Below are 72089 nucleotides of genomic sequence, written 5' to 3' on the forward strand. Positions count from 1 at the left end.
GGCAGGGTATAAAATAATAGGGGAAAATATGAGTGTTAACTATGAATATGTCCAGGGAGGAATAATATTTTAAAAGAAAAAAAAACGGATTCCAAAATAGTAAATTAGTAAAGTTCTCGATTAACATAACAAAACAAAAATTGAGATTTGTTTCAGAATAACTATTGAAGATTTCGAAGGATATAAAAGTGGACTTGCAAAGATGGCAAACATAAATATGTCACGGCTAGGCAAGAGTTCCATTTTGAAGATGTCAGTCCTTCCTAAAAGCGTTTTTTCCTAGTCCAAGTCTTCCTATTATATATAACAATTTATTTTTAAAAATTGGGAGAAAGAAATGTCTGGATTTATCGGAATGACAAAAAACCAAGAGTAAATCTAAAAGTCTATATGAGGCCATTGACAGAGGATAGGACTAGCATTACCTAATTTAAAGTGGTATTATTACACGAGTGTACTGGATTGGATTAGATTAAAAATAAGAGAACCCTGAATTTGGAGAAGGTAATAAAGTTCAGATTACATGGGCCGTTTCATGAAAAAAAAAACGAAAACTGATAATAATTTTAATAATAATTCATTAGGAAAAATTTGATGAAGTTTTGGCTAAAGTGCAAAAAAGAATGACACCTCAAATTGTCGTTATGTACATCAATCCGATGAAGCCAGGTTACTACTGGAGAAGAGTATAGAGAAAAGGTTGGGTAAGATATGACGAAATTACAAAAGTAGTGAAAGTAAAAGGGTGAGGAAGTCCCAAGAAGAAGTGCGGATTGAAGGTCGTAATTATAATTGGCTTGAATATCGGCAATGAGGGAAAGGTTTCTGTTAGATGAAATGGACCAGGGATAGGATCACCTGGCTAGAACCGAAACAAATACGAGGACCCAAACAAACAAATATCTAAATGTACAAATTGATATTAAGGTTTGACTGGAAGCGGAAACAGTGAAGGAATTTCGTTAAAATGGGCAAAGGCTTGAACGAAGTAATACAATCTGACGAATGGGAAGGACTTTGGAGGCGGAAAATAAACGAGCCGTAAGTATAGAATTAAAGAACATATACAAATCGATGCATAGATGGCATCTGACTCCCTTTAATGCTATTGTATTATGATAAGATGCTTAAGAATAAGAAATTAAATGTACAGCGCTGTATAAATACAAGGTTCAATGATGATAATAGTAATAAATGTGCTTTATTTATACTAGTGCTGTACACTACTAATATAATAATCAGTAATAATAAAAATGGGTTTAAATGGATACAGAAATAAGGCTCTGGGGATACATGATGCAAAACAATGAAACAATATACGTATTAATACAAAGGAGGCAACAAATTAAAACATCAAATGCCTTGTATCACCTTTCAGAGTGAGCAATAAAAATAATGAATTGTTATTATTATTACGAAAGAATTTTAATATTATTATATAAAAATTATAGTATAGATATACTGTGTTAGCATATTTATTACAAAGCAATTATTATATTATTATTTATAATAGAAATTATTATTATATTATATTTTATAAGATATAACTGTTAGTCTATTATTATTATACAAACCAATATTAATATTTATTCTTTTTATGTTTTTTATAGATATAACTGTGTTTAGTCACGTCTATATTTTACTTACAAAAGCAATCTAGTAATATATTCCTATTTTATTCTCAACTTCCTTTATTTGCTTTTTTCCCTTTTTATTATTATTTAGTATTCCACCTTTAGTTTCGTTTCATTATTTGCTTCTCCGCATTTTTGTCCGTTCCACTTGTGTTACAGTATCCGTTCTATCTATCTTCTGCCACCCACTTTTCATTTTATTATTTTTATTCCGCAATTCTCTTCCCGCTCTCATTAGTGTTCTGTCTTTCGTTTTTATTATTTTCCCCTTCTACCTCTTCTTTATCTTTTATTCTCCGCCAGTGTTAGTTCTTTTATGCTGCTATAACTGTTGTTGTCTATCTTACAATTATTCCCTTTTCCAATCTTTTTTATGTATATTCTTTTGCTCTGTGTTCGTCACCAGTGAGGATGTTCTTTGTCCAAAACCCCATGTCATCGTTTATTATTTTCTTTTTTTTTTACTGTGTTAGTCCACTATTTATTATTACCAACCAATATTAATATTTTAGTATTTTATTATAGAAATTTGGTTTTATTGATAAGATTCTGATTCGCATTTATTTTACAACCATTTTCATTTTATATTTCATAGAAGAATTCTTTATCATAAGTATAACGTGTTACGTCCCTCTTATTATTATTCTTATTATTACAACACCATTCTAATATTATATTCATTATGTAAAGTATAAGAGCAATTGTTGTCTTATCATTTGTCATATCCTGTTGTCCTTTTTATTATCAAAACCAATTATTCTATTATTAATATATTATAAGAATGAATGATTATTTAGATAAACTGTGTAGTCACATTTATTATTCTTTTTTATTTTGACAAAACCAATTAATTATTTATTATTTTTTAGACGATTCTTATTAAGATAGTAACGTGTTCGTTCCATATATTCTTATTATTATTCTTATTCCAACCAATTATTCATATTATTTATTATTTATATTATAGAATTATTATTATAAGCTATACTGTGTTAGTCACATATTATATTTATTATTTCCAAACCAATATTATATTATTAATTATATATTATAAGAAAGTTATTATATTATAAGATATAACTGTTAGTCATATATTATTTATTACAAACAATTATAATATTATTAATATTTATATTATAAGAAATTATTATTATGATAAGATAACTGTGTTAGTCACATATTATTATTATTATTATTATTACAAAACCAATTATTAATATTATATTATATATTAAAGATTATTTATAAGATATAACTGGTTAGTCCACATATTATTATTATTATTACAAACCATTATTAATATTATTATTATATTATAAGAAAGTGTTATTATAATTATGATAAGATATAACTGTTAGTCATATTATTATTATTACAAAATCAATTATTAATATTATTAATATTTATATTTGAAATTATTATTATTATAAGTATACGTGGTAGTCCTATTCTAATTTATACAAACCAATTATTATATTTTATTTTTTATTATAAAGATATATAAATAAAACCTATTATTATTATTACAAACCACTAAATATATTATATTTATATATAAGAAATTATTATTATTATATAAGGATAACTGTGTATCACATATTTTATTATATTATTACTGGAAACTATAGCTGTCTAGCTATCGTAGTTTGAGAGAGACGGTAGCACCTTTGAGGCGGAGGATTAACAGTAATGGGTTAGCATTAGTACTATTAGTAGTAGTAGGAGCAGCAGTAACCCCTGTATAACAATTCCTGGATTCACATAGCAACAAGGTCCACGCTTTGTAAATCTGTGCGCGCATGCGCCCGCTCTGACCTCTCCCTCATCCTCCCTGCCCTCCTCTTGGCAACGGGATTATCTTTGAATCCTTGTGAATCAAAGGGGATTCCACCCTAGAGCGTGGGCGTGGCTTCTGTGGAGCCCCGCCCCTTTTCGTACACGTGACCCGTCTTTTGCTTCCGAAGCACGTGTGGCGGCGAGGGCAGCGCCTGGGTCGAGCCTGGTCTTGTATCCAGAGCGGACGGGTCGGATTCCCCCTTGAGAAGGCGAGCCTGGGGGGAAGGGATTGTGTGGGGCTCCTGAGGCCCCCTTTCTGCACTATAGGGGAGCTCTGTGGGGGGGAGAGAGGCCTCTATTCATCGGCAAGAGAAGGGGAAGGAATGGGGAGTTGCTTTATTGGACTTCATTTCCCAGAAGCCTCAGCCATTTTGGCCAATAGTCTGGGATTCTGGGAGCTGAAGTCCAAAATCCCTTGAAGACCACAGTTTGGGGACCACTCCTTTAGAGAGATCCGTAGCCCATGGGCCCCCAAACTCTGCCCTTTCAAGAGACATGTTGCACTTCATTTCCCAGAAGCCAGCCATTTTGGCCAATAGTCTGGGATTCTGGGAGCTGAAGTCCCAAAATCCTTGAAAGACCACAGTTTGGGGACCACTCTTTAGAGAGATCCGTTAGCCCATGGTCCCCAAACTCTGCCCTTTCAAGAGACATGTTGCACTTCATTTCCCAGAAGCCTCAGCCATTTGGCCAATAGCCGGGATTCGGGAGCTGAAGTCCAAAATCCCTTGAAGACCACAGTTTGGGACACTCCTTGAGAGAGATCCTGTAGCCCATGGTCCCCAAACTCTGCCCTTTCAAGAACATGTTGCACTCATTTCCAGAAGCCTCAGCCATTTTGGCCAATAGTCTGGGATTCTGGGAGCTGGAGTCCAAAATCTCTTAAACGGCACAGTTTGGGGACCACAGAAATAATTCACTTTCATATCACTTAACTCCCATGGCTCCACCATCCTACAGTACTCCTGGGATTGTAGTTTGGCGAGGCAACCCAGAGCTCTCTAACCAAGAAGGCTTAAAGAGTAGTGTAAGAACTACAGGTCCCATATCCCCATACGTGGTTTTGAGTGTTGGGCTACGACTCTGGAGACCAGAGTTCGATTCCCAGCTCATTCATGGAAACAAAATGGGCAAATTACATTCTCTCAGCCTCGGAAGGCAGTGGCCAAGAAAACCCCATGATGGGCTCACATATGTTTACTTATTTATTTATTATATTTATTTAATCCTGGCCCCTACACACATTAAAAACATACAATAAAAAGATACCTTAAATAATATTTAAATAACATTATTAAAAATGCATTAATAATAAATTAAATACTACAATAAAATTCAAAAAGAAAATAAAAATATTCAGAATAAAATAGTGTTGTTCTTGTTGTTGTGTTGTTGTGGTATCCTCAAGTTGTTTCCATTTAGGGTGACCCTAATTATTATTTGTTTCATTGTTAGCCCACCTTTTTCTTCCAAACAGGACCCATGGTGGCTCACAGGATGAAACAACTTAAAAACAATCAGGTGGTTTTCTCAGCAAGATTTGTGTCAGAGGAGGTTTGTTATGGCCTTCCCTGAGCTGAGAGAGTGTGACTTACAAAATCACCCAGTTGGTTTCACAACCAATCTGGGAACCGAACCCTGGCCCAGAGTCACAATCCAACACCCAAACCAATGCCATGCGGGCTCCTGGTTGCCTTACGGTGGCCATAAGTCAGGAACGACTTGAAGCACACAACAACAGCAGCACCAGCACATAAAGTGATGTCAAAACAGCATTATTATGCAGCCTAGTTGCATTCTTAGACTACAAGTCCCCAGAATCCCCAGCCAGCGCAGCCACTGGAGGTTGTCCAGAAAGGATTCCTTTCCAAACTCAGCCCCAACAGACAGGCCCAAAATAAAGCTGCTTTGGGTCATTTTGAAAGGTATGCTGTTTAAATGATGCATGCGTCCTAAGAGTCCGGAAGCTACGCCAAGCCACGATCCAAGGACTGGAGCATGGTTTTGGCATAACTGCTGGACATATCAACATGCATCATTTAAACAGCATACCTTCAAAGTGACCCAAAGCAGCTTTATTTTGGCAGTCTGTATGGGGCCTCAGAGAAAGAGGCTTGATTTACTCTTACTGTTTCTCAGGTGGGACTGAGCCCATGCTGGAGGGTATCCAAAGGGAGTTTCTCAGAGGGAAGCATGCGTTCTAGATTTTTGTTGTTAACTACTGTCAAGTGAGAGCCAGCATGGTGTATTGGTTTGAACTTTGGACTGTGACCCTGAAGACAGTTCGAATCCCCACTCGGCCATGAAAACCCATTGGCTGGCCTTGAACAAGTCACACTCTCTCAGCCTCAAGATGGCAATGACAAACCCCCTCTGAAGAAACTTGTCAAGAAAACCTCATGATAAGTTTACAGGGGACACATGTTGCTGATGGGTCTTTCCCTGCCAAATTTTGATTAGAATTTTTTTCAGATGGAAAAAAGACATCTTTTAGAGGGTACAGTTTTGTCTTACAATGCTGTTTCTCTGCACCACCCCAAGCAGCCAAAAACCACTCCCATAATTGATCAGAGCAGGCTATTCTAATTCCTAAAAATAGTAGCCACAGAGCCATAGGAAGAAACTGTAGTAGTGCTTTGTGTGTTGGACAAGGAGACTAGGGTTTGAATCCTGGATTGGCCATGTAAACCCACAAGTCACACTCTCTTAGCCTCAGAGAATGGCAGCGGCAACCCTTCTCTGAAGAAACTTGCCAAGAAAACTCCATGATTGTTGGAAGCAACTTGAAGGCACACAGTAATACAACTGTTGAGTTGACATGGATTTCTGGACTGAGAGGCCTCCAGGTCACTCTGTTATCAACAGCCCTGCTCAGGTCAGATTAGAGGCAGGGGATTTGGAGCCAGGGGCAGCAAAGCTATCATTTCCGGGCTGCCTTCTGCTCCTTGCAGCTGGCCAAAAAGCAAGGGGCAGTTTGTGCCTGTAGCCACCATGCTGGCTGAATTTGAAATTGATCTAAAGTACTTGTTGGCCTTAATGCTCCTTAACACTTCTTCCTCTTTTCTTTTGAAATTGGTAAGGGGCAGGAAAGACACAGAGTCCGTATCCACACTGGAGATGTTCCATTCCTGATCCATTGGGCTTTAAAGAGTGAGCAGTTTGTGGACTTAACAGAGTCTGTTTTTTAAAACACAAATTCTCACCCCTAATTTATATAGCCCCACCAGTGTGCAGGGTGTTTTACAAAGTATAAGAGGATATGTCCAGATAAACTTATAAATGTAAAATCTCACTGGGAACCTATCATTGGGTTTTCTGGAGTTGAGAGTGTGCGACTTGATGCAGGTCACCTATGTAGAGAGATCTCATAGCACCTTTAAGATGAACTGAAAGAAAGAAATTGGTAGCATGAGCTTTCGTAGACTTCAGCCACCTTCAGATACATTAGGTCACCTAGTGGGTTTCCGTTGCCAAGCAGGGAATTCAATCCTGATCTCCAGAGTGGTAGGCCAACACTGAAACCACTATACTATGCTGCCTGTCAGTACTAAATTATATAGACCTGTTACAGACTGCCAAAATAAAGCTGCTTGGGGTCTCTTTGGAGGTATGCTATTTAAATGATGCATGGGTCCTAAGAGTCCAGAGGTCGTGCCAAAGCCACACTCCATTCCTAAGCACTGGAATGCAGCTTTGGTGCAGCTTCCAGATTCTTAGGATGCATGCATCATTTAAACAGCATACCTCCAAAGAGACTTGATGCAGCTTTATTTTGGCAGTCTGTAACAGGCCTATAGACACCCCTTAATAAAATCCACAACCTCCACTTCTTTACTCTTTCCAAGTGAAGCCATCCGCTCCCTTGCCCTCTGCTGACAATAGTTGTCTAGAAGAGTGGCTTGCAGAGGCTGGCACAAAAGAAGAAATGCCCAGAAGTCGTCTGCCTTGTAATTTGAGTTTCAGGTTTCTCCATGTGCAGGACAAAAATAGGATTCTAATCCATATTAATGACAGTGAATGTAATAACAGGGACTAGAAGTTCTTCCAAATTAATTAAACGCAAAAGACAATCTGTTGCAAGGAGGGTAGATGACAGGAAAAGTTCTGTGCTCTTTTGTGTGTTTATGTTCCTTATGGATGCCTGTAACATTAGTGAGCTGAGCATACCTTTCCCGTCATCGCTGTTAGCCCGGATTGCGCTGGGCTCCTTGGCCCCAGACCCTGAGCCCCGTAAAGGCGGGATCAGCAAAGAACTCAGTGTGATGGAGGATACGTTGCACGTGTGAGTATCATCTGTCTATCTCCTTAAATATAGAGAAGCAGCTCTGTGACAGTGAGCCATGAACAGTGCAAGAAGAGAAAAAATAGATCTCAGTGAGGGTTGCTATAATTTTCTTCCGCAAAACTGGGACAAAAGTATATGGGACTGGATTGGGAGACTTATTACAGTGCCCCCAAAACAAAACACACACACACACATCATATTTAGATATTTAACGTTGTATTGCATATTTCAGTTGTTAGTTTCACTCCTGCCTTGAGGAATCTGGGATCTGCTTCAACCAGTGCAGCTGGTGGGGACATTTTTCAGACCCTTCAATCTGGGATTTTCCTGGTTTTCTGGGACAAATGGCACACCTAATCTCAGCCCCTAATGCATAGTTTAATGTATATACTCTAAGTCTAGAATTTTAGTGAAAAAATTGACCCCCAAAAACTGAGTTGATCTAGCCACAGGCCAATTGAATTACTGTACTTTAACTTACAAAAAAATTAACCATCCCTTGATGAAAGTCAAGAGTTTAACCTGTCCTGGAAGCACTGACCCCTCTACTATCTCATCCAGCCAGCCATTAGTGTGAGCACAAGCAGTGATACCAGTTATGTCTGCCAAAATTTTATATATTCTTTCACACTGTTTTCCAGAATTGTTTTGGATTTTGGAATACCTGTATATATACTGATATACAAAATATGTATACAGGTATTCCAAAATCCAAAACAGTTCTGGCCCCAAGCATTTCCGATAAGGAAGACTCAGCCTGTACTGTTCTGTGCTGGTCCTTGGGCATCATATATCATTTTATCTTATGTGTATCCCCTCTTTCCCCCAAGAGTTTCTTGTTGTTGTATATACTTGTGTAAACGTGTAGAAATGTTAGTAAAAAATTGACCCCAAAAAACTGGGTCAACTTATCCACAGGTCAATGTAGGCACCGTATTTATTTTAAAAAGGAACCATCCTGTTCTCTGAGTAGAGTTGCAAAAGGCAAGAGCATTTTGTAAGTTCTTTGGCATCATTTTCCTTTGCTTCATCCTTTACATGCTTTGTTACATGCTCCTAAGTTTTGCCAATGTCTTATTAGCAGGTCATATCAAAATCCATAATTTTGGCTTCATAATCTGCTCTAATTATTATTATTATTATTAATGTATACCCCACTCTTCAACCAAAAGTCTATCAGAGCGGCTTACAAATTGTTAATTATACATGAAGTCAACTTATAGCTGAGGATACACAGTACATAATAAGGTATATTGGAGATGGGATCCAAGTCTAAACACAATATTCATGTTTTATATACACCTTATACATATAGCCTGGAGGTAATTTTATGCAATATTTATAATAATTTTGTGCATGGAACAAAATTTGTGTCCATTGAACCATGAGAAAACAAAAGTGCCGCTATCTCAGCCACACAGTTTTGGATTTTAGAGTGTTTCGGATTCTGGAGTTCTGGATAAGGGAGACTCAACCTGCATAGACTTGCTTATTTTCTTTTCTCTTCTTTCTCATATTTCTGTGCCACTCCTCTGGACCTTTCCAAGCAGCTTCACAAAACAGATATATAAAACATTCAATAATACACCTATGACAGAACTTAGAATTTTTTTAAAGGTAAAAATAGCTATAGGATAAAAACTTAAAGTGGAATCATCAGCAGTGCTAAAATCCGGAGAGCACAAATGCAGTTGTTTTGAAATAAACAGCAGGCCTAAAAAGGCTGGGGAACGAACAGATGGTTTTTATCTGGTTGTGAAAAGATACCAGATATTTTGATATCGGGAATTCTGCAGCCACTTAAAAGATCTTCTCTGCTACACAGCCCTTCACCTCATTTCATTTGGTTTCCCCCAGCCTTGGAATTGTCGCACAGTTCCCATTCGTTTATGCGGGGCTTGCGTAGGGGAACTATTTTTTGGATTAGGCTGAGCTGCTTATTATTGAGAGACAGAAAATGCATCTCCCACCTAAATCAGTGTTTTCTTCTCTGGTCTTCTTATCTCACCTTGATCCCCTCATGCGTTTATGCACTTCTACTGCCAAAATAATTTGGCTGTCTCATTGCTTTAGTCAGCTAACACCTTTTTGTTAAATCTTTATGCTGGCCTCCTGTCCAGCACTGTTTCTTGATGATACCTTCAAAGTTTTCATGACCCACACCCTTTGCTTTTGTATCCTGTTAAATCTTGTCCCTTACCTGTGCTCGACATTCCCATCATTTTCAGGCCTCTCAATTTCTCCTGTTTCCTTTCACCCAGGACCACTGTGCGATGTCACTTCACTGTTCAAAGCTCACCTTTTTCATACAGCGTTTGCCACAACCACATCTAGTTCCCCTGCCCAAGTACAGTCAGCTCCCCTTACCCATGGATTTTTTATGGGCTGTAATAAATTATGACTGACTAACTGACAACCTCCATGGATCACACTATTCCCATGGTTGGGATTTGTGACATCACTAGTTACATCACATAAATTCCACTGTGTCAATGGTTCTACTCTGTTTGGGACTAACAATTGGATTTAAGCCCATGTATGTCTCTGTTTCTCTTCCTTTCCCTCCTCCTCACCTTTTTGCAGACGCTGGAAAGCAGATGAAGCCCGCATCCTACGTGTTTCTGTCAGCTCCTTCCTGGAGCATCTCTCTTTGGTGGTGGAGACCATGGACCTGTTTGGACCTCCTGTGGTTTGATAGACTATTCAGCCTTGACAACAAGAAACAATGGGCTTCACAATAGTCTTGGTCCTAGTCTATTAATGGACAGTGTCAGAGAAGGCACTAGACAATCCTTCCATGGAGCTAAGATGGTGGCAGGAGATACATTTTGCCTTTGGCTCTCTAGTGACATTGGTAGACCCTTAAGACACCAAGAAGGAAGCAAAGCTGAGATTGCCTTGGTGTCAGACTGAGATGAAAGCAGTGGCTTCTAGTTGGTTTCAGATTGCATCTCCCATAATTCCTCACTTTTGTCTGTGCTGTCTGCTGCTGCTGATGGGAATTGTTGGCCAAAAATGTCTGGAGAGTCACAGGTATAGGCCAAACATATTTGGGGGCATCAGAAAGGTATATAAAATCTCAATTTTGAATATACTGTATATTCTCCAATACACGTTACTGTCTGTGTGTGTTAACTGATTAAATATGTTTGAACCAGCCAACTGTATTGATTATCAGTTATATGTACATAAGCAAGGTCTTAATAAAAGTGCTCTTTCCAGCTTCTGAATGGAGATGGTGAGGTCATGAAGTGTGAGAGAATTCTGATGCTTATTGTTTAAAGGGGAAGCCATCTGTTTGTCTAGAAATAGAAACAGGAAAACCATCAATTCTTTTCGTCAAATTTGTCAAGCAGGCAATGTTGTGAGGTTTGTAATTTTATAACTGGTGACTTTTGAAGTAAATGAAGCTGACAGATCTATGATTCTCTTCTTCCGTGCAGCTGGTTTTATGGGTGTGGTTTGAAGTGTTCATGAGGAAAAAATCCAATCAAATTTTCCAGATCCAAGCAACAGATATCCACTGCAAGATCCATGCCTAGCTCAACATTTGTTGGGTATGTTAATTCTGTATTTCCCATTGTTCTCTTCCTGGAATGAGGATTTGCTCAAGGGCACACTGCAATATGTGATTTGTAGTCTTTCAGTGAATGCATATAGCCTAATGATGCACCTGCTCACACAAAAGTAGTTCTAGCGCAACTGAAGCCCAGTTGGATTTGGCTGGGGCAAAGCTGAATTACCAGTGATCTTCTTTGTTTGGTTAGGCTACAGGTCCTATCTGCTTGACCATCGACCAGGCTAGCTGGGGCTGATCCGAGTAGCCATGCATTCCCTGACCTTGGCATAGGATTAGAGTCAGAGCACTGTTGGACTCCTACCTTTGCTAATGTGCCATGTTGACTTAATTGGTTTAGTGGAAACAGTTTCCCTCCAAGAAAAGGCCAAAATATTGTTAACACTGAGGTTGCAAATACATACACACATTTCAAAAGTTTCTGTGCAAATGGCCCCTGTGGTGTTTTAATAATAATAAAAGTCTGTAATTTTGGGAACATTTCAGATAGTCAAAACCTAGGAGGCTTGGCCTGAAATTCTATCCTAAAATAATGGTAATGCTCCAGATGTTAAACTGGGACTCCCATCACCAAATGCTGCTGGAAGAGGATGGTGGGATATCCAGCCCAGCAGTATCTGGAGGAGAGATGTTCCTCACTCCTATTCTGTTTCTATTTAACGTAGTTGGAAATGTGTTACCTAATTCGATCTGTGGCACAGCACCTTCACCTTCCATTGGCGAGTAAATTGGGGAGTGGGGTTATCTGTTGTGGGGAGCTTGGTAGATCAAACACAAACTTCTGAGGCCAAGCAAGAGCCTGCACAATATAAATACGGCAGGCTTTGTGTAGCAGTCATTCACTTCTACAATGTGTGTAAAGGAAACAGCACAGGGATTGGGTTCCAACAAATGTGGATGGAATCATGTGCGAGAGAATGCAGACATACACAGTATTAGTCATATACAGCTTTTAAACACACAATCTGTGTGGGTGGCATGCTACTTAAGTTTCACAGGGTATTGCTGTAACAGAGATGCATAGAAACTTGCTTTGTGTAGTGGTTTTGTTTTTTATTGGGTTTAGCACATTTCAGCCTGCCGTTTTAAAATCTGATTTAGAAGAGTGAGTGCGTGACTTGCCCTCTGGCTACTTGGGAGAATTAGTACTCTGTTTCATTGTACCATGTGTTTCCTTGGGCTCTGTATTCCCTGGCTTGCGCATATAAGGGTACTTTGTGGAGCAGTGTGCAGTATTTAGGAGTCTCCCCCACAAGGATGGCCAGCCACCTATTTTTACCAGAAGACTGGGCTTGATATTAAGAACTGGTGCCTGTACTGCTTTAATTTCCTCTGCCACCCTCACTCCGTTTTCCTTTTGTGTCATATCTATTAGAATGAACACCTTTGAAGAAATTCATCAAGGTGCGCTCTGGGTGGATGATCTATTGATAAAAAGGCTAAATGTGCTTTGTCCTGTACTTGCTCTCATAGACCTTCAGGGGCCTATTTAACATTAGAAAGTTCTGGAACTAAAGCACCATTTTTATTGCCTATGGATTTCCCCTCATTCCTGCATTTCAACAACTTTTCCTTTGTGATTATTATATCATTATTATGTTTATTTGTATCCCACTTTCCACCCAAAATTGGGAAGTTGTGATTCTAGTTGCTTGCCTCGCCCTCTCCCGACTTAAAACAGTAAGGGGTTAAGCAAAGAAATCAATATTCTCTGACTAATCGAGCATGCAATTTGCCTGTATTTGGCCAAGAGGATTTATTACGCTGAACCACAGTAAATGTTCCAAGTCCTGTAATGGGGCAGACCTGCGCTGCAGTTCATTAACTTAAAAGGAGGAGGATGCTGAAGTCCCATTTCTATTTTGAGCTACTGTATTTTGTTTCAGGTTCATTGTGTATTTACGGCTCTCAAAGCAATAAAATGCTTGAGAAGTCTACCAGAGAAACTAATTTTGTATGAGTGTTGCTAACAGTGTAGGACGCGGCTGCCTCTTGTTTTCTCACCTTGAAGAGTCATTGGAGCTTGCTCTGGCAGCCAGCACTGGGCTTTTATCACATATAAACCTGTGATGTTAAACCTCAGCTTCTTCACACTGAAGAAAATTGCTCAGCATCACAAGATTTTATTCTGAATGGATGAATCAGGTCACTGAAATGGATCTAGTGCTTTGTAAATGTATGTTGTTTGTTGCTGTTGTTGTTAACTGCCCTTGAGTGGATCTCGACCCAGGATGACCCTGTGGATGAACATCTCAAAGACTCCCTAACCTTCACTGCTCTGCTTAGTTCCTGCAAAGTCATACCCATGACTTCTTTAATAGAGTCCATCCATCTAGCATGCAGCCTTCCTCTCTTCCTGCTTCCCTCCACCTTTCCTAGCATTAGTTTTTTTTCCAGTGAGTCATGCCTTCTTGTGATGTGTCCGAAGTACAACAGCCTTAGAATAATTCATGTTGTTTATTCACACAACTGCAATTACTGCTTATGGATTTTAAATGTCAGCATAAACACACACACACACACACATATAATAAGATGGAGAAGCTGCAGCAGATTCAGAGAAGATGGAGGCTTAAGAGAACATGTATCTCAAGCGTTGCTGAGATAATCCATGGCTAAAATTAGCAGCACAATTTTAGAGCGCTTATAACTGCCTTATAGGGTTTCCCTCTTTAGATGATAACAGGCATTACTTCACTCATTTCCAAATGGAGTCAGCAGTCCTGTTACATATGGGTTCAGTACTACTGATTGTGCTGAATGGAGCTCTGAACTTTCTCAACCCCAAAAGTTTGCATCCAACAAAATATGAATTTAGGTGTACCTAATACTAGCCTAACATTACTTAGTACTAGTATAATGGTCACTCTACTAGTCCTGGGCCACAATGACATACTGCTATAATTCAGCAGGATGATTTATTTTTTAAAAACTACAGTAAGTGCAATTTCCTACAGTTCAAGTTGCTGTATCTTGGTTTACACTGCCATCTGGTGATATATTAATGCATTTTTAAATATTAGCCTTGTCTTTTAAACACTGACAACAAGCAATAATAATAATAAGAATAATTGGCTTTTCCTTAGACTCATAAGTAATTTAGCAATTTTAGTAATTTTGTATCACTAACATAATATGTATCATTTGCTAAGTCTGTATCATAAGGTTTTTATTTCATGTTTTTTCCTATTGGTTTTTATTGTGTTGTAAACCATCTTTAGTCCCCAGTTGGGAAAAAGGCAAGATATAAAGAATAAAAAATAAAAAGTAAATATGAGCACAATTAACACTGCCTCAAATATTTTTGTTTATTGATTCAATTGTTTCTACATATCATGATATGGGTACAGGCATAATATCTCATCTACATCCTAAATGCAAGAAGGCAGCCTTGCTGCTGTGTGTTTCTAGATATTCTTCTCTATGAATAGATATGTGAATTAGAGTTATCAGTGAAAGAGGCATTAATTAAGGTAGTATGGTTGTATATACAAGGTATAGGTAGATGTTATAAGGTAAGAAGCTGAAAGGAGGTGAGAGAATGAAATATTGGGAGTGAGTCATTGACTGGTTAGATGTCTGAACAGATTTCTAAACGGCAGGTGTATATGGCAGTTAGTTGGAGATGAGAGAGTAGTCTGTCAAGATTAGGAATTAGTTGGGTTTAAGAGTTTGAAGGATTAGGAGAGTTAGGGTCAGAGATAGAGATTAGTTAGAGTCAGGTCAGAGTTTACTAGATGAGTGTAAGAGAGATGCGATTTACATAAGTAATCTGTGATGTTATGTCCAATTTTTAAAATAAATCATTTTGTGTATTATGCACTTTTGTCTTTGAGAATGCTACATAAGGGATATTGCAATGCTTAAATTCAGGAACAGGGTATCTGTGCTGATAGCAACTAATCAAGGGGGATAGTGTCCAGTGAGGATATAAGATGAGTAAAGCCTAGCACAGGAACCATGAAGACACCTGGGAGGTCTCCATAGTTGGTGGCCATAGAGGTAAGGCTGGAGGAGGTCTTCACATTTGCTGGCAGAGTGGGATGACCACGAGACCTCCACATTTGGTGGCAACAGATTAGTGGAAGTCCCCACTTTAAAACTTCTAAACATATTTAAAAATGGAACAGTGTGGGACCCATACATAAAGATCTGCAGATAGGTGTACCATATCCGTAGCTGCTAAAAGGAAGTGGTCCTGGCACCTAGGAACAGAGCTCCAATGAGGGGTACAATGATACTTTTCTTTCTGACCTTCCTGAAATCGTTTCTGATTGTGCTATATATTAAAGAGGTCATATTTAGGAATGGCTGCCAACTGCCAGCCTGAACACTTTATTGATATATGATTGATGGTTTCAGTACATTGGGAAAGAAAGTTGTCCCTTTTCTTTTCCCCATCTCCCAGATTTTCCTTAGGTAGCACAGTAAAAGGGTTTTCAACTTCATTGCCACAGACAATTATCCTAAGTAATGAATAGTAGTAGAGGTTCAAGTAGGCAATTTAAACCCCCCCCCCCCCAATTTTCCTTTGCAACTGATATCCTCAATATTCCATGGCTTGTCAGGCTATGTAAATACACACATTCAAGTAAATGTGTATCTGCATACCTGGGGAGTCCCAAGTATGCACAAATTACCACGTTCTCTGTGAGTGAGATTGAGTCACTATCAAAAGTGCTGGGATCACCAAGTTTAGTATTAGAAGTTGCAAATAGAGATGCCCAACAAAATGTTGCAGTATCTCTTCTAGCCAGTAACACAAACGCTCCTGGAAAGGGCACTGTATTATTTTATTTAGCATACAAGTGTTTGTAGACTTCTTAGATCTGAAAATTTCCAAGCCGTGTACAATATAATAGTACATCAGGAAATGTACAAAATACAGAAATTAGCATACATTTGTGGCCCATGAATCAGATCTTAGCTAAACTATAGAGAGGTTTGCATAACGTAGGGGTTCCCAAGCTTTTTGACACACAGAGCCCTTTTTAGAATCAATTTCTATGGTGGAGCCACTAAGAGACCTACTCTATGTCTTACAAGTTAATGGCGTTTAGGAGTATATATAAGAATATATTCTTGTTCTTTAATTTCACTCAATTTCTTTCATTTTCCTGGAGTGGGCATGGGGCACAGGTTGGGAATTGCTGGCGATACTAAATTGCTTCTTAGGGCTATGGTCCCTCATAGGGTGTGTCTACATTGTAGAAATAATGCAGTTTGACACCACTTTAACAGCCATGGTCCCTACCTACAGAACCTGGGATTTGCACTTTTGTGAGGCACCAGCACTCTGGCGGAGAAGGCTAAAGGCCCTATAAAAGTGCAGATAACAGAATTTCATAGGATGGAGCTACAACACTTAAAGTGGTGCTAAACTGCATTATTTCTACAGCGTAGAGATGCACCTTTAGTATATGCATACCCCTCGAATATGTGTGTTGAGCCCAGCGCTTCCTCACCATCTCCCTCAATGACCTTCACTGTGAAAGCTGTTTGAGTGACAGGAGAGAAACAAGTATCGTATTATTTGCCCAGCTTACCCCTTTTATGCCCTCTTCCGCCATTACAGTGGTCCTTCTGCATTTGCTGGGGTTAGAGGTGAAAGACCCCCGTGAATGTGGGGAAACCACAAATAAAAAAACACTGTTCCTTTTACCTAAGAGAACCTGGTCTCTCCAGGTCCTTCAGTTCAACTCTATGGTCAACATCTGCCAAAGGTTGACCACAGACTCATGCTGGAGGACCTACAAATGACTAGAGAAGTGTCTTCTCTAAGAACGTCCAGGTTCTCCAGCACAACTCTATGGTCAACTTTGGCAGGATTTTGCTGGAGGACTTAAGAGATTCCTGGAGAGAACATGTTCATCAAAATCACAAAAGCCACAAAAGAGCCATCTTTGCCTAGTCCCAGTGGCTGGTGGTGAGGCACTCTCCCTCCATTCTGCTCCTGCTGTGGCCTCTAAGGGAATGAAGAGCCATCAGGGGAGAGACTGAGGACCACAGAGACCATCAGGGGACAGTAGGAAGAGGATGCTGTGTTTGCTACTGCCTTGGACCTCTGCTTCCCTCAGTGGTCTAGCAGTAGGCACTGCTCTTGCACTGGGTATAGAGGGCAAGGGTTTGTCCTTTTGCTGGACAGAGACAAGGATCTGTTACCTGCATTACTTCCTCAGCCTCGGAGAGGCAGGCCAGCTCCATCAGGCCTAGCCTACATTAAGAAAGAGAGCCAGTCCATCTGCCATGGACTCAGAGGGAGAGAACTGCTGGACTTGATCCCCTTCCCTGCTGCCATTCCCTTCTCCTTTTGTGTCATGTCTTTTTAGATTGTAAGACTGAGAGCAGAGAACCGTCTAATTTTAAACCACTTTGAGAGAGCCTTTGTGGCTGAAGAGTCCAAATAAATAAATAAGTCAAAGCTGCAAATGTGGAGAGTTGACTGTATCCCCCCCGCCCTTTATTAATGTTTGTGAGAAGGGCTTGGCTCCCAGTTTCCCTTACTACAGGGGAGGGGGCAGAGCAGCCATTGAGCAAGCCTTCCCTCTGTAGTCCAGCCTAACATCTGATTCATGTTCATCGTATTGTCCCCAAGGGTTGCATTGGTGGGAGCCTCTGCAGTTACTTCAGACAGCCAATGTACTAGAACAGTGGTTCCCAACATGTGGGTCGGGACCCCTTTGGGAGTCGAATGACCCCTTCATGGGGGTTGCCTAAGACCATTAGAAAACACCTATTTAATTAGTTATGAAGTAGCAACAAAAATAATTTCAAGGGTTTGGGTCACCACAACATGAAGAACTGTATTAAAGGGTCACGGCATTAGGAAGGTTGGGACCACTGTACTAGAACATTGGGAGTTGTTGCTGTTGTGTGCCTTCACGTTCTTGGCAAGTTTCTTCAGAAGGGTTTTGCCATGGCCGCCCTCAGAGGCTGAGAGAATGTGACTAGCCCAAGTGGGCTTCTATGGCTGAGCTGGGAACTGAACCCTGGGCTCCCAGTGTACTAATCCAATGTTCAAACCACTGCACCAAAATGGCCACCAGGGTTCAAATTCCGGCTGGGCCATGAAACTGGGTAACCCTGACCAAGTCACACTCTCTCAGCCTCAGAGGATGGCAAGAAAGAAAGAAAGAAAGACCATCTGAACAAATCTTGCCAAGAAAACCCCATAATAGGTCTGCCTTAGGGGCACCATATTAGGTTCACCATAGCTCTGAAACAACTTGAAGGCACATATTAGGGTTGCCATCAAGTATGAAATGACTTGCAAAAGGCCCTTGTTAGGGTTGGTATTAAAAAGGCCTATATTAGGGATGCCATAGGTCTGAATCTTAAAAATGCCACATATTAGGGTTGCCATAAGCTAGAAACAACCTGCAAAAGGCCCATATTAGGCTTGGCATTGAAAAAGCACTTATTAGGGATGCCATAAGTCTGAAATGTCTTGAGAAAGATACATATAAGAGTCACCACGAGCCAAAAATGACTTGGAAAAGACCCATATTAGGGTCACCATAAGCCGGAAATGACTTGAAAGAGGCCCATATTAGGGAAGGCATGGAAAAGGCTCATATTAAGGATTGCCATAAGTCTGAAACGACTTGGAAAAACAATCGTATGTTAGGGTCAGCATTACAAAGACACATATTAGGGTCGCCATATGCCAGAAACGGCTTCAAACAGGCACATATTAGGGTCCGGGTTTAAAAGGGAGCCTTATTGGGGTCGGAAAAGCCACACAACCACAAAACAACGAGCACAACAGGGCCGCCACTCCTGGCACCTCTCTCTCTCTCTCTCTCTTTTCTGCCGAGCGGCCATTTTGACTCTCCCTCTCTCCCCCCGCCATTCCAGCCGCCCAGCCTTCGGGCATTTCCGCCGAGTCCGTTCGGGTTTCTCCGTAACAGAGAGGGAGGGAGGGAGGGAGGCTCTCGTAGCCTAATAGAGCCGGAGAGTGTGTGTTGGGGGGGCAGAGAGGAGGAGGAGGGAGGGAGGAAGGGAGGGAGGGAGGAGGAGGAGAGGCATGCTCCTCGGCGGCAACTCCGTCCCCGGCTCCCCTCGGCCTCCTTCTCCCCGCTTCCAGTCCTCCTCCTCCTCCTCCTCTGTCGCAGCCTTCCTGCCTTCCTTGCAGCCTGCCTTGTCCGGGGCTGGCGTTGCCGTGCTGCTCGTCGTGGTGGTGCTGTGTGTGTGCGCCCTGACTGAGAGTGACGCGGCGGAGGTGTAGTTTGACGCGGTGTGTTACGTGGGGGAGAGAATAAAAACTGCGGCGGGAGCCTCGGCGCGGACGAAAGCAGTGACGGAGGCAGCCTCCAGCCGGTAAGGGCAGAAGGGAGGACCGAGACACCCAGCACCACCAGCAACACAAGGAGGAGAAGGAACAAGCAGACAGGCAGAGGAAGGAAGGAAGGGAGATGGAGATTGCTCTTCCTCTTCGGATGCATTCCACACTGGAGCAATCATAACCCGCTTTGATACCGCTTTATATCCATCTGGCTCTTTGCTATGGAATTCTGGGAGGTGGAGTTTGTTGTGGGGCCCAGAGCTTAGCTCTGGGCCCCACAACAAACTCCAACTCCCAGAATTCCATAGCAAAGAGCCAGACAAAGAGTTAAAGCGGTATCAAAGCGGGTTATGATTGCTCCAGTGTGGACGCACCCAGAGCAACAACAGCAATAGTGAAGAAGGGAAAGGGAATCTAGGCCTAGAGGCCCCTCCTTTGCTCCCCTTCTTTATATATAATATATAAAATGGAGCCTCTTTTTCTGTCTCCCTTCTTCTCTATCTCCCTTTTCCTCTCTCCTCCTCCTCCTCTCCTTTCCCCTTCCCTTTCTTCTTCTTCTCCCTCGCCGCCTCTCGAACAAAGAGTAATGGCGGATAGGAAGCTGAAAGGGAAGCCAAGGAGGAGGAGGAGGAGGAGGAGGGAGAAATGCACGGCCTTCGCTGCTGTTGCTGCTGGTTTGGGGGAAATGGAGGGACGCCTGCCCTCCTAGGCCTTTGGAAGAGCCCCCCATCCTCTTCATATCTCTCCCCCCCCCCCCATTTTACTTGGTTTTGTTACCTATGGAGAAGAAGGGTAATATAATGGCCATGTATTTGGAGAGGGGGCTCTGGAGTCCAGGGCAGATGACAACAACAACAGCAGCAGCAGTAGTAGTAGTTGTAGAGTTCAAAGATATAGCCCTGTTAGTCTGTAGAGTCAGTACATAGACAGATCTTGTAGTAGCCCCTTTGAGGCTCATTGGAAGAAAGAAAATGGCAGCAGGAACTTTCCTAGGCTTGAATAGTAATAATAATAATAATATGTAGAGAGATCTTGTAGCCCCTTTGAGACTGACTGAAATAAAGAAGTTGGCAGCATGAGCTTTCCTAGGCTTAAGTCTACTTCCTCTAATACATGTTGTTGTTGTTGTCATTGTTGTTGTTTTTCAAAGATATAGCCGTTTAGGTAGAGTGATCTTGTAGCCCCTTTGAGACTTACTGGAAGAAAGAAAATGGCAGTAGACCTCAGTCAATATCCTCAGATGCATATTATTATTATTATTATTATTATTATTATTATTATTATTCAAAGATATAGCCATGTTAATCTGTGGAATCAGTCTGTAGAGAGCTCTTGTAGCCCCTTTGAGGCTCACTGGAAGAAAGAAATTGACAGCATGAGCTTTCCTAAACTTAAATCTGCTTCCTCAGATGCTTTTGGACCTCTTTGAGGAAGGAGACTGAAGCCTAGGGAAGCTCCTACTGCCAATTTCTTTCTTCCAGTGAGCCTCAAAGGGGCTGCAAGATCTCCCTACGCACCAACAACAATAAATAGGCCATGACTCTTTCCCTCCCTCCTCAGAGAAGAGGATGCCCTCCTTGGGGGAGGCAGGGTGACAACAAAATGGAAGATATGACCTAATTTTTTTAAGCTGAAAACACTGCTATGAAAGCCCTGCTTCTTAGTGGTGCTCAAAATGGAGGGTGTTTTGGGGTTGCAGTGCAGGGAGAGGACCCTGTGGTCACCCTTCACCTGGAGCAGGTGCTTTCCCCCCAAAGCCTCCCCCCAAAAAGCCTCTCCCTATGGGTACTAAGCCAGCTGGCTCCTTCCTCCACCGCCCTGCCTTGCTTTCCTTCTTCCCTGAGCCTCTGGCTAAGGAGCCAGGCAGCTGCCCCACCCCAACAGGCCTCGCCTGCCTTTTTTCCTGCCCATGGCTAGGCAAGGAATGGGGAGGCCCAGTCCCAGCTCCTTCCTTGGGCCAGACAGGCGGCCCCCAAATTCCTCCTGGGCAAAGTCATGTTAGCCTGGAAAGTCAGTAGGCAAAGGGATCTTGTGTGCCACCTTTGAGACTTAACACAGAGAGGACTATGTAGAGAGATCTTGTAGCCCCTTTGAGACTAACTGAAAGGAAGAAGTTGGCAGCATGAGCTTTCCTAGACATCAATATAGTTCCTCAGACTCCCAAAAACATCTGAGGAAGTAGACTTAAGGGCCCGAACAGACAAGCCAAAATAAAGCTGCTTTGGGTGACTTTGGAGGTATGCTGTTTAAAAGACACACGCATCTTAAAGAGGCCAGAAGCTGCGCCAAAGCTGTGCTCCAGTCCTTAGGACTGGAGGGTGGCTTTGGTGCGGCTTCCGGCCTCTTAGGGCACATGCAGCATTTAAACAGCATACCTCCAAGGTGACCCAAATCAGCTTTATTTTGGCCTGTCTGTTTGGGTCTATGAAAGCTCATGCTGCCAACTTCTGTCATTTACCACATTACTACACTACACTCTTACAGTGCTGCTATTCCACTTTTACTGCTCTGACTGCCTCTTGTTGCATTCTGGGGCTTGTAGTTCAGTGAGGCCTCAGGGCGCTCTGGCTGAGAATTCTAAATGCCTCTCCCTAAACTACAGATCCCAGAATGCAACAGCAGGCAGCCAGAGCAGTAAAAGTGGAACAGCAGAGCTGTAAGAGTAGTGTGGTAATACACCAAATGCATCTGAGGAAATAGACCGAAGCCTAGAAAAGCTCTCATGCTGCCAAGTTCTTTCAGTTAGTCTCAAAGGTGCCGCAAGATCTCTCTACACACTGATTGTACAGACTAACATGGCTATATCTTTGAATTCTGCCACTAGAGACAGAAGTTGGGAGCATGAGCTCTCCTAGGAATGAGCCTACTTCCTCAGGTGCATGAGGTGGAGAGTCCAGAGATAGACCTGTGTAACCTGGTTGTGTATGACAATTGAAATTTACAGATTGGGGGACAAAGGCGGGAGAAAGGATGTTGCCTAGAGCCAAGGAGAGGAGATAACCATATGAATCAGTATTGGAATGCAGTGTGGAATGAACTAAATGGTCAAGGGCACCTTCATTCTTCTCAAGGAGGCTCAAGTCTACCAAAGCTCATGCTTCCTGCTCCTCTCTTTCAGTTAGCCTCAAAGGTGCTGCAAGATCCCCTTTCACAGTCAGAAAGCACCCAGGATCATTTGGAAGGAGTTTACACTAATAGAAAAACATCTAATCTTCTCCTTTTTAAAAAAATATTCTCAAATGGCATGGCTCCTGAGTTTGTGCTCAAAAGGTCCTTTGAGTTTGAAAGGTCTTCAAAGGTCCCCTTTTAAATAAAAGTATTTTTGGATCAAAACTGTATTCTTGAACACCTTGTTTTCCTCACAACTCAGCGTGTGGCTATGGTGAAACCACAGGTGCTGAAAACAGAGTTGGAGCTTGAAGACCTGCTTTAATCCTCAGTGCCCCAGTTTGACTCTTTCCTGTTTATCTGTTTTCACTGCTATAATGTGTCGGCTGAAGTGCTTAAAAGAGTTGTATTAAATGTGACAGTTCTGGCATTATTAACCATTTATTTCATTTGTACTATTAGCACAGGTTCAGTTTACAAGGCACTCTGCCAAGTAACATACTTTACACTCTCAAGACAAAAAGCAATAAACCCAGGGGGGGGGGGGAGATGGGAATAGTGCAAACAAGTAAAGTTAATCTGTATTTAAACTTGTGGATGAGGGTGAGTGGAGTTATCCTGAATAGAATTGTGAGTTGTGGGCAATCTCACACTTCCCATGCTCTGTTGATTCTCTGTCCAACCAAGGCAAGTGAACATAGTTTAATTTTAAGGAGAGTGTTGTTTTAATGGCAATCCCCCCCTTGCACTAGCATGAAATTTGCTATGTCTGCTCAAGGCTTGTATAGCTAAGAAGCAAAGCTTCAGAGAACAATGTCACTTTTGACACAGCAGGTCCAAACTCTTCCCTCACCTAACAGTAGTCTTTTAGGATCTACAACAGGGTGGTTTCTCATTGGGGGCTGAATGAGATATATTCCACCAGTAAAGGGGCTCCCTCATTCCCTCCTAATCCTCTCATTTATCTTTCAACAAGGATTGGGATTTTTCTTTTAAAGAATTGTCTCAGAGACATTGTAAAAAGTGGAATTTTAGCTAGATTAGAAGCTTTATTTGATTGTATTCTAGTGAGATCTGTTGCAGAATAGGCCACAAAATAAAAGGGCTAATTTTTGCAATAATATCCCAGTGTATTAAATTGGGCCAGCATGGTGTAGTGGGGTTAAGAGTTGGACTATGACTTTGGAGATTCACTTTCCCCCTTGGCCATGAAAACCCACTCAAGCCTTACTCTTCAGCCCCAGAAAACCTTACCTTAGGGTTGCCATAACTCAGAAATATATTGATGACACACAACAACAACAATAACAACAATGTTAACTTTCTAGGAAATTACTTGGTGCTGGTTAATACTGAGGCTCACACACTTTGTGACAATATAGGGAAAATTTCATCATGTTTACAACACAGTTCATTTATTTACTGCTACAGATACATACTTGATCATCCTGCAAAACGATGGCCTGTTACAGACTGCCAAAATAAAGCTGCTTCGGGTCTCTTTGGAAGTATGCTGTTTAAATGATGCATGCATCCTAAGAATCCAGAAGCTGCACCAAAGCTGCACTCCAGTGCTTAGGAATGGAGTGTGGCTTTGGCGTGACCTCCAGACTCTTAGGACCCAGGCATCATTTAAATAGTATACCTCCAAAGAGACCCAAAGCAGCTTTATTTTGGCAGTCTGTAACAGGCCTAAATTTCACTATATATGTAGTTGGCACTCTCAGTCTAGGACTTTCTAAAGTTTACATCTCCTAATATTTCAGTTGTCAGCCAAACATTGTCCTTGATTATTTTCCCTAACAGGCTTTATGGACTGGCAGCCATCTTTCATATGTCACACTTTGGGCTGTGTGCGTTATTAGCATCACTGTTTTAGTAGAAAGTGCTGCCATGTACAAGTTGGACACTGCCTTTGATCACTTTTATGCAATGTAAACCTCTGCATTGTAAACCTCTGAAAATCTGCTCTTAAGGATTGGGGGATCTCTGGATATATAGTTCATAAACCTACAGTAGGGTTGGGGGACTTGGTAATATGGACTGGTTTGCACAAACAAGCATTTTCTGCTAATGTCAAGCAGGTGTAGATAAAAAATCCTTCAGGTATAATCCTCATTTGGAAACTACAGTGATATGGGGGACAGGGGGAATAAAACAGTGGAGCTCATAAGTCATAAAATGTCAAATGCGTGGTCACTGACATGTTTTATATAAATTTTCATTTTTGCTTATTTCACATTTATAATTGCACAACTTTCCTTCCAAAGTCAGTTTCTCCAATAGTTCATATTACTTGCTTTGTAGAAGAAATCTGTCAGGAGAAAAAGCTATGTATGTGTTGTGAAGCCATGCTGTTCAAAGTGGTGGTGCATGGGCTGCTAATGGTCCCTGAGCCATCTGCTGCCTGACTCTGGAAAGCTTCCAAGAAATGAAAAAACAGTTGTAGCCAATGGACACAAATATAGTACTGTACTGATCCCTGGCACATAGGGAGAAAAAAATCCTTTTGGTCTCCCACACCAGATAGCTCGAGAAACACTGTTTTAAAGTACTTTTTAGCCAATAAGTGTAGTGGGGGAGAATACACCTGTGGCCATCACTATATTAGTTGAAATCACTCTAGCCTTGAACAGAGGGATTAGTTTATCTGCAGGCTATATCTTAGATCATTTGGCTCTTCTTCCAACTAGTTATGTTTTTAATGCACGCATGTCTTGGGGGTTGTCTGCTTTTATCCGTTGGATTTGTCATATGCTTGATTTAGGTAGGTGGTGGACATTAGTATCCTAGGCACCATACACACAGGAAGTGTTCAGGGATGGCTTTTATCTTATTGCAAAGTCATTTGTTTTCAGTTTCATGGGAAACTAGATTGTGGAATATGTTAGCAGAGGATCTTTCACAAAACCTTGTTCTGTATGGAAATCCTCCCTCATTTTGTCAGAAGCAGATGTTCCATGGGAGATTATTCCTAAAGCAGAGATAGGCAAATTACAACCCCAAGGACGTCTTTGCAATTTCCAGTGGTCCACACACCAATTTTGGGTGTGTTTGCTTGTGTGTGTGTGTGTGTGTATTCAAAAAGACTGATAGTGCCCCCAAGTCTCTGGGAGGTGGTTTCTAGGTGTTTTTAGGTTGCCTCACCTTTTTGTGGCTTTTTAACTATGTTAAAAACAGGAAGATACTTGAAAATACCTGAATATATGGTGGAATGTCAATGGCATCTTCCCCCTACATGGCTAGTATTGGTCACTGAGGAGCAATAAAATCATCCTCCATCCTACATTTTGGAGTGAATTGCAAAGGGTAACAATGGGGAGTAGGCTCTCCAGGTTCTCACAAATCACTGATAAGGCCCCCAGCCCTTGACAGCTGTTCATCTCTGTTCTAAAACCCTGAGTTCATTTTAGGCTGTTATCTCTTAAGAAAACTAATGCATAATATAGCAACACTGGCATCACTTGTATTAAAAGGGCCGCTTTAATTGTTCTGGCTAAATGCTAGGGAATTCTGGGAACTGTAGTTTTGTGGGACATTTAGCCTTTTCTGTCAGAGAGCTCTGGTGCCACAGTAAACTGAAGTTCCCAGGATTCCCTAGCACTGAGCCAGGGCAGTTAAAGCAATCTCAAACTGGATTATTTCTGCAGTGTGGGTTGGACTCTAGTCAAGCAATTTTCCTTAGTGCAGTTTCAGATCTGTATTAGATAGATATAGTTGTCTAGCCTAAAAAAAAAAATCTGTACACCCATAAACCAAGATGAGTAGATGTGATCATGCTCTGATTCACTCTTTCCTTATTGTCAGTAGTTTTCAAGCTTTCTGCCTTTCAGAAGCACTATCATGTTGACCTTTCTATGTATGATGTAAAATTCTAGTTTCTAGGACATGTATGAGGGTATATAGTTCAATGGTAGTAACTCCTCTTCATTTCTGGCATTACTTAGGCAATGCAAAAATGGACTGACTGCACTTTAGCAGAGGACCCTCCTTGATTCACATGTCTTCCGTCATTCCAGTCTGATTCACATGGAAGGTCTTCTGTCAAAGTGCAGTCAGCCCACTTTTGTAAGGGCAGCCATAGAAGAATGAGATGAGATCCTAAAATGTAAGGATATACAGCAGAGCCCTAAAGGCACAACCATCCAAGCCATGTGAGAGTTGTACAGTGAAAAAATCTGACAGAAAGAAAATAAACTCATTTGAGTTGCGGTGCTGGAGAAGAGTGCTGAGGATACCATGGACAAACAAACAGGTCCCTCAACAGATCATGCCTAAACTCCCCTGGAAGCAAAGATGACAAAACTGAATCGGTTTCTAGAAAAGACAATAGTGGTAGGGAAGGTAGAAGGCAACAGAAAGAGAAGAAGACCACACACCAGATGGATGGACTCAAATCAGGAGGGTCACAGGTCTGGGTTTGCAGGAGCTGAGGAGAGCAGTGGAAGACAGGGAGCTTTGGAGATGTCTCATCCACAGCGTTGCCATGAGTCAGGACTGACTCCATGGCAGTTAATAACAACAAAAGTAATGTCAGAAACATTTCATCTGGTCCAGGCTCTTATTCATTCCTGGAATTTTACACAGCTCTTCCTCATGTCCCACAACCCCCCAAGTGCACCTGCCTTAGCAGTTTGTGAAGCACTATCTTAGTACATATCCAACATTTTTGGCTTCAGCACTGCAAAGGAAATTTGGTTTTCATTGAACCCCCCCCCCCCCCAAAGATTCTACTGAACTCTAACATTTCCTGAAACAGCAGCCATAGCCACAGTTCTCAAAGATCCACTGGTTGTACTGTAATCAAACTGATCTCATTGAACATCTGAGCCTGCAGAATCACTTGGGAGAAAGCCTGATTGAGCTCAGTGAAACCTGACTAAACATACATAGAGCTGTACATAATACGCTGAAAATGATAACTCTTGGACATGAAGAACATCAGAATTGTATTCAGTTCTTGGAAAAAAATCCATGCATTGTTGACTTACACACACACGTCTGGTAATCAGTTTTCATCTTGTTTGATACATCTAAATTATTCCTTTAGGTCTAATTGAAAAATAAAATAAATCTGAACATTTTTAATTTGGTTCCAGCTCACATATTATAAGGCTTATATGTTACATAGTGTTCAGACAGCAGACAGCCTCAAATAAAATGAAATCTGGAATTGTTATTATTAATTTCCTGCATATCTGAAAAAGCCACATTTTCCATTCAGTTTCAGTACATTATACTATATTTTCATGTGCGGCGCTGGAAAAAGATGTTTACCCACTGGCAAGCTTGCTTTTTGTAGCTTTCCTGATGTTTCTGATTATTGTAAGATACATCTTCATATTGTTTTTTTTTTTTTAGACAAACAATATTATTTTAGTCAAAAATTAATGAGGAATTCAGTAGTTGCTGCTTTTATTGGCTATAATCAGTACTACCCTAGGGATATAAACACTATAAACCGGATTCTGGTCCAAAACACACTGCAGAAATAATCCAGTCTGAGACAACTTTAACTGCCCTGACTCAGTGCTAGGGAATCCTGGGAATTGTAGTTTATTGTGGCACCAGAGCTCTCTGAGCATTGAGCCAAAGTACTGTAGTTAGGTATCTCAAGCTGGATTATTTCTGCAGTGTGTTTAGGACCTCCCTCACTCCATTAGCAGGTTTGGCAACCTAAGCCATTTTTGCTTCAATTTTCTTTTGTCTGCATAATGAAGAAAATACTAAAAAATGAAAAATATTTGTGGAATTCCTGTTATCAAACTTTTAATTCTGGATGTATTTAGAAACCAGCTGATACCAGTAATATCAGTGAAAGTTTCTTCCAAATAGACGTCTCCATAATTAATACATCAGTCTTATGAATAGACTTTATCCCTTATGGAGATTACCTCAGCCACCTTCTCTGTTCTTATATACACAAAAGGAACAGGCTCTGAGTTGGATAATCATGCTTTCAGCTCTACAGCATGTAACATGATTTTGGACACATTGGCCTGTTACAGACTGCCAAAATAAAGCTGCTTTGGGTCTCTTTGGAGGTATGCTATTTAAATGATGCATGGGTCCTAAGTGTCCAGAGGTCGTGCCAAAGCCACACTCCATTCCTAAACACTGGAGTGCAGCTTCTGGATTCTTAGGATGCATGCATCATTTAAACAGCATACTTCCAAAGAGACCCGAAGCAGCTTTATTTTGGCAGTCTGTAACAGGCCATTGCTTCCTCCTCTTAAAATCATCAGTGTATTGCTTCTCAGTAATTGGCATTGTAGCCAAACCACTGTTTCATGTTTTTTATACGTTTTACTTTGTGTTTGCATACTGAAGTCATGCCATTGTTGTACATAGGGTGACAAGATGTTGGTGGACTGTACCTTGAAAAGATTTTGATTGCTGTTTTCAAGATCACACCGTTACTGCAAGGCTAGGTTTAGGTTACTTTTGGGGAAACTACCTGATTCATGAAAATAATAAAAGAGCTTAAATGTACTGTACTTTGCATCAAAATGAGGGTAAGTTGTTCTATAGAAATCTCTACTAGTAGTGGAAGCTTATAAAGACTTGATCAATTAAAAAAACTAGAAGATGGGATTTTTTTTAAAAAATGGCTTCAGATTGCTTATACTGCAGAGGCTGAGAACAGTTTATCCTCCAGATTTTTTGAGTTATGAACCCATCTGCCCTGGCCAGCATAACCCATGCTAAATGGCAGTACATCAGTGTCTGGGGGATGGGGGAACAGAGAGTCCTCATCCTTGTACCCCTTTATATGCATGCAAGGAAGCAACAAAGACTTAGGGGCTAAACAGACTGCCCCTTTCAGTGCCGGATCGGGGCCGCGACAACTACATGCCACGGCCCCGATTCAGCCTTTTCCCGACGCTAAAAGGAACGGCAAAATGCCGCTCCCTTTTGCGCCAAAGGAAAAGGCTCATTTTCTTTTTCCATAGTGAATTGCCTCACCACAAGCTATTTCCAGTGGGACAATGGATTCTACGAACAGAGAGATGGGGTAGCAATGGGAAGCCCTCTAAGCCCTGTGATAGCAAACTTTTACATGGAACACTTTGAAAAGCAAGCCCTGGAAACAGCACCGAAAAAGCCCACAACTTGGTTCCGATACGTGGATGACACTTTCACCATTTGGAGCCATGGAGAAGATCTGGCTGTGTTCCTGAACCATCTGAACAACATCCACTCCAACATCCAATTCACTATGGAAAAAGAAAAGGAAGGAACACTGCCATTCTTGGATGTCCTAGTCATCCGCAAACCGAACCAAAGTTTGGGTCACACAGTATACAGAAAATCTACACACAGACCGATACCTGCACAAGAACTCCAACCATCACCCAGGACAAAAAAGAGGCACAATCAAAACACTGATAGACCGAGCAAAACACATCTGCGAACCCCACTTCTTGAAAGATGAACTGAAGCACCTGGACTGGGCTCTACAGGCTAATGGTTATTCCAGCTCAGACATCAAGCCTAGAAAAACCCAGAGGAGTGAAGACAAGTAGTCACCCAAAGGGAAGGTATTTTCACCATACATCAAAGGAGTCACAGACAGAATAGGCAAAGTGGTGAGGAAGCACAACCTGCAAATGGTTTACAAACCGACAAAGAAAATCCATCAAATGCTTTGCTCAGCCAAGGACCAGAGAGACCCTCTCACAGCCGCAGGCGTTTACCGCATACCATGCAGCTGCAGTCAGGTCTACATAAGGACCACCAAACGCAGTGTGCAAACAATAATCAAGGAACACAAGAGACACTGCAGACTGGGCCAGCCAGAAAAATCAGCAGTAGCAGAACATGCCATAAACCATCCTGGGCATAAAATACTGTTTGAAAACACCGAAGTTCTGGACCATGCCAACCACTTCCATGTCAGGATGCAAGGGAAGCCATTGAAATCCACAAACGCCTGGGCAATTTCAACAGGAAAGAGGAATCCCTTAAAGTGAACAAGGTTTGGCTACCAGTCCTGAAAGATAGCAAGATAAAGGCAAATGCAAATGAGAAATCTCCCAGGGTCAGGGGTTTCCCAGCAGACAATGAGCACTAATCAAACAGACATTAGTCCTCTTGTGCAGACCCTCACAACCTGAGGACTGCCATTAGCAACCAACAGTACACATTCAAATCACTCCTGCCTTTCCAGATCACACAATATATATAGCCAAGTCCTTTCCAGACAAACATTCTCTGAAGATGCCAGCCACAGATGCTGGCAAAACATCAGGAAGAAACTCTGCTAGAACATGGCCACATAGCCTGAAAAAAACACAGAAAACAATGGATGCCAGCCATGAAAGCCTTCGACTTCACAAACCTATCCACCCTCACCCAGAATTCAAGAAAACAATGAACATAAGGATATTTTGTTTAATTCCTAATCTCTGCAGATTCCTAATATCTGTACATTCACAAATAAAAAGAATGATTCCAGCAACCTAAGAGCGGCAAGAAGAGATATCAGATATTAGCCTCAGTAGCCTGCATGGCTTATTATAGCATAGTAATTCCACATGCAGAATTATGCTATGTTTAACTATTTACCACCCCCTGGGCCTACCATAGAGCTTCTGAATCATTCTCCAATTTTTGCCTATTCCCCACCAGGCACATAATAACCATGGGGTGGGCTTCAGTGGCTCTCATGTAGATCGGGGGAGTTTTAGTCACTGGTGAGGGAGGAAGGAAATACCCGCAGCAATCAAAAATAGACATATGGAGGTGTAAGATTAACTTAGACCTGCATACACCACTAATGGGATGCCAATCAATGAGTGTGGCAAGCATGGATTGTTCATTTAGGTCTGTACAGCCACTATTGATTCATTACTTCAAATTAAAAAGAACCCTTACAAAGTATTAGAATTTAAAAACATAGGTGTGTGAGTCTGTATCAGTATACAAAATGATCTTGTAGCACCTTTTGACACTGAGGCTGCACCTACACAGCAGAATTAATGCAGTTTGACACTGTTTTAACTACCATGGCTCAATGCTATGGAATTCTGGGATTTGTAGTTTTGTGAGATAGCTTTCTCTGCCAGAGAGCTCTGGTGCCACAACAACTGCAAATCCCAGGATTCCTTAGGATGGAGTAATGATAGTTAAAGTGGTATCAAACTGTATTAATTCTGCAGTGTGGCAGCAGCCTAGGAGAAAGAAATTTGTAACATAAGCTTTTGTAGAACCGGGCTGCGCAGACTGCCCCTGAAGGGGCGGCCTGCAGCCGCCTCCATCTTCACCAGATTGGGGCGGCGGGAACCACATGCCAGGTCCCAATCTGGTCTTTCCAGGGTGCAATAGCTGCAGTGCCACGGCTTTGTGGTGCTCCTTTGGCGTTGTGTAAATGCAGCGCCAGAGGAGCACTGTGCACCATGTGGAGCAGTGCATAGCGTCACGCCACCATGGGGGCGAAGTTGGAGCATGCATTGTATGGATGCCACTTCCTGACTCTGCCCCCTTAATGGCTAGTCTGCACAGCCCCATAGTATCCTTCATCAAATGCATCTGATATATTGAGAGAGTTTATAGCGTATGCATCTGCTTAAGTAAACTGTGTCTACAGAAGCTTATACTACAAGCTTATTTCAGTTACTGTAGTCTCAAAGGTGCTACAAGATCCTTGGCAAAGTTTGCTTATTTGTTTCATTGTGAGAAAAAAGATTTTTTAATTCTTTACTCCATATGTGATGTGCGAGCTTCTGGGTTTATTCTTAAGTAACTGAAAGCCTACTTCTCCCATTGTTTATCTCATGTATGAATGTATGTATTTACCCTATAAATATTTGAGTGAGCTATTACTTTCAAAGTCATAACACTTTGGTTCCTGGAATTGTGAAACTAGAGAGCAGCTGATCCAACTGGGAAACAGTATCTGGAAATTCAACTTCACAATATCTGGAAAGTAAGCCTTCCATTAAATAACAGGGTATCTGTGTATAATCAGCTTAGGCTATTGGGTCACTCAAATACATTTTCACATGTGTAGCTAAACAAGAGTGATCAAGCTGTTGACCTACAGCTTCTATCATCCTCACTGCTGACAGTGCTTTGTACTGACAAGAACTGGTGGGAATCCTATCTAATAACTTTCAGAAGATGTCATAACCCTTTGTTCTAGTGCAACATGGGGAAATTGGAAATAACTCCTGTTTAAATCTTAAAATGTAGCTTTATCACTTTGTTTCAAGGGTGGGCAACTGTGGCAGGTTCAGAGGTCAGGGTTTTTTTTTTGTTTCTGGGACTGTGAAGGAGTTATCTGCTTAGAATTCCCCCAAAACAGGGGGAGGGGAAGCTGGGCACTTTGGGTTGTGAATAACACTACAGTATTATGTTAACAGTGCAGGGGGCCTCTTGCAACCTGTTTAAATAATGAATTCTCACTCTTGGAGTCTTCTACCTGATTCAGTTCACTTTTGAGGAGACTAAGAAAAGATTAGTTTGGAGCAATGGGGAGTTGCAAAAACTGTCTTAGGGGCTGTTCAGACAGCCCGATAGGGGTGGCCCTATGCCGCCCCTGGAAGCTCTGGATTGGGGATGCGGCAACTGCATGCCACACCCCAACATGGTGTAAAAAGGAGCCGTGAAACACGACTCCTATTTGCGCCATGCAAGGGCGCTATAAGTGCCCCGGTGCGGTGTTATGATGCTCCTCATGCGCAGCACCATTTGGACAAGGGACATCATCATGCCACGTGTTGTCTGGACAGGTGCACACCATGATGGTGGGTGGGCGGCGATAGTAGGGCTTTGAGCATGTAAACGCTCAGCCCAACCTGAGCCCTAGTTTGCCTGCCGGCCAGCATAAAATGCCGGTGTCCACAGAGAGAGAGAGATACATAAAGCCCAGTGGCTCACTTTGTCCACTCTAGCTCTGTTTGCTGGACAGAATGATGATGCCCATGTCTTTAATGCTGTCTGTACAAACTGTTAATCTTTGTCTCTTTAGTAATAGCAAACAACGGAATACTTTCGCCTCTTGCTTTTCTGGAATGCTTGGGTACTACTGTCTAAAATGCTCTCTTTTGTGTATAGCAGCATGCTATCTTGCAAATAATGAATTGCAGAAAAAGAGCAGCAAGGATACAAGAATATCAGTCGTAAATCTAAGGACTGAATAAATGTATTTTATGGCCTCTGAAATTTTTAGTATGTATATGCCTTTTAATTGTTGTACACAGAACAAATAAAGTGTTGAGGCAGACATTTTAGTGTCTTCTGGGATTTTTCAGTTCCTCTTTCAGACCCTCCCTCGCCCCATTTCTTCTGGTCTTTAAACAGCCAGAACAGACCAGCAAAATACACCGGCTTCTCAGTGGCTTGGGGATGTGATGTATGCACAACGCATGCTCCCAAGCCAGCAGGAAGCTGCTGTGAGGCCAGCGAGATGTTCACATGGTGGCAGCTTTTCAGCGCTTTGGCAATGCAGTGTTTAGATGTCACACACTGCAGGAGCATTGAAAAGCCACGGCAATGGTGGAAAGGGTGCCTTTTTTCCTGCGCAAAAAGGAGCTGCATTTGCCATTGCTGCAGCCCTAATCCAGCACTCAAAGGGGTGGCATCATGCTGCCTCTATAAGGCCATCTGTTTCAGCCCTATGTTTATTTTATTTGAGGTTTTATCTTGTTGCTCAGCATCTCACCAATATGTAAGCTCATGGGTACTTTGTTTAACTTTTCCAAATGTCCAAGCTCTCTTTTTAAACAATCTTTATCTATACTTTGTTGCATTGCTACTTGAGGATAATATTAACTAATGATGACAGGGTTCTGAATTATAGTTGTACGTAATTTGTTGTTTATAAGATGGTAAAACGTGTAAGTTACAACATAGCAAACAGTAAGCACTTTACAGCAAACAGTAAGCACTTTACAGTCCCATTGCTATAAATGAAGGCTTAAGAGCCTGATTGCATCCCTCGTGTTCCAATAATCTGGCCTTTCAGGTGTTTATCTTTTCACTGCACTGTACTATTCATTGGCAACAGGGAGACATGTAGTGACAAAGTGGCTGTATCTGATAAGCGAAAGTCATGGCCAGTCCACTGGTAGGAGCAGCATACTAAATGCTCATGCTTTTCTTTCAAAACCACTTCTCTCATTGGCTAGTTTTAAAAAAGGTGTGTCTCATCTTATATTCATATCATATTGTCCTTACACATTCACTTTTAACAGAAGTCTGTAGAGAGTTTTGAAGATCTGATAAGATAAAATGTATATCCCATCAGTACTGTTTTATTACCCGACAGGATTAGGTTATAAATATACCTCCTCTCTGATGTGCTTTCAAGCTGTTGAAGTATCTTTTACTCCGAGCCCTAAAAGTTTTTATGGGGCACTGACAGGCAGCACACATAACATGCAGTTTTCTGGCTTACATCCAACATTGTACTAGCAGCTGGTGTGTGCTATTGCAATGCGACTTCCTTCTCCTATAGGAATAGCAACAGCAAGTACATTTCTATCTGTGAACTAGCACTCCCCAAGCAGTTTACAACATGTAAGCCAATTGCCACCAACAAGCTAGGTACTCATTTTACCGACCTACGAAAGGATGGAAGGCTGAGTGGACCTTGTGCTAAAAGACTTGAAGGTACACAGCAACAACATTAATAATATTTATGTTCTTCCATTAATTTGCCTTATGATTACCCACTGTGCAGAAGAAAAAAAGAAGAATCACATTAGTGTTGTCTTTTCTAGGAGGGGAAAACCTGTTACTGTATTACTTTTTAGAAATATTCTTCTCCTTCTTATTGTACCGTATGTACCTGACTGTAAGTCAACCTCATGTATAAGTCAAGGGCAGTTTTGGGGGCCAAAATTACACATTTTGATATGATCCGTGGATAAGTCGAGGCTAAAACATAGGGATAAAAAGGCCCAAGCAAAGGATATAAAGGACAAAGCAAAGGAATATGATGCCAAAGAACTTAGAAAATTCTGGTAAGCCTAACTGTTTGTACTCACCCTAAAGGCTGGATGAATGGGGAGGGAACTGTGTTAAATGGTGGCTATGTGATGTGTGGGGAAGGCAAACAGGTCTGGGCAGGGCCAGGAAAATGCACACATGTCAAAAAGGATGAAAGGGCAAAGCAATGCAAATTCTGACTGTTAGCAGCGATTATAGCCTTTAACTTTAAAATGATAGCTTTGTCTGATTTTAACCCACAAAAGATAACAGACATATACAAATACCACATTCAAATCCTTCCAACCTTACCATCATTTTCCTTCCCCAGGCATTCAGAAAGGCCAGAAACAGCACTGCAGTGAGAGAGTAGGGAGGGTCAGTGCCTCTTTTAGGTGCTCCTGGGATAGACTAAGGGCCTGAACAGACAGGCCAAAATAAAGCTGCTTCAGGTCACTTTGGAGGTATGTTGTTTAAATGATGCATTGCGTCCTAAGAGTCTGGAAGCCGCATCAAAGCCATGCTCCAGTCCTAAGGACTAGAGCGCAGCTTTGGCACAACTTCTGGCCTCTTAAGATGCCTGTGTCATTTAAACAGCATACCTCCAGAGTGACCCAAAGCAGCTTTTTTTTTGGCCTGTCTGTTTGGGCCCATGGTTCTTCCCTTTTGCCACTCTACTCAGAGAAGGGGGTGGTTTGGTAAGAGTAAAAGTATAGTACTTACACTGACCCATGAATAAGTTGACCCAGGTTTTTGGGGTTAGTTTTTATACTAAAATTTCTAGATTTATACATGAGTATATATAGTAATGGTACAACTGGCACCTTTAAAAAGTAGGTAGGGTAAAATACCCCAGCCTTCTTCATGAAGGAGCAGACTTGGTGTTGATGCTAGTAGGAGGGGTCCATGTTTCCTGACTGACACAGCATTTTGGTATCTTTCAGTAGTTAAGGGAAGGCTGTAGCTTCTTGCTTAATTTCCCTAGGTGCTCAACTCACTGGGAGAAAGACTGGGCTGTCATTTCAAGTGGTAGAAGAGAGCTCTTCGTGTCAAAAGATCTGTTCATGAGCAGGCACCTCAGCTTGTCATTCAAAACATGTGTGCTAGCTGAGATAATTATTTTATAAACAGATCCTATAAGGCCTTGTCTATGCTACAACTATCATTCCGAGTGAGCATGTCCATGTTGATATCACTGAAGCTGCAGTCCTGTGCACACTTACATGGAAGCAAGCACTTTTGAATTCAGTGGGAATTAGGTCTAAATAAACATGGGTAGGGCTGCACTATAAATCATCTATGAGGTAATCTGCTCTCAGGATATACTACTGGCCAGTGATATTAAGGCAAAATAAAATAGTAGGGAAAACAGAGTAGATGCTAGTGGTAAAAGTCTCTGGCCAGAACACAGTGGTCAATTTGATATATACACTAGTGATAAGCCTATAGTCTCTCTCAGAGAAAAATTAAAATGTTTTTTAATTTTAAAAATGTTTTTCAGTGTAAATACTAAATTTCTGTTAAATAGTAACTACATTATTATAAGCTGTCTTTTATCAAGTCCTCAGGTTCTTAGTGTATCTAGACAAGTGGTCCCCAAACTGCTCTTTAAGGGATTTTAGACTTCAGCTCCCAGAATCTCAGACTATTGGCCAACATAGCTGAGGCTTCTGGGAGCTGAAGTTCAAAATCACTTCAAGGGCACAGTTTGGGAACCACTGATCTAGAACATTATTGCCTATCCAGACAGGGAGCAGGGGTCTCAAATTCTCAGGGAAAGTGTTTCCTATCACATGTTGGCTGATATTTTTACAAGAGCTGCTGAGGATTCAACCTGGAATGTTCTGCATACAAAGTATGTGACATGCAGTAGCAATAACAATGACATTTCTGTACCGCTTTATAGTGCTAAGCACTCTCTAAGCAATTTACAGTGTATTAGCCAATTGCCCCCAACAAGCTGGATACTCATTCTACTGACCTGCAAAAAGACGGACGGCTGAGTCAACCTGGAGCCCTGCAGGATCTAACTCACAATGCTGTGGCTGCAGTACCAGCATTTAATCACTGTGCCACCAGTGCTCCCTGAGTTCCCCCCCCCCCTTCTCATGCTAATCAGTTTTTATTCCTTCCCAAAAACATGGTTATTCCTGATAGGTTTTTCCTTATACATAAAAGCTGGTTTGGGGAGATCCCTAATTCCGTTACAGAAGTATGAGGAATGTGTGGCCTTCTAAATGTTGAATTGCAACTCTCGTGGTCCCTCACCATTTGCTCTGCTGTGCTAAGGCTGGTGGGAATGGTAGTCCCACATCTAGAGAGCTGCATGTTCTCTGTCTATTCTACAGTGTGATCATAAAATGGTCCCTGCATATGACCATATATATTTGTGGCTTGAGTTGGTCTTAGAGATGGACCTCAACTCCCAGAGGTTTGCCATCATGAGCAATGGAAAAAAAGGTACAGTGGGCCCTTCCTTTACATGGGGGATCTGGAAATACCATGTATGGTGGAGCCCCATTAAAACAATGGAGCTTATGCCTGTGGTACGCATGCCATAGGCATGCGCACCATTGCTTCTGGCACAGCTTACAGCGTATGCTGAAAGCCGCATATGTCACTCCTCGTATGATGCGGGCGCACTGTATAGCAGTTAAAGTAGAAATCATCTGGAAAAGCTTGGAAATTCCACAATTCAGGTCAAAGCAGAATCATGTTCAGTGATTCTATTGAGAGTTAAATAAGCAAGTTATAATCTGGGACCAAGTTATGAAATATCCAGAATAGTGGCCCTGAGAATTCCATAAATTGAAGAGAAATATATAAATAATATAAATAAATAGGAAACAGGCCTAGCCATCCCCACAATGGTACCCCAGCCATATCCCACTTTCAGCTTATCAGTCACTGCTGTTTTGTCCTATGGGAAGGATGAAAACAAAGACCTGAGGTCAACATTCGAGCCTCCTATCAAAGCCTAACTCTAGCAAGAATTCTATAAATTATAGTCTTCCCCTCTCCTGAAATCCAAAGTCATAGGAATAACTTATTTTGACAAAGATAGCTTTCCCCCACACATAACTGCTCACGAGATAGCATAGGGATTTAAAAGTTCTGTGAAGATTACCAGTTTGGGTTCTGTTTCTTGTTTACAGGCCAGGATCATACCAAAAAATTTAAAAGTGATGGGATATTTTTAGTAGGTTTAGTATGTTTAATTTGACCAGTTATGGTCATATTAAGCAAATAAGATGTTTGATATCTGACATGAATTCTCTGTTCTGTTTGCTTAATGAAAAAGTAAACAGCAGATGTGTTTTTGTGGCAAATGTGTTTTTAAAAATGCATCTGCAGTGTCTGCCACACTTACATCTTGAAGAGATGAAGCATCTCACTCCTTAGTAAATAAAGCCCTACGTCATGTCCAGTGCAAGTTGGTAAGTGTTAACTGTGGTAAACATGTTTATGATTGAGCTGTGGAATCATACATCCCACTTGGGAGCATCTAAAATGCTGATAATCCAAGTTCATCTCCTGGCTGTTCCTGAAGCAAACTCTCAACCTTGGTCTCAAATCCTAAGCAAGTAGAGAACCTGAGTTCACATTGGTAGAGACATAACATTGTGGTTAAGGGAAGCAGATGACCATTGACTTGTACTGAAAGATAGGAGGCAGTTAATATTTAAGAGGTGGAACAAACACATAATTCAATGGCTCAGTCCTGGTAGGAAAAAATGATGGTGAACTTCAAAGCAGGTATCAGGATAATTTGGGAATATAAATGCACTTGGACAAAACTCTTGATCGAGTGTAGCTGTGAATATCAATAAACAGAATGTAGATTGATGACAAAAGAGCCAGCATGATGTAGTGGTCTGAGTGTTGAACTATGACCCTGGAGACCAGAGTTCAAATCCATTGGGAGAGCTTGCCCAAGATATATTCTTAGTTGGAGGAAGGCAAAGGCAAACCCCATCTGAACAAATCTTGTCGAGTCAGAAAGAACTTGAAGACACACATTAGAATACAAGATAAAAAAGCCTGGCTTTATAGGAGACTCATCACGTTTACATCTGGAATGGGTTTTTTATTATTTAAAAAATGGTAATGTTAGTATTTATTTTACAATTGCCAATTTTCACACTTAAGTTCAAATTCACAGATAACCAATGTGATCAAAAACCAGTTTTTTTTTAACCTTAAACCTATCACTTATCCTTGCTTCTTTCTGTTACACTGTCTTGCAGGAAGAAATTACAAATTGTACAGACTTGTGTACATTCAGAATAAAGTATTATTTGTCTCATGGTACAGTTTGTAAAATCAGTACAGTCTGGAGCTGCTTATTTAAGAGTGGCAGTAATATGGGTGAGGGTCAGCATGGTGTAGTGGTTTGTATGTTAAGGTATGCCAAGACCAGGGTTTGATTCACCACTTGGCAAGTCACATACACTCAGCCCCAGAAAACCCCATTATAGGGTTGCCATAAGTCAGAAACAATTTGAAGGCACACAACAGCAACAGCAACATAGGTACTTTTGAAAATGTTATGCTTTACAGAAATTGGATACGTATAAATAAATATTAATGTGTAATTTTCATTGTTGTAATGAGCTAAAGGTAAGGAATGGGAATTTCTGGAACCTCTAATGCAAGGGTGAAAAACATGTGGCACCTCTGGATCACAATTCCCATCAAGTCTGGCCAGCATAGGCAATGAGAAGGGATCACAGAGGGCCCTAATAGTCCAATCCTGCTCTGATACAACTGATATTTTGCATCATTTAGTGTCATAAACTGAGCAAATATGATAGTGCTGTCCCATGAGTCTTGTAAGCTGCACATTTTTGTGGCCTCATTCCATCCCCACTCACTTATCAAACCATGGTCTGTACTTGCTCCTTTGCTCAGCCCAGTAAATTGATCCAGGAACTATGTCAGTACCAGTCAAGAAAAACATTTGAAGACTTGGAAGCAAGGTGTGGTGAAGCACAGCATACAGAGGCAGTAGCTCTGCAAGTGTTGTCATTCACTTAGCATGTCATCAGAGGATACTGAAAATGTGTTCAGTGTATTTTAGGTTTTCTTTTTCTCATTAACCTTTTTAGAACTTGACTTGTCCAAGAATGCTTTCGAAATTCAATTCTTGAGTTATGAAGGTAAGAATAAGAGATTTAATAAATGATTTGTTTCTGAACAATCAAGCAGTGGTGCTGAATATGCCAAAGGCCAACTGAAAGTAGTGATATTTCCCTTCTTGATGACAGTTTCACCTGCTAACAGACTCCGTGTCTGAATGTCATCTATCTATGTGTTGATATGTGGGTGGGTGGGAGAAACTGTAGTAGACAGTGAAATTGTAACAGTACTGATGATATTTGGTGTGGAAGGTAGAAAATGAGCCATCGACTCTGTCCTTCTGTGTGTGGTTTCATTTTTATTTTTGTCTTTAGCAAAAACCATAGTTTGCTGTGAAATCCATGGTAAATTATGCTTTGCACTTTCCCTCCAAGCTAGAACTATGAGATAGCTTCAAACCATGATCTTGAGTTTTGAGTTTGAGAGCAATTCTGTTATTGTGGCAGGCAGGTATCCTAGTTTGTGTCACACAAGAAATGAAAAGTAAAGTAGTATATAAGAGGACGGAATGTGAAAATAACTGACTCATTACCTGCCTTCCAAACAATAATGTCTATTTGTACAAAAGGCAACGATACAGAGATTTAAAAGCAGATAGAGAGAGAGATTAGATTAAAGAACTGCAAGACTTAAAAAGATCCCACGCCCAAATGTTCGCAGCATTCGTTGATATAAAGGCTCATATTAGCCAGAAAACAGGATATGGGCAGTGATGTGTTAAGACTCAAGATTCTTCAAGTGTGAAGTTGAGTCTCAAGTCCTTCCAAGATATTTTCAAGTCAAGTCTCAAGTCTAGAATTCAACTTTAACAGAAAAAAGGAGATAGTGGTGGGGTGTGTGGGTTGAGTTTCAGCAGCTAGAAAATCAAGAAGATGCGCACAAATTTAGATTAAAAAGATTAAATTATCACAAGCAGATTATCAAGATTGCATTTTAGAACAATCAGGTCTACTCAGCAACCCCAAATCGGAAGAGTCTTCTAAAGCTTTTCCTAGGAGGAGCTTCCTGTACAACAAAATAAAGTACTACTTCTGTCACATAACCGACAGGCAAAAAGCAGTGAGATGGGAGTGTTGTTCAAAGGAGGAAAACTGTTTCCCATTGTATAACGTTTGTGGATGAAGTTAGGCTTGCAAGTTGGTCACTAAAAATATATGAGTTGAATTGAATCAGTGCATCATTTATTGCACAAGCTGAGGCACTGAAGTGACTTGAGTCAGACTTGAAACTTTGGGGCAAAACAATAACTAATTGGTGAAAAGGGCTTCCCTGGGACCATGCGGGGCCCGTTCATGTTGGGGTCACGGCAGCCACATGCACCCGGCCCCAAATTTGAGCCGCTGCGGTCCACAACCGGCCCACTGAAAAGAAGCAGGGTTTTCCGCTCTTTTACAGGCCAGTTTTGGGCCAGTTCTTTGGAAATGAGCTGCACCTGGGGAGACTTCCAGCTGCATTTGGGAAGTGAATCATGTGCACCCCCCACCCCCGACGGTGGCCCTTTGGGCCGTATGTTTGAGCCTAAGTCAGTCGAATCAAATCTACATCACTGGATATGGGATGGCTTAGGCAGGAACACATCTTGATTGTGTTTTCATAATCCTGCTGAAAGCATTTCTAAAATGAAAGTGGAACCAAAGGTTTCCTTAGCCTAGTGGATTAGATCTCCCTTACAGCTAGATCAGCTAGAGATGGCTTTCTGAATGAGTGCAAGTGGAAGTCAGATTCCTTATTCTGGATGCTTTTGAAAATAGAACATGTCCTATTTTTCACTGTCATGCTTAATGCTATTATAGGCATATAAAATGAAGTTCAAGTTGCATATAATAAAACTATTTAGGATGGATGTATTAATCTAGAAATATATACTATATGGAGAGAAAAAACTGATGTCCTAATTTATTCGTGGAAACTGTATTTATTTTAAATTAGAAAGCCACACATGCATTACTTTTTCATGTGCAAAGCTTGCAATCAGAAAAAAAAAGAATATCAGCAAATATCATTTCTTTGCACAAGGTACAGTCATTTTATTTCTTTTTCAGCCATTTCTCCTTGATTATCTGTTGGGCACCACAAATCTAAACAGGTAGTTTATCACAAATATCCAGCTGTATAACACTGTCCAGTTATCACCAAAGATGCGGTCATCTCTTTTTCTCTCTCTCCTCCCCCTTTGGTTTCTCTCCTGCCCTCTGCCCCCCGCTTTTTCCCCAGTTGAAAATATTCAGACATGAGATTAGAAGACTTGATCATTTTCTCCATATTGCTAACATACATGGGAAATTTCTGTTTACTATATTGATTCCATTTATATCAAAAGATTATACTCTGACTTGTAAAGTTCATGTCAAATATTTGGGTTGGTGTTTTGCCTCAGCTCTAATTTTGCAGATGCATTTTTGCACATAATTTTTGTCATATATCTTGTTAAATAATTTCGTTGTTGTTGTTGCTGCAAAGATATATCAGCCATGTTGATCTTATATGACTTGAATAAAATATGTAAACTTGGGGGAAGCAATTTTAAACATAATGAATTGGATCCAGATAAAAGATCACAAGATGGGGTTAGTGGAAGATGACTTTCCTGCCCCTTGATCCCTGTGGCAAGCCTCTTAGTTCCCCCCCAAATGGGCTCTCCCAAGGAACCAGGGGATTCTGCTGCATGGAATGGGTTAATTTGAGATGGAGAATGCCCCGAAATCTCACATCTAGCAGCCCCCTTTACTACAGACTACTGAAATCAGGACCGCTCTCCATCCTCAGACAAGTTTATTTGGGAGGTTGCAGCAGGATGTGTCATCTTCTGCCAGTCCCATTACATGTCTTTGTCTGGGACACTACTCACTTACTAGAGAGAAAATGCTTTTGAGCTCTGTTTGGGCATACAGCATATGCAGGCGTGTGTTATTAGTGTTTATGTTAACTTTTTGTTGGTTTGTACACATATCTGTAATTGCTCCTGGAACTTCAATAATTAGTTTACACTTAGAACACTAATTGTAAAAGAAGGGGAAGTTCTAATGTAACATAACTGGTGCAATAATTAATTGGTGATACATTTAATATCATAAGCAAATTCTGTAAATAAAACTGGGTTGGTGAAATTTATAGATCAATCCTGAAATAATAATAATAATAATAATAATAATAATAATAATAATAAAAATCATTATAATTGTAGGTAACTAAATGACCATGGAATCTGGCGCAGACAACCAGCAGAGTGGTGATGCAGCTGTTACAGATGCAGAAAATCAACAAATGACGGTACAGGCACAGCCACAAATTGCAACATTAGCCCAGGTACAAAACTGGCTTGATTTGGCCTGGGTGCTATTTTCTATATTTCTATATTCTCAGTTTCCACTTTAAAAACAAAACTCCTCCTCCATTTAAAAAATGGAAAGAGAATCTTCTCAATTGAATTGACACTTACCCTGTCAAACTCAAAACTTTTACAGATTACCCATCTCTCCACTTCCCCCAACACAAAAGGAGGATGATTGCTATCTGCAGTGGTCAGGAACAGCTTGTTGGGAATGCATTCTTGCTCTAGATACTGCATTGGCAGGCAGAGCATGTATGTGTGCACACACTTCCCTCACTGGTCTCCTGGCTCTACCACAAAGGCTGCTTAGTAAAGGATTTGAGGATGATGCTTCCATCTGCACTACCACTGGCATGTTACCACTTTTAATGAAAGTGTGGAAGGAGCCACCAACTCTTTCCAGCCACATTTATACCAGCAGCCAAGTAAAATATGTATAAATTGCATATTCACAAAACTTCCATTCAGTATTAAAACAAAATATTGCAACACTGTTAAGAGAATAAGTATTATAATAGTACCATTCTTATGGAATCTGAAAAGTTTATAGGCTGTTACAATATACTACATTAACTGCTATAAAATTAAGTCATTTATGAATTGACAGAGCAGATTTCAAAGCACTTGGGCTTGATTCAGAATCTTGGCTTTTTCAGTTGAGATATTGGCATACTTTTTGCCAGTACATAACACTGCTGTCCTTCATTTGTGAAATGTAAGAGTTAAACCCAGAAGTCTCAAATTAACCATACTTTCCCAATTCATCTTCAGAATAAATCAGGATCTTAAAGTCCGCCTAATTACTCCATTGTGGCCCAGGCAGCTGTAGTTTTGCCCCCTCCTCCACCTCACTGACAACACATTTGTTGGCGTTCCATCGCAACTAGATCTCTGCACCATTGACTGGGGCAGAGCAAGACACTCAGATCTTCCCATGGCATAGAAGATTACTCTATAGCATCCCTCTTGTTTCAGGTGCAATGAATCCTGAAAGCTGCCCACAAACCTTCCAAATGGAAGTCCTATACATACAAAAGGGAGGCCTTCCTCACCTTCCTGTCAGAGATGTTCCCTTGACAAATGCGGACACCACCCATGTCCTTGACTTCCTTGTCTTCCTCATAGATAAGGAATTATCCCTCTCCTCATTCAAATGCTATATGTCAGTTCTGTTTGACACTTCCAACATGTGGACAAACCATTGTGCTTGCATTCTCATTGGTAGAAAAATTTCTGAAGGTATTCCCAAATCTACACTCACACCCCAATGAGAGCCCCAACTCCACATTGCACCTCCCACTGGTTCTATCTCAACTCTGCATTTCTTCATTAACCTGGATATTATTCTACCCATGTTCATGCAGAGCCTGTCCATTGGCCTCGAACAGCCTGTACACTGCCATTGGCATTCATTGTTCCTGGCTTTCTATATCGAAAGGACCACGACGGTACACAAGACACAACACCTCTTCATTTGCTACTCATACTAATAAAGACTACTAGTGTCACCTCAGTGATTTTCCAAATGGGTAACAGCACCCCTCAGTCTGGCTTATGAGATGACAGGCAAATGACCCCCTCCTCAAATTAGAAGTCACTCCAACAGGGCGAGGTTGACATCAACCGCTTTTGTGAGCGGAGTCCCTCTACAGGAAATCCATTGAGTCACTACGTGGTCACAGCCCTCAATGTTTGTCTCCAACTACAGGATGGACAATCATTCTCAGCAGGCATTGGCCTTTGACAAAATAGTATTCTCATCTATGGCATGACACTCCCATCTCCAGGGATAAATAACTGGCCAGTATCTCATTTTGTGTGAGTTACAGAGACCACAAAGAATAGATTGCTTATCTGTAACTGTGGTTCTTCGAGTGGTCAATCATGACCTCACAATCTCACCCTTCCTCCTCTCATGGTGTCCCATTGACCTCTTTTCCTGAATTTTGCTGCTTTGCAGATTTAGAACTGAGGCCTGAGGAACAGGACAACCTATCTAGTTAAAGGCTAGGGATGGTGCAAAACATTACATCTATAGCTTTAGAAGCCCTGAAAATTGCACTGCACAGGGGCACAAATCCTATTTTGTGTGAGGTCACAGATGACTACTCAAAGAACCAGTTACAGGTAAGCAACTTGTTCTTTTCCAGTCCAAATGAAATGGGAAGCTATGGTCATTTGTTCATTGTTTGATTGCAACATTTTGCAAAAAAATAAAAATAAAAATGAATGGGCTGCATTAACAGGCAAAAAGGTTTGTGCATTTCTCATCTTATTAAGTCAAATGTGTCTACATCAGTTTTGCTGTACAACACAACACGATGAATAGCATTCTTTCAGTGTTATAGTAGTTTTTACAGTAACTGCTCACATTGTCTCTCTTTTCTAGGTATCTATGGCAGCAGCTCATGCAACATCTTCTGCTCCCACTGTAACCTTAGTACAGCTCCCCAACGGACAGACTGTTCAAGTCCATGGTGTAATTCAGGCTGCTCAGCCATCGGTGATTCAGTCTCCACAAGTCCAGACAGTTCAGGTACATGGAAAGAATTTTAAAAACTTGTTATCTCTTGAAGCATAGCTTTATGAGTCATGAGCTTCATTAGTCAGCATATGTCTATGACATGCCCATTGAGTCTTTAAAAGGAAATTTTATACTGTGCCTTATAACAATTCTTCTCCTGTTTCATAGATAACACATCATTCATGCTATGTAAGGTGAAAAGGTGACTTCACCACACCTTGCTGGACAGGGCCAGATACTTGAGAGCTAAAATAGATCTTCCAGTTTTAAAATTCCATGTGGAATTTTAAATTTTGATTCCATTTTGCCTTTTTGTTCATACACATCTCCATAATGTGAGGGTTATGAATGACAATGGCAGGGTCTGATTTCAGCCAAAGAGATTTTTTGGGTGGAAATGTACTGTGCTGAAAGGAGGCTGCTTGCAAAAAAAGACCCAGACGTTTCTGGGGTGATCTTGTAATGCACTGTTGAAGATGTATGTGTTAAGAAAAAGAGCATTTTGACTCCTGGAAGGTGGATTCCACACAACTGTCAATTAAGCTAATATGAAACAAAACAGTTACTTGCTTGGATGTCGTTTAGACAGTAGAGCAACAAACATGACAGAGACTGACGTTGAGATGTGTCTCCCAATTTGGCAAGATCCAAATATTTATCAGGAAAGAATGAGCATGTACAGTTGGATGAGTTGACAAGAATTCCTCAGGGTCAGGTATGAAACCTGTGGTCAAGGTTACTGGCTGTATTAAGGCTTTATGATTCATTCAAACATTTGAGGTGAAGGGAACAAGGTATGGTTTTTGTCCTATTCAATGATATGTTCTTATTTTAATTTTGTTGAATTGCTTTGTTTCAGGGTTGGGTTACTTCAGAGGGTCTGGGGCCATTTTTGGGTTCCCCTGAACCTTCACGGTCATCCCCTGAATGTCCCCTGCACCTTGAAAAAAGTAGCCCCCATACCAGCAAACTACACTTACGACAGCCATTAGGGTACACAAGTCGCTTTCTAAATATAATTATACTGTCCCTCAGGTTTTCATTTGTTTCTAAAAGGAAATTACATTTAGGGGGCAAACTGCACCCCTGAGTAGTTTTAGGACTGTTTTTCAGGATTCAGTGGATTTGGACAGGGTCTGTGGAGGCTTGCCCATTCCTGTTTTATATTGTTAAGACAGAATTAATTTTATTGGTTATACTTCAAATACAACTATTGATAGAGAGATAATCTCCAATAAGCAAAGGTCTCCAGCTAGTATTTGCACAGTTGTATGTATCAATTGTATTCTGTTTCAGCTGCAATGTCCCTAAAATGAGATCATTTTGATAAGGACCATTGTTCTCCTTTTGCACTTTTATGTAGTTTCTTCTGCATATGCTTCCAGTCACTAAAACAAGATTTCAGATTTATCTTGTTTGACTTGTGAAACCCAAGTTCAAATAGCATGCAGGAATTTCTAAGATAGAAGATAAGAAACAGATAAGTGTTTGGAATTTAGAAAGAGAAGAATGTAGTAGGAATGTTGAAGTATTAAGTCCAGTATTTCACAATCTTAATATCGTCTTAACCTTAAACTGACTGTGTGCATATAGAATTTGATCTTTTTTCTGCCCCACAGATGAAGGTAGCTGATAGCTTTGGCAGTACCTATAGACACGGGTTCTGCCCCTCTACCCTTAAAACATTTTGTTTAAGGGAATAGATTTTTTCCACATACTGTACTCATTTTTCTATATCGTATTTTTATACTTAGCAGTCAGCCAGTTCCACAAATGCTGGCCATTCTCCTGTGATAAACATTCTGTATCTACTGTCTGCTGCAAAGTACTTAGTTGATGTCCCATTGTTGTCCCAAAAGTTTGAGATTTATTAAAGTCCACAGTACCTCAACTCCTGTGGAAAAAAATCCTTCATGTCTCAGAATGTCCAGAAGTAACAATTTCTTTGACCTGCAGACTATTGAGGTATAGAGGGATGCCCTTTGGATTCATGCATACTGACGATTTTTTGACTTTGTATATGTTGCTTACTAAATTTGGTTATAACAGAAACATTACTGTGCTCTTGCAACTAGATCTCCACCATTGCGGAAAGTGAAGATTCACAGGAATCTGTAGACAGTGTCACAGACTCCCAGAAACGCAGAGAAATTCTCTCCAGGCGACCTTCTTACAGGTAGTAATTTAAATTTTTCTACACATATGCAGCAGATCAACATATGCAGAGCTGCCAGTTAGCCTCTGGTGGCAAATCAACCGCAAGTAATTTACCATATATACTAGACCTCATGTATAAGTCGAGGGCAGGTTTTAAGGCCAAAATTATGGATTTCAATATGACTGATGGATAAGTTGAGCGCAAAATTTAGGGGCATGTAACAAAGGATGTAAAGGATGAAGCAAAGAAAAACTATGTCAAATAACTTATAAAATTCCAGGAAGCATAACTGTTTGTGCTCAGACTAAAGGTTAGAAGAATCAGAATGCAGAGGCTGTCAGTACCTTCAGGTCAGGTTATGCTCTTGCCTTTCACCAGGAGATGGTTTCTATTAAAATAATAGTTAAAATGCAGTATTTACATTGACACATGGATAAGTCGTTTTTTAGTCAAATTTTTGAGTAAAATTTCTAGACTTATACATGAGTATATACAGTAAGCATGCTTGTTAGTTTCCTTAACAACTAGTTTGTTATTTTAGAGTCCAGTGCAGGATTTACAAATACCACTTCCCAGTATCTGTAACAAGTTTTGGTACAGAGTATCCATCTTGGATGACAAATGACATTCTCTGTCCCATAGGCCAATTATGCTTCACGGACTCAGCATTTGGCCCCTGAACACCTAAGGCAAGGGCCATTCCCCTCTCCAAAATGTACCCTTCAGATACTGGAGATTGGGTGAGAGAATAACTGTGTGTTTGTGAAGTTATTCTTTGTGGTCTCACACAATAGGGTTTGTGCCTGTGCAGAGACCCCATTTGGAAAGCTGAAAAGCTGAGCTGAGTAGACTGGCAGCCTTGTCCATTCCCATATACTGAGTATGCCCAATCCTGTCAATATGGCTCCTCCTTCAGTTCTCTTTCGTCCACCGCAAGAGAAACACTCCTTTTGGAGTGTTTCAGGTTGATAGAGTATATAGGCACATCTTTGGACTCTGTTCTGGTTTGTGCCTATCTGCCTACCAGAAGGGCAGAAGCCCTATGTGTCATGGACTGCTCTGGGCCTCACTTAGAGGCACAGTCAGAGGACTCTGACGACATGGAGGAGGCTGAGACAGGGGCAGATCTGGGGCTATCTGGATCAGCAGTCTCAGAGGAGGCTCAGGACCTGTGGAGCAAAAACATGTCGTGGAGTCTTTGAAGTGTTCTTCCAGGCTAGAAGCCAAGAGGAGAGCTAATAGGTTTCAGCTGAGAGAAGCTGAAGCCTTTTAAAAGATATCCAGCTGCAGCGATTCCTTGCAGGACAACCAGATTTGCAGCTTTGTTGTTCCTTGCTCTTGGATTCATGATTCTGGTTATCTGACGTCTGGACTTGCCTTGTGACTATGCTCTTGCCTCTTCCCTTTGCTGTGACTGACTGGTTTTGTGTGACCTTTGGACTTGACTCTGGACTATTCCTTTGTACACTCCCCTGCTGTGCTGCCCTCAGTAAAGGTAAGCAGGACACTTTGGGTCCACCTTCACTCTGTTCTCCATATGGACCATCCATATGCACTTTGGTGCATTTTGTTAGCCGCCCTGATCTTTTGGAAGGGCGGGGTACAAATAAAAATTTTATTATTTATTTTATTATAGCGAGAGACATTCAACGACTTCTAGGCCTCATGGCCTCCACCACAGTCATAACCTACTTGGCGTGCCTAAGATTACGACCGCTACAAGAATAGTTTCTTTCTGTGTTCGACCACCTCAACGACAGACAGTCCAGACAGAAGCCGACACTCCCTGAACATGTCCATGCATCTCTTCGGTGGTGGTTAATCCCCAAGAACATCCTTGGGGGAATGCCCTTTCAACCTCCGGAGCCTTTCAGGATGGTCACCACAGATGTGTCCATGACAGGATAGGGGACCCACTGCAAGGACCTCTGTGTTCAAGGCTGCTGGTCCCCTTCTGAAATGAAAATGCACATCAATGCCCTGGAGTTCTTAGCCATCATCAAGGCCTTTTGGACTTTGGAAAACCACCTCTGTCACAGGGTTGTCCAGGTGGTAACAGACAATACTACCATGGTGTGTTATATCAACAAACAGGGCGGAACCCACTCCCCTGTGCTTCTTCATCTTGCCCAACAGCTCTGGACATGGTGCCATCAATGTTCCATTCACCCAGTGGCAATTCATCTGGCTGTCAAGGACAATGTCCTGGCAGACTCCCTCAGCCAGGAAAGGGCTCTTCAACATGAGTGGACCTTGTCACAGGAGACTTTACATCCCATCGCTTCATGGTGGAGAACACCCTCCCTGGATCTTTTTGACACTCTGGAGAATGCACAGTGTTCGATGTTCTGCACCAGAGCAGGCTGAGGGATGGGCTCCCTAGAAGCTGTCACTTCCCCTATGCCTTTCCCCCCATTCCTGTTAGTGGCAAGGGTTGTGGCCAAAATGACCAGGGACAGAGCCAATACGATTCTACTGGCTCCTTACTGGCTGAGGCAACCCTGGTTTGCCCCCCGCCCTCCACCTGTCCAAGAGCCAATGCCTCAAACTTCCGAACTGGCCAGATCTTCTCTCCCACTCCAATGGCGCAGTCCTTCACCTGGACCTACGCAGCCTCCACATGACAGCTTGGAGGATCTGGCCTTGACCGCTCCAGAACTTTTGCAAATCCTCTCTGCTTTCAGGAAGGACTCTACCAAGCGGTCTTACTCTTATAAATAGAAGCACTTTTGTGCATTTGCTGAAGCTAGAGCTGAGCTGTGCTTGACAGTTCAACTCTCTACAGCCTTGCACTTCCTGCTCCATCTGCATGGTCAAGGACTGACCTTTTCATCTCTTCAGGTATATTTGTCAGCTATTATAGCTAACCAGCCCTCTAGTTCGCCATCTGCTAAGCTCTTCACCTCACCTACTCTGACAAGATTTTTCAGGGGTCTACACCGCCTTTACCCTTCACTGTCTCCTTCCTGGTCACTCTGATTGGTGTTTACACACCTTACCAGACTACCTTTTGAACCTTTGCTTTGGCTTCCCTGAGATTGCTTACATTCAAAGTGGTGTTTCTCATGGCCATTACTTCAGCCAGGAGGTCTTCTGAGCTGATGGCACTGCGCTTAATGCCCTTTCTAACTTTTCACAGGGAAAGAGTGGTCCTCAGGCCGGACATTTCCTTTTTCCCTAAGGTGGTGTCTCCTTTCCACTTTTCTCAGGACATTGTGCTGCCCACCTTTTATCCAGACCCTTCTACACTTCTGCCAGCTTTGGCTACATCTCTGTCCATCAGGGCTAGGCAGAGCAAGAAAAAAAGGCCCTCCCTCCTGTCCATCTGCCATGGTCCAGGCCTCAGAGAGAGACAAGAACCACTGGACCTGATCTCCTTCCCCACCACCATTCCCTTCTCCTTTTGTGTCATGACTTTTTAAATTGTAAGCCTGAGGGCAGGGAACTGTCTGAATAACAGTCTGTAAGCCGCTCTGAGAGCCTTTAGGGCTGAAGATAGGATATAAATAAATAAGCAAGCAAGCAAGCAAGCATTCTACCGAGTTCAGGTTGATCAACAAGTTGTTTGTTTGTTATGATAGACCTAGGAAAGGCCACTTCTCCATTGCTAGCATAGGGTCCCCAAAGTCCAAACTCAGGGCTAAATTCTCCTTCTGCACAAAAGCCTCCTCACAGTAAGAGACCAGGATATTACTGCAGATACCATTAATCATGGAGTATTGCATTGCAAGCCCTGGCAGCTTAACAAAATACTTTCCCCCCCTCTTCAGGTGGGTTTGTATTTTATAAAATGATAGTAGCCACTACAGTTTTGCCCCAATCTGTGGTGTGTCCACTTTTGAAATACACTGGAAGTTCAGGTTGGTCAGTTGTGAAAAGAATATTGTAAGACAGAAAAGGGCAACCATATGATCAAGAGGTTCAAGTAACTGTCTGTGAGAGAAGGCTGCAGCATTTTGGGACTACTTCAGTTCATGAGCGGGAGGGACAGATAAGAAGAGGAATGAGAGAAGATGATAAAATTACCATAATAGGGTAAAATGGACCAAGTATTTTCTTAATTACTTTCTCCAAAAGAAACCCCTCTGAAAAAATTTACAACTTGGGATCACTCCATTACATATAAAAGAACATTAAATTCAATAGGGCAGATGAAAAAAGTAGTAATTCTTATGCTATTTAATTAACTTCTAGAATTAGCAGCCACAAGATGTGATGATGTCCACTGGCTAAGATGGCTTAAAAGAGAACTAGACTAATTTACAGAGAAGAGATCAATTAGTATATAGGAACTATGATAGCTAAGTGGACCTTCCAAATTCAGAGTCAGTACACACTTGAATACCTGTTAGTGTAGAGATAACCTGTCAGGACAAGGTTTTTGTTTTCATGCCCTACTTGGGGCTTTCCAAAAGCTTACAGCTTGACCACTAATGAAGATTGACCTTTTGTCTGAAACACCAAGTTTGTTATCCAGTATACAGAACAGCTTGGGTATCCTGACCTCCAGTTTCCCAGTTCTCTTCTTTGTGTATTACCACATGAATTGGTGCCCATTGTGATTGCCTAGAAATATGGTAGCTACAAGTTGAGTACCCCTTATCCAAAATGCTTGTGACCAGAAGTGTTCCATATTTTGGAGTTTTTGGATTTTGTGTTTGTATATACATAATACGCAAGTCACAAAGTATATATTCTATTCACGAGCCTGGAGAGAGATTTGAGCATTTATGAAATGGGAGGAATCCAGGTGTAGTGCTCAGCCCGAATCCACACTTTTCATGCCATTTCACAGATCCTTGCATCCCTCTCCAGCCTTGTGTCTTGGTCATTTGCTACTGAGGCCTCCTTGAAGCAGAAGCAGCCAGCTGGTAGCAAAAAAAATTGTTTTGTGAGGTTTTTTGATTTTCAGATTAGGGATGCTCAACCTGTACTAGAATTGGATGAGATTTCTTCAATATTCTTCTCTTTTAGAAAAATCTTGAATGACTTGTCCTCAGATGCCCCGGGTGTGCCAAGGATTGAAGAAGAAAAGTCTGAAGAAGAGGCAACAGCACCTGCCATCACTACTGTCACTGTGCCAACTCCGATTTACCAGACAAGCAGTGGGCAATATAGTATGTGGCTTGTATTTTTCGTTGATTAACTATAGATGGTGAAGACATCAAAGTCTTAATTTTAAAAATAAAAATTGTTTTATATGTGCATTATCAGTTTCTCCCAGAGTGCTCAGAAAAATACAGTACCCCACATTTGCCACTACCACAATGTAAAATGAGGCACCAGAAATGTTGAGAATGCATAACAACGATATGTGTGGAAAGAGACCAAAAGATAGTAACTGCCTAGTCCTACAGATGCCACAAGAAAAATAGAAATGTGTGTGGTACTGGTTGTAAGGATCCCACTGCTACTAAAGGCTAGACCCGGTGCTAGCAACATTGCTGGAAGGACAAGCAAATTCCTCGTGTGATAAGTGTCCTGTTACTATTAGTACGCATCAGCCATGCCCAAACAAACCGAACCTGTTTCCACACTCTCATGATGGAAGGCATTCTTTTCAGGCCAAACACTTCTGACTATCAACTGAAAGGTGTACTGCCCAGAAGAAAGGACCGCCATACTTAAGGGGAAATAAAGCATCCCAAAATTGAGAAACAGTCGAACAGTAAGGGCTCATTGGCAGAAAAAATTAAAACCAAAGTTTATCAAGTTTGGCCTGAAAAGAATACCTTCCATTTTATTTTCTGTTGATAGGTTCTGTGATAATTACTGTGCAATTGATCTTGCATACAAGCATGCAATCACGTTCTAATTTCAGTTACCATCCAAGAAGCATTGCCATGTGGATAATCCTTAACTTGATGAACTTTCAAGGCTGGGAAGAAAGAGGGAGGGTGGAGTACTTGTGATTATTCTTTGTCCTGGTCCCTAGTGTGGTCCTGATTTTCTTTTAGGGACTGGTGTTGCTGATATCCACCATGAATATGGCAATGCTGTGCATGCAGGTATTGTCTGCATGAATGGATTGATGTATATGTGACAAAGCTGGAAAGTCTTTCCTAGAAGCATTGGATGAGGGACCATGTGTGAATGGTATAAGTGCTGCAGAGAAACAACATGAAAGAGAATAAAAGCAGATAAGCAATTCAAAGAAGATAAGCTGTACAGTATGTGAAAAGCAAAATGGAACTAATATGAAGAGGCAGCAAAGAAGAGATTAGTAACATGGAGATCTGGCTGGGGGAAAAAAGATGTTAACAGAAGTGTGAAAAGATATGAATAATTTGGACTATAACTCTCAGAATCCACTCGCCAGCATGGCGTTGGGCCTTTCTAGCTGGGGCATTGTTGGATTTTCCCCCCCCCCCCAAAAAAAAAAAAACCCCCACAAAGTTTTCCAAGCTCTGGGCAAGATATTTAAGTGTGTGACGTAGAGAAGTGTAGAAAACAAAATGAACCATTCTTAACTCTTGGAATTAATAAAGTGTGCCAGAGCCTTATCAGAAGTAGATAGTTCTGATGACTTGATTAATTGTGCTGCTAAATACATACTTTATCACAAGTATTCAAAGTTCTTTTATTGATGTTGTTTGAAGAATATCAGTAATAAAATTTGTTTGTGACTGTAACAGCTGCCACTTGCTACTCAGAAGTCAGATGTGCCAGATTGTTCTCTTTTTCCCATCTAAGAAATAGGAGATTTCACATATCAGAAAGAATGAAATATACAGCTAGTCTGAGACATATCACTGGTATAAGAAAGATAAAGAGACCATTAGTAAAGAGGTGACTATCTAGTCATGGCCTAAAATAATTTGCAATAAACAGGGGTTTCTGTTAGCTACAGGAACTGTGCCATCAGGACAGTGTCTGCCTTAATTGATAGTTGCAACAGATGTCATTATTTAAAAACCAACATTATTACATAGGAAACAAAACATGAGTAGGCCTTAAAACAGTCTATTTGGAAAATAATTGTTTGGAAAAAAATCTGATAATGTTGTATATATGACAGTGAAGACATTAATATTCAAAATGGTGAGTGATGTTTTCATGCTTTCAGTTGCTATCACCCAGGGTGGTGCAATCCAGTTAGCTAACAATGGCACAGATGGAGTACAGGGTCTGCAGACACTGACCATGACCAATGCAGCTGCAACCCAGCCTGGTACCACCATTTTACAGTATGCCCAGACTACCGACGGACAGCAGATTCTCGTACCCAGCAACCAGGTTGTTGTACAAGGTAAGAGAAAAGAATTAAGGATTTTAATATTTCTATTGAATTTTTAAAAGTATAATTATTAAAGTGAGGGGAGGAATAAGATTTAAAAACAAGGAAAGGATGCATATATGTAGGATATGAATATGGACAAGGCTTATATAAGATGATCATATTTCCAAAAATACATATTCTTTAAAATGTTTGTAGAATATAAGTTCATAGGCTCATGAACAGTTAAAGCAGTAAGACCTACTGACCATCGAACAATAGATGGTAAATGTTTTATCTTTCCAACAGTAAAAGGATGCAGGATCCAATCACATTGTTGTTAACTGCCATCAGGTCAACTTCGACTTAAGGCAAACCTATGGATGAGAGACCTCCCAAGTTACTTTGTCATCAACAGGTCCTGCTCAGGTCTTGCAAACTCAGGGCTGTGGTTTCCTTGAGTGAGTCTGTCCACCTAAACAGTCTTTCTTTTCCAACTGTTTTCTCCTTTGCCAAGTATTATGGTCTTTTCCAGTGAGTCACTGCTTCTTGTGATGTTCAAAGTATGATGGTCTCAGCTTAAGTCATCTTTGCTTCTAGGGAGAGTTTGGACTTGATTTGTTCTCAGACTCATTTATTTGTCTTTTTGGCAATCTGTGGTATGCACAGAACTCTCCAATATTAATGCTAGGGCAGTTTATACTTTCCAACCAACACGTACTGTATATACCTGACTATAAGTCTGCCTCATGTATAAGTTGAGGGCAGGTTTTGAAGCCAGATTTTTGGATTTTGATATGACCCAAGGATAAGTTGAGGATAAAACTTAGGGGCATGTAATAAAGGATGTAAAGGACAAAGCAAAGGAAATTGATGCCAAAGAACTTATAAAATTCCAGGAGGCATAAATGTTTGTTCTAACTCTAAAGGCTGGATGAATAAGAAGGGAACTACAGTAAAAGGTAGCTGTGTGATATGGGGGGCAGGGGAATGACCAGACACAGGCAGGGCTAAAAAAAATGCACACATGTTAAAAAGGATCAAAAAGCAACTAAAATGGTGTGACGACATTAGTAGTGATTATACCCTTTAACATTAATGTGATAACGTTGTCTAATTTTAATGCAGAATGGCTGACAAACATACACAAATGTCTTATTCAAATTCTTTAAAGCCCAGTTCCTCTCAATGCATCTTTGAGAGGAAGTGACGAAGAGCTACTCCTGCCTCCATGTTCCTTCCCAGGCATTCAGAAAGGTCAGAAGCACCACCATGGTGGAGAGAGTGGAGGCGACTGGTGCTTCTTTTAGGTTCTCCCAGGACGGATTAAGCTCTCACCTTTTCCCACTCTACTAAGAGAAGGGGATGGCTCCTTCTTTTTTGATAAGAGTTAAGCTACACTACTTGCAGTGACCAGTGAATAAGTCAACCCAGGGTTTTGGTGTCAATTTTGTGACTAAAATTTCTAGACTTACACCAAAACTTAACTGATTTATGTTTCTTTAGAGTGCAGCATGAGAGCAGTATAGAGATTATATCATCATTTCTACTTTGGCTAATGTAGGAAATGGCCTGCAGTCTTAACACTTACTCATATTGTTTTGTGGTCTTCCAGACTTGTCAAACATAACATGCCCTTTTCCCTTGATGCTTTTTCCTCATAGCTGCCTCGGGAGATGTCCAGACCTACCAAATTCGCACAGCCCCCACAAGCACCATTGCACCTGGTGTTGTCATGGCATCCTCTCCAGCACTTCCTACCCAGCCAGCAGAGGAAGCAGCACGGAAGAGAGAAGTCCGTCTAATGAAGAACAGGTTTGTTTCTGTGCAAGGCCAGGTGAAGATATAGCTCTGCCTCAAGCAAAGGAAATCACCGCTCCCAGCAATCCTACAAAAGGAGTTGTTAGAGGATGAAATCAAAGGTGTTCTAGAAATGTGGCTTTGTCTCAAAAATAAGTACAAGCAGCCTCAGTGTACATAAGTCCTTGCAGTCAAGTTCAAAAGAGTCTAAAGGCATATGACCACATTACAAAAATATCTTGCTAAAAGGTCATTCAAAAAAAAAGAGAAAATGACACCAGTCCAGACAAAATTACAAACAAAAAATGAATTTTAGTCGGAGTTCATTTAGAAAGTAAGAACAAGCAAGCTGCAGATCATAGATACAACATGGACTGTGGAGTCCAGAGTGGCTATGCGTGTCAAGTGATGAGAATAGGGCTGAAGGGCGGGATATAAATACCTAAATAAATAAAAAAAATATGTGGAGGAGGACCTTGAGAGCAGTGGTGGCTGGTGGCTTCCCTATCAGTGGAGTAGTGAATTCACTCCAGGCTTTAGTTTGACCCTTAAATAAGCTATGCAAGGTTACTGTGCCTATTTGAGGGATATGGTATCCTTTCAAGTTCATAGTAAAACCTGGAACAAAATAGAATTAATAAATACCCTAATGAGAAGTTCAGTGAGTAGCACAGTGAGTTACTTCTTAATTTACAGCTTAAAGTTAATTATTTTTCTTTTGCACTGTAGTGAGTAATGTAAAAAGTGACTTCTAAGAGGTAAAAGTAGATTTGCACTTTTCCCTTCTACCTTGCATTGTTGTATTCCACTGGCCTCCCACTGGTCCTGTGCTCAGTTATACTTGATTCTAAGCATTATCACTGATTGTTACTCTTTCACAAGTCTTTTTTCAATATTTTCTTTTCATTTAACTTACTAGAAATATTAAACCCAGCAGCAGTCTGGAAGAAGATTTGTGCTGGGTGTAGCTGCCAAATTATTATGCCATTCAGCCATTTTAGCTTGCATGATCATAGCTTAAAATCTATGAACCATATTTACATATTGATCTGACTTTGAATATCTTGTTTACCTACAGGGAGGCAGCACGTGAATGTCGCAGGAAGAAAAAGGAATATGTCAAATGTCTAGAAAACAGGGTGGCTGTGCTTGAAAACCAAAACAAGACATTGATTGAAGAGCTGAAAGCACTTAAGGACCTTTATTGCCACAAATCGGATTAATTTTAGACCCCCATTTTTTTGTTCATTAATGCAGGAGAAAGACTGGTTTGGCGACAGCCAGAGAGACAACGTGAACTTTTAATTTTCTAAACATTTCTTTTTTTTTTCTACGCGCAAAACTGCCTGAAAGCAACTGCAGAATTTAATTCATCTGTGCTTTGCATTAAACTGTGAATGTTGAAACACCTGCCTCCACTTCTCCCCTTCCCTGCCCCCAAATTATTTTCATCACTAGTTGCATCCTGAGTGTGAAGAGAAAGAATTGACTTCCTCACCTCCCATCCTCCTCGTGGAATAAGCATGTTCACTTGCAAAATTATTGGAAGCGGTGGTGTGTCATAATGATTTCAAGATGTAGTGTGCTGAGCTCATCAGAATGCCTTAGAGAGTCAGCCTCTGACCTGAATGAAGTCTTCGGTGGGCCATGTGTAGAGCCAAGGTATGATGCACTGAGGAAGCTATGGTTGCCAAATTGTTGCATGGTTTCTAACCTCCATTATCAAAACTGTACAGTTGCAGTTATATGGTGGGATGATGCCAAAGGACATATACTACTTCAGGGGTATAGGTATCAGAGTAGCAGTAATTAAGTAAACACATAGAGAGGTTAGGGAGAGGGCAGGTTGGTGACCTGCAACTTTTATCTGGTTTTTCAGAGCTTTTCTATACTGTAAAGTCAATTAGATTGATCTTCTGTAATTTTGGGAAAAGTGATGTTTTCAGTCATACGAATTCATGTGCAGAAATTACCAAATACCTTTGACCTAGCGATCAACTCCAGTAGAGTAGGAACAGCAACTTTTAGAAAAAATAACATTGTTATAAAGAATTAGTCATTAAAAGCCCTACCTTTTTGTTTCGCTCCATCCAAGCCTATCATTACCAGAAGCAGAGCCTACACATTGTACGTTGGGGGGGGGGGGACATACATCTCATTATAGTTAAATTGTGTAGATACTAGTTCTTTAAATCGTCCCTTTTAAGATGCTCAGTTTTTGTGTAATCCTTCAATAAGATACCCTCCTAAAAGAGTCAGGGAGCAGACGGTATGGTAGAGAAAAATGCTTGCTGCCTTGGGCAAATTGGATAAGGCAGAACTGAAATGTATTAATTAATAAGTTCTGCATGCAATTCAGGAAGCCCTTTAAGCTGCACTTTGCCTCCATTTTGAAAACAAACAGATTCTTGCAAAGATTGTCGAGGACAGATTATGGAAAACTGAAATGCATAGTGAGGCTGTTTCTTCGCCCGCAAAATTCTGGTAGAATCATGTACTCTATTGATTTTTCGGAAGCCATTTTTGTATTGATGGCTTCACTGAAAGCCATTGCATCTTTTGTTCATGGTTTGGGGTTTCCCCCCCAAAAAGCTGGCTGTTTCTGTGTTAGATAATCTATTTAAATTGTTATAAAATTATGCAATAATTCATTATTTGTTTCCTATAGATAGTATCAGAAAAGCAACCACCACCATTCTTTTAGCATCCTCTGATGATTTGAGATTGTATTTCACCAGAGAGGCCACCAGCAAAATGGTTTGTTATGGGGCTGTTGATCCTTACCCTAGAGGTGACCTTTCTAGGGTTCATTTGGTCTGCCTTAGTATATACACTGTTTTTAGTGTCACCGTATCTGTTGTGGCTGTTCTATAGGTAAATTCAGGGTTTTTATTCTGGACTCTTTCACCAGCAATAAGTATAACATTTTAAGTTTTTACTTATCCAGTACTGAAATATTTGGACACCAGGCATTCCTTATGTAATATTACTTTCATTTCCATTATTAACCCAAGCACAGAGCTGGCTAGTTTACCAGTATGTGCTTTGCAAATCTAGTAGTCAACAGAGATTGAAGAAAGTGTGGGCAGAGGGGGGAGGGACATGTTTTGTATATTGCTAATTTATTGAATTAAGAGCAAGACTTGTGTTACTCAGATGTTACACCTTTGGCTAAATTTTGCTAAATGACAGACTTAATTGAATTAAAAAGGCATAGAAAGGGCTAGCTCCATTATAACCACCATACATGCATTGTTTTCCAGTACAGTTTTTATATTTTACAAAAGAAAAGGTACCGTGCAGGTAGTTAAAATATTGCCCAAGTTGCTCTTTTAACAGATAGTCTTGGGAAATGCTTTTATGTATAAAATATGTACATATATAAAAATATATACACAGTATATAATCTATAGCTCTGAGAGCTTCTAAGTCAGGAATGCTGAGTATTATAGTATGTTGAGGTCAGAAAAAAAAGGGGTTTTGTGCGGGAGTTTGGGTGTGGTGCACATGGGTGTGTGCATGTGTGTGCATACACATGCACACAAGGTTTCTTCTCCTTTCCCTTTTCCCTCCCCCATGTAGTTTGAGCTACATTACTCTGGCGCTTATTCATATGTTGTACTGTTGTTTTCAGTTACTTTATTGCATTGCCGTTTATATACATATATATATATATATATTTTGATAGTGCATTATCAAACAATGTTGACCGTTTAAAAGCCCCTCTCATCCCCCGATTCTTCACTTCATGCTTTGTCTCTTGGCAGCTATACAGTTAAGGCAAAACATTTGGAAAACATTTTGATTTGTTTGAAGGGAACAGATAGGCCCTTTTACTTTTTTTGTCCCCATCTATATAAAAAAAGGGTTGCTCAGTTTTGTTTGTTTTCTTCTTTTGTGTTTCATAGCAGCTCACTCCAGACTTCAGCAGTTTATCAGTAACATTGCTTGAATTCACAGCCCACTTTTGTCCAGACATATTTAGTGTTTCTACAGTATATAATTTCCAGAAGTCATCTTCTTTCTAAATAATTATCAAAAAGCAGAGAACTAACTCTCTGCTTCAGCAAAATGTGTTTAAACTGCAACACATGCGTAACTCCTTTGTGGAACGTTTACTGGTGGACTGTAGAGTTCATGTGAGGGCTTGGAAACTTGTTTCTGCAATTTTGGGTTTTGTTTTCTTTTTAATCCTGATCACAGAAAACAGAAAGCTAGTGGGAAAGTGTCAGTATAGCCTTTTACTTCGGACATCTTTGTTTTTAATGTGCAGGAAGCTTTCTTTACACGAAGAGGCAAATATTTAATTCCCCATTTGCAGTGGTACAAACCAAGAGCAGGCTTACTTTGGACATATTATCTTCATACATCTCGCTCCTCTTGGACTGATCGGCTGACTCTCAGGATCTGTAAAAGGAGGTTATTATTTCAGGGTGATCTGCACAGGGCAGTACCAAAGATGTGGAAGATAATACAATTTAGGAATATTCCTTTTCCTAATGTCAGCAGAAATGTCATAGAGGTTGCTATTTAATTATAAAATCGATCATAAGATAAAAGGGAAAATTAAATATATTTCAGTTATACTAGATGTTATCATTTGTCTTAATGTTCCAGAAACCTGAAGATAAAAGTATGAAATACTTCTTTATAGCTAGTGATAGAGCTTCATTATAACCAGATCAATTTTTTTTTAAAAGCACAACTCTGAATATTACCTAGTGGCAACGGACGTGAGCTTAGTCTAATACTGTATCTTTTAGTGTAAAGTAAGTTAACCTCTATGTAGTACAAACCAATGGTTGTATGTGCTATGCTTGTGGACAGATTTTGTGAATCTTCCAAAATTACTAGATTACTCCAGTGAATATGTTCACATCGATAAGCACAGCTGACTCAAACAATGGTGCTCAAAATTCAGCAACCTGCTCAACATAGTTTAAACCACTCTGTGACTTAATTTCAGGATTAGAAATCAGGAAGGAAGAAACCTAAAATGTAGTCCCAAATATTTCAACCTGAAATGTATTTTTAAAAATGAATGCAGGCCATAGTCTAGCATGGGCAGAATTTTTTTTTAGCACAATGTACTTTTGGTACTGCAAAGTGCAGGTCTCCAATGCCCTGATTTCACACCTTCTAAAAGCTTTTCCCCATAGTCAGGAATTCCTGGGGTCCTTTCAGGATTATTGTGTATCACTTGTACCTTGTTTACACCTGCAGGGAATGGTCATGACATCTTGCTGCACCTTCTTGCTTATTTTCTCAGGGTTTGTGTACACATAACCTTCACCATTATATTGCTGTATGAAGAGATATAAAACATTTATTTGTGGGATGATAAACAGTTAATCTGTAGATTGCCTGCATTGTAATAAGACAGTAACTGTGTCGGGATGCAGCTAATTTATTCCTGGATCCTGTCTACAAAAACAAAGGCACGGTGTTCACAATGTGGCTCATTTGTAAATTCCATTCTCAGCGTAACTGTGCTATTGATTATGTATGGCCTCTTAACCCTACAAAGAAACCTAGGCCACATCTACACTATTCTACATATGGTGGTTTTAATCCTGCGTCCTGATACGTCTGATGATCATGTAAACAAGTTAGGGAATGGTGCAAGCTTGTTTAAATATAACTAGTTGTATAAACAAGCATTTGCTGTACTTAATGAGAATACAGAGCCAGTTACTTGGGCCTCATCCTTAGCCAGTTAGGGTGAATATGAGGAACAATCTGAGGCCTGTTACAGACTGCCAAAATAAAGCTGCTTTGGGTCTCTTTGGAGGTATGCTGTTTAAATGATGCATGCACCCTAAGAATCCGGAAGCTGCACCAAAGCTTCACTCCAGTGCTTAGGAATGGAGTGTGGCTTTGGCGCGACCTCCGGACTCTTAGGACCCATGCATCATTTAAATAGCATACCTCCAAAGAGAACCAAAGCAGCTTTATTTTGGCAGTCTGTAACAGGCAGGCGGAAGGATAAAGACGTTTTGGTTGTAATTAGAAAAGCCATGATGAATAATTGAAGGATCAATTTTTTAAAAAAAACCAACTTTTTACAAGTTGTATTTTATCCAGATGCCACTCAATGGTTTGTATAATATAATTCTGTTTTGCAAAAGTAAGTAACAATGTCATACATTCGATTCCATTCAAAAATGGACAAGTTCCTATATAAACTGTTCTGGCTGAAGGTGTACTGCTGAGGCCTTGGCACCATATGTAAAATTCCATCTTTGCTTTGATTCTGTTTTTCACATTTAGGCTTTGCAATGCAAAACTATGTTGAAATAACATGAGAAGCCTCTGGAGTGGGGGTGGCTATGTTATTTTTATTTAATAAATGTAATGAATCCAGCCCACTTTATTTCTAATTCTTTACCCAAACAATCAGCACAAAACAGGGTATTGACCGTTCTAAGTTTCCCCTTGAACTTAAATTACTTCACAGAGAAAATGGACTACAAATGGATTAAATTAATTTCAGACTTCCCTATTTCCTCAAAACATCCCCGTTTTAATTTTGTAATTTATCCTTTTGTGCTTTATGGGTTGTTGTTTTTTTACATACTGAGTTATACTGCATTTTATTAACATTATGTACATACTAATTGCTTTGTGTTTCAGAATGCTAGTAATTGCTTTGTATATTAAAGTGATCCTTGTGAATTTGTGAATTATTGTCAAAAAGTGCTTTTTCTTACTGTAAAGTTTGTGGTATAAACTGTCATAACACCCTTTTTACACATTTATGTGCAGACACATAAACATGCTTTTAAAATCTTTTTTAAGTCTCTTTTTTCAGAAAGGGGAATAATTTCTTAAGATCTTATGGCTTCCTTGATACTTCCAAATATCCAGTTCAGAATAAACTGCAAAAATAAATGCACTTTCAAAGAGATAAATCCTTGAAATATGTTGTATTGTGCTAATGAGAAACTGAGTTACACAAGAACTTTAAAGAAACTGTAGCCTTTGTCCTCTTGTCCTTACAGCTCCAAATTCAATGCCAGAATAACAGAATAGATCTTTATTATTTCATTATTCTGTACAGCAGTCTCCAAGAAATTATGTGTTGTTGTTAATGCCTCTGCCAGTCTTGATCGCGGAGTCTATAGAGTCAGCACCTACTATCCCATTGAGTGGCAGTACTGAGCAATCTGTCTCCTCAATGGTCTTGCCTGCCACTTCATTGTAACCTGTCTTCACTTCACCCGTTGTTTCGAATCAACAACTGCCTTCTGCACTGTGCCGCCATGGGCAGCTGACTGCGACCTCGCCATCCAGTTGGTCTCTTAGTGCATTGCCTCCATTTTCTCAATGTGATAAGTCAACATCCAATAGCAAGAGATCTTCACAACTACAGCTACCATGAAGATTCTCTATTCACCTTGGTATCCTACATAGATATTGGCAAGAACATTTCTGAAGGGAAACTCTGAGGTCATGTCATTCTTACTCCCCATCATATAGAAACCAGTACAAGGCTTCTGATACCCACTACTAGAGATGGTCTGCATATTACCACTGTCATGATCACTCTCAATCTCCCTCAGAATTGACTAATTTATTATGATGTCAGTCTTGCACTGTTGATGTCCCACATCCTCCTGTTCGGACTTTCTGCTGTACCAAGGTCTCATCAGTACCCACTCTCAGTCTTCAACATCTCTCTGTCCTCCACCAAGGCCACCATTTCAAGATCTCCTCCCCCTTTGCATCCAGTAAAAAACACTGGTATTGGCTGAGGTTGTGCTATGTATAGCCATAGCCCATTCCATCAGTGTTGTCTAATTCATCATCTTCAATTGCAGTAACAGTTCCCTCTACAATTCTGTTTCAGCCCTGGTGGCTCAGTGGTTAAATGCCTGTACAGCAGCCACTCACTCAAAACCATAAGGCTGCGAGTTCAATACCAGCGAAAGGGCTTGAAGACTGACTCAGGCTTGCATCCTTCTGAGGTTGCTAAAATGAGTACCCAGATAGTTGGGGGCAATTAGCTTACAATTGTAAACCACTTAGACAATGTTACTTCAGTATGAAGTGGTGTATAAATGAAGCTGTTTGTTTTATCAATACTGACCTCTCAGCACCAGCTAGACATCCACCTCCAGTGTTAGCCCAGTCTGGTACACCAGCACAGCAGCAAGAGGTATCTCAAGGTACTTCAGACGCAAGCTATTACCCTAATTCTATCTTGCCTGCCATGGAAAATATTCCAGCCCAGCACATCATGATTGGCTATTTCTCTTGATATATCGAGAGAATGCGTGTCTTTGGATCTTTGGGGTGTCAATAGGTACATCAGCCTCTGAAAATTAAAATAATCACAGTTCAGTCAATCCTGCCGTTCCTTATATGAGGGCAAATGTTTTGGTTTGATAGATCTGTGAGACAATTCTACATCAGGATATACCCAAAGCATCACAAGTTTCTCTGATTTACCATTGGCATGGATCTTTGCCAAGATAAAGTCCTCCTGTTCAGACTTTCTGCTGTACCAAGGTCTCTACTAAGTGCATGGCAATGGTAATCTCCTTCCTCAGTCAGGACTCGGGGTATGTGCAAATCTATCCTCATCTGGATGACTGGCTTTTGGTGGCATCCTGCAAGCAATTTTCCTTTTATATTGAATGCACAACTTCCTTATGTTCATCTAACTCAGCGGTTTCCAACCTGTGCTCTGAAGCCCTTGGGGCTCCGTGTGCACTTCCCAAGTGCTCTGCGACTGCTCCAAGAAAATGAAAGGAATAAAAATTGAATGAAATTAAAGACTATGAAAGAAGAAGTAGAATCAAAATAAGAAAACTAGAAATTACATTCCGAACGGAAATTTGCCAAGTTGAATTTCATGCCTCTTATATCAGACAATGCTTGGTCATTCTGCTGCCATTAGGAGGATGTAGCGCCTGGCGCACACACTTCCAGGAACTGAATGTTGTAGTGATTTCTTGGAACTGCATAGTCATGAATTATTTCTTGATGATTTAAGCAAGCTAGTAGTTAAAAAAATTAAATTTGTAATAATATTATTATAGGTTCAGTTTTTTCTTAATAGTATAGTTAAGTTTTAAGTTAATATTTGCAATAAGATTAAATATAATTTTAATATATTTTAATAACATATATTTAAATTTGCTCATTGTTAAATGAAAAAGAGCTTGTTTTTAAATGAAAAAGGCCTATTTTTAAATGAAGAAAGGTTCATTTTTAACAATAAACCCTGTATTTGTCTTATTTTGCATTCTGGGTTAGGAAAGATGAAGTCAGTTATTCTCATATTACTGTCTGATTTTCTTTGAGGCATGGGTCGCTAGCTTATAACTGGTACTTTGAAGAACAAAGATGTTATATTTGAAAAGGAGGACAAACCATCAGCTGACTCCATTATTTCGCCAGATGAGTCAACAACAACAAAATAACCAAGCAGTGCATTCCAGTATTTGTCAGAAGAGCTTTCTGCAAAAGAAACCATTTCTGAATCAGCTGCGCCACCTCAATCATGGTTTGCAAAACGCAACAGAAGTGGGGCACTGGGGCAAAGACCTGCTAATAAAAAACAAACATATGAAGCAAGTTACTTGAATATGGGATTCTGAGAAACAAATGATGGTCAGCCTCTCTGTGTGATTTATGAAAATGTGTTGACCGGTAGTTGCATGTTTCCTGCTAAACTGCGGCGTCATTTCAAGGGAAACCATCCTAATTTGAAAGATAAACCATCTGATTTTTTTCAAGAGTAAATGCAAAGACATTTTGGCTTCACAGACAACTATGGCAACACTTGCTAAAACCAATAGTGAAAAAGTACTGGAAGCTTCCTACGTAATGAGTTACTATATAGCTCAAGCTGATGAAGCTCATACCATTGCAGAGACTCTTCTTAAACCTTGCATAATCGATATTGTCAAGTGTTTGCTGTTAAATTAGTCTCCAACATTCTTTTGTCGAATAACATTGTTGCTAGATGAATCAGAGATTTGGCTGATGACATGAAAGAGACCCTTATCAGTTGCATCAAATTCACACTACAAATGGATGAATCAACTGACCTCGCAGGGTTGGTGGTTTTAATGGTATGTGATATGTTTACTTACAAAGCTATCAGGAGGACCTTCTTCTTTGCAAATCACTAACAACCAACACTTCAGGGGGTGAAATATGTAATCTTAGCCTATTTCCTACTAATGCAATCAGCAGAAGGCCTGACTTGTCTGTATTGTGACATACATGTCCTCCCAAGTCAGTCTTGAACCCCTTTCTTTACAAAACAAGCCATTGTATAATTATATAAATTGTATGAAGACATTTTATCCAACTGTTGTTGAAATCAAGTCTTGGGGGAGATCACATGTGGGCAAATTTTAATCAGGCCTACCCAGTTAAGATCTTTTCCCTCTAATATGTTTTGCCTTCTGCTTTGCTTTCTTCCCCCTCCCTTCTTTGGGAGCTTTTGTGAAGACGATTAATCCAAGGGACAACTTTTGCCAGATGTTTTTAGAGCCCAATTCTGACAGCAGCCTTTGGATTATAGGCTTTGGGTGTGGCAAAACTGACAGTTTGTCCCTAGAAGACTTTTCTGCGATAACTATTTCACTGATGTTTAATTGAAATGCACCATTTCATCTCGAGCTGTGATCCTAAACACACCAAGGAGTAAACACCACTGGACACAGTAGGACTGATACTTGTCTATAAATATGCTGCAGGGGTATATCATCGTATGCAGTTTGCATTGCAATGATGCTTCTGCACCTTGTCCAAATGTATACCTTATAGTGATTTCATAGTTCCTTTGTATATTATACTTCCTCCAAAGAGATCAGGATAGGGTTTTCTTATATCAGCCCTGCAAAGCGGAATGAGAGAGCCAGCGTGGCAGAGCAGTTTGGGTGGTGGACTACGACTAGAGAAAAGATGTTATAGGGATGTTGTAGGTCAGAAGTGACTCACTATCTTCACTGCGGTGAAATAATTTGTCTTCCTTACTGAAAAAGGTGTTTTCCATTCCATAAGCCTTCTAGGAATTGTTTTATTCAGAAATGTGCTGTAGGGCCCACCAAGCCGCCTTCTCCCCAAAAAAGAAACTCAAACCTTACCAGATGCTAGCTCTACTTTTGTTCTTGATATCTTCCTCCTTTTATGGCCTCACTGCAGCCTGTCAAAGCTTCCAAAGATTCAAGGATTACCCCTGGTCCCTCTATAATTGCTCATCCCTGTCAAGGCCTGATCTTTCTGAAGCAAAACAGCAAATTAGTTTCTTTGCAACTGTAAAGATCTTGTTCTTTTTCAATCACAGAGTATGGTTTATTTTGCTATTTAATTTCCATCTTGTCCATCAACTTGTATTATTTTACACCAATAGAACACAGAAATAAAATGTCATTTTTCTAACTGGATTTTTCACTTTGTTGTTGTTTACCTTCAAGTCATTCCTGATTTATGGTGACGCTAAGGCAAACCTATTATGGGGCTTGCCTGGGAATATGCCAAACCACTATGCCAAATTGGGTACCTTACTGAAAGCTTCCTTAACTGCAGTGATGCCAAATTTCTGTCATCCAGTCATTCATTGGGCCATTTATCATGTGGTCAGTCTAAATCACCATTAACGAAATGATAAAAAGAAAAATCAAATTTTACTTTTTTTACTACAACTCCCAGACTAGGCTCCCTAGGCAACATTGGCCATGGTGTCTGGAGGATTTTAGGCGTTCTAGTCACATTTCCAAGTTTGACAGGCATAAGCTGCCAAAGAGTTCACAACTGAACACATCACAGATCTCCCTTCTGGATATTCCTCTGTGCTTTAAATATATGCACATCGTTATTACTGTCATAGAACACTTCATGTACTGAAAAAAGTCCTCTCAACATCTTCAAGAAGTTCTGGTCCCGTTCATAACGGAGGCGGCATGATAGCAGGATCACAGTCCTGTCGGAGCAGAGATGGTCCAGTGTATGGAGAAGAGCTTCAAACGTTTCTTCCAGATAAACTATGTCCGCACCCAAAATGACATCATAACTTCCTGGTGAGAAGCTCCCTAAATCTTGTCCCCAAGTCAGTTCTTTGACCACTGCTCTTGGCCCAAGGTCGGTGGGCAAATTGGCTCTTACATTGGACTCCAGGAATGCCAAGGCTGCCTTTCTGTCTGTGATTGTGACATGGGCACCTAAAGTGTAGTCCCCAAAGAGAAAAAGAGAGCTAAATGGGTAAAGAGAAATTACAGGTGTCTGGCACCACTTTCATAATACAAAGCTTTCCAAACATACAAAAATATCACAAATCATTACGTTGAATGATAGATTATGGTGATTGCCTTTTTTTAATGCATAGTCACATCATTCAGCAAAACAACCCAGAACAAAAAAGTGTTCTAATAGTCATTTGCTGACCCAGAACACTATTCCACTTTAATCCTGGTGGAACTTAGTATTAAACACAGCACTATATAAGTCCACAGATAGGATAAGACCTACAGACCAATAGCCCTGTTATAGGCCCTATCCAGATGGGCCCTTTGCCCGCAGCCCTAGAATGTCATGCATGTGCCACAGTTGTACAGCGCCATACATACGGCGTGTGCAACGATTACGTCGCAGCTGCGTTGCCTACATACGGTGCTGCGCAGCTGCAACGTAACTGCACCGTCTCTGGCATTTTGCGGTGCCGCAAAAAGGAGCCGCTTTTTGCAGCTCTTTTTTTGCTGCACATCAGCGCTGCGCAATTTGTACGCTGCGGCGTTCCTGCGCTGCAGAGAGGTGCCAAGGAGGCGCCTCTTTTTGGCGGTCTGCACCCCGTCATAGTTACAGTATCTGTCTCAAGGCACCTCACAACTGCAGGAGAGCTACAGAAATAATTTTTCAGTACCCAAATCTCCATCATCTTAGAAACCATTTGACTGAACTACTGCTAGGTTGCAACGGTAGATTTTTGCTGTCCCATTTAGCCATTAACAACCGTAAATGTGGATCCTCAGCAGTTATGAGATTATGAGTCCAGTTTAATATCTCGTAACTGCTAAACAGGATGTCAATTTATTACTTTAAAAAGAGTCTGGTAAAGAATGGAAAATAACCATACTATATGTAGCCTGCTCATCCACCACCCACTTCCACAATAATAAAAGTGACTTACACAATGAACATATCACCAGGGATATGTTGCCTGATAAAGAAATCACTGTCTGATAAGGAAATGAGTTTAAATGGCAACATTAGCTCCAGCTTCCCAAAAGAGAAACTCACCAAGCAGCGCAGCTACAATTCCCAGCAAGCCTGTTCCAGCTCCTAACTCAATTACCATGCGCCCTTGTAGATCAATGCCTCCCATCTCCAGGAAAGTGCACAACACAACAGCCTGGGCCAAGAGGAAAGAAATAACGCAATTAACAAAGAATGCTGATTTCAGGCCTGCATCCAATACAGCTTCCGCCAGAATCAGCAGCCTCCTATACACTATAAATACCTGCTCTGGGGATAGGGTTACAAATCAGGAGCATCCCAGGGCCTGGAATTTCATGGCCCAAACCTGAGCCCTAGAGATTGCACCTGGCACTGTGGCCACAGCATGGCCTGATAATAAGCTTTTGCCCTGAGATGCCTCCTCTCATGTTGAGACTAGGAGAACAGGGGAAAGGCCCCAAGATCTGTGGAAAACCTCTAAAGCTGGTGTGATAGAGGCCTTTAGCAGGAGGAAAAGTCCAGGTTCTCCTGGATGCAGAAGTAGATCAGTGGATCTGGGCTTAAACAGTGCCAGTGTTTTTCTCACATGAGAACAGAAAATAAAACTGAAATGTGGGTTCAATTGTGGTTGTTTCATTCTAGCTCAAGCCAGTCCCTAATCCACAGACTAGATAAAATGAGTACAAATATTCATTAAACAGCAGAATCCAGCCACCTTGGCAGTAAAACACTGTACAAATTATTGTTCTGTCTGGCTGCTTGTAAGCTACTCTTAATCAGGATGGTTAGATTTCGACTTTGAATTCAAGACCAGATAAGAAAAGGTGAACTCCCAATTTGATTTCATATCCCTGAACTGAATCAAATCTCTGTAGATTTGGAGCACAGCATCTTAAATTATTGTTTAAATATTATTTAATTAAATTTAAATATTATTTATTGGATTACCTCTTACACAGTATGGAAAACAAACTTATTTTGAAGGCATTTTTCACACTGTGAACGTTAAGTTTCCATTCAGTTACACACAAGTAATACATAGATCACAATAAAGGTGCTTGCTTTCACATACA

At 40.7% G+C, this 72089-nt stretch overlaps 3 protein-coding genes across 6 annotated transcripts in view; 2 read left to right on the plus strand and 1 right to left on the minus strand.

Moving 5' to 3' along the window:
- Positions 1 to 967: 967 nt before the first annotated feature.
- LOC121925510 (EKC/KEOPS complex subunit LAGE3-like) lies at positions 968 to 11175 on the plus strand. Its single transcript, XM_042457739.1, has 4 exons — positions 968 to 1041; positions 3531 to 3641; positions 7624 to 7752; positions 10339 to 11175. Exons 1-4 carry the CDS (start codon positions 968 to 970, stop codon positions 10448 to 10450), a joined length of 426 nt encoding a protein of 141 aa, XP_042313673.1. The 3' UTR covers positions 10451 to 11175.
- An 8159-nt stretch (positions 11176 to 19334) lies between these two features.
- CREB1 (cAMP responsive element binding protein 1) lies at positions 19335 to 59966 on the plus strand. 2 transcript variants are annotated; one of them, XM_042472775.1, is made up of 8 exons: positions 19335 to 19651; positions 43981 to 44066; positions 46517 to 46663; positions 48727 to 48827; positions 53784 to 53926; positions 55876 to 56058; positions 57690 to 57840; positions 58904 to 59966. In XM_042472775.1, exons 2-8 carry the CDS (start codon positions 43989 to 43991, stop codon positions 59046 to 59048), a joined length of 948 nt encoding a protein of 315 aa, XP_042328709.1. In that variant the 5' UTR covers positions 19335 to 19651; positions 43981 to 43988; the 3' UTR covers positions 59049 to 59966. The 2 variants fall into 2 exon arrangements, with proteins under 2 accessions (XP_042328709.1, XP_042328700.1); XM_042472766.1 differs by having other exon boundaries at positions 19336 to 19651; positions 43981 to 44102.
- A 9499-nt stretch (positions 59967 to 69465) lies between these two features.
- The window catches only part of METTL21A (methyltransferase 21A, HSPA lysine), a 6560-nt gene continuing 3936 nt past the window's right edge, over positions 69466 to 72089 (minus strand). For all 3 annotated transcript variants that reach the window (XM_042447032.1, XM_042447031.1, XM_042447030.1), the window contains exons 3-4: positions 71080 to 71191; positions 69466 to 70004 (exon numbers count right to left, since the gene is read on the minus strand). In XM_042447032.1, the coding sequence (XP_042302966.1) occupies positions 69607 to 70004; positions 71080 to 71191 (510 nt within the window). In that variant the 3' untranslated portion in view covers positions 69466 to 69606. The remainder of the gene's footprint in view (positions 70005 to 71079; positions 71192 to 72089) is intronic.

The sequence above is a fragment of the Sceloporus undulatus genome, chromosome 1 (genome assembly GCF_019175285.1).
Source record: "Sceloporus undulatus isolate JIND9_A2432 ecotype Alabama chromosome 1, SceUnd_v1.1, whole genome shotgun sequence".
NCBI classification, from domain to species: Eukaryota; Metazoa; Chordata; class Lepidosauria; order Squamata; family Phrynosomatidae; genus Sceloporus; species Sceloporus undulatus.

What these genes read in the sequence shown, in the direction of transcription:
- LOC121925510 (XM_042457739.1), top strand. Translation starts at nt 968, where the DNA reads ATGGGCAAAGGCTTGAACGAAGTAATACAATCTGACGAATGGGAAGGA. An exon ending in AGGCGGAAAATAAACGAGCC is followed by an intron (nt 1,042 to 3,530) that starts GTAAGTATAGAA and finishes ATTCCACCCTAG; the next exon opens with AGCGTGGGCGTGGCTTCTGT. An exon ending in ATGGAGGATACGTTGCACGT is followed by an intron (nt 7,753 to 10,338) that starts GTGAGTATCATC and finishes ACCTTTTTGCAG; the next exon opens with ACGCTGGAAAGCAGATGAAG.
- CREB1 (XM_042472766.1), top strand. Translation starts at nt 43,989, where the DNA reads ATGACCATGGAATCTGGCGCAGACAACCAGCAGAGTGGTGATGCAGCT. An exon ending in CAACCAGGTTGTTGTACAAG is followed by an intron (nt 56,059 to 57,689) that starts GTAAGAGAAAAG and finishes TTTTCCTCATAG; the next exon opens with CTGCCTCGGGAGATGTCCAG. An exon ending in GTCCGTCTAATGAAGAACAG is followed by an intron (nt 57,841 to 58,903) that starts GTTTGTTTCTGT and finishes GTTTACCTACAG; the next exon opens with GGAGGCAGCACGTGAATGTC.